Source organism: Ptychodera flava, chromosome 8, assembly GCF_041260155.1.
Source record: "Ptychodera flava strain L36383 chromosome 8, AS_Pfla_20210202, whole genome shotgun sequence".
In the NCBI taxonomy this organism is placed as follows: Eukaryota; Metazoa; Hemichordata; class Enteropneusta; family Ptychoderidae; genus Ptychodera; species Ptychodera flava.
Window position 1 is genome coordinate 35,690,937 of NC_091935.1, and position 54,456 is coordinate 35,745,392.

General features: G+C 38.0%; 1 protein-coding gene and 2 long non-coding RNA genes across 7 annotated transcripts in view; all 3 read right to left on the reverse strand.

The window, feature by feature from the left end:
- Nucleotides 1-13,289: 13,289 nt before the first annotated feature.
- LOC139139183 (uncharacterized) lies at nt 13,290-27,378 on the reverse strand. 3 transcript variants are annotated; one of them, XR_011553742.1, is made up of 4 exons: nt 27,221-27,378; nt 25,890-26,044; nt 21,762-22,202; nt 13,290-15,571 (listed from the first exon to the last, which is right to left on the reverse strand). It is a non-coding gene; the product is annotated as an uncharacterized lncRNA (long non-coding RNA). The 3 variants fall into 3 exon arrangements; XR_011553741.1 differs by having other exon boundaries at nt 25,951-26,044; nt 27,221-27,377; XR_011553740.1 differs by lacking the exon at nt 27,221-27,378 and having other exon boundaries at nt 25,951-26,182.
- A 7,874-nt stretch (nt 27,379-35,252) lies between these two features.
- LOC139139185 (uncharacterized) lies at nt 35,253-51,401 on the reverse strand. 3 transcript variants are annotated; one of them, XR_011553744.1, is made up of 3 exons: nt 51,284-51,401; nt 42,394-42,835; nt 35,253-36,136 (listed from the first exon to the last, which is right to left on the reverse strand). It is a non-coding gene; the product is annotated as an uncharacterized lncRNA (long non-coding RNA). The 3 variants fall into 3 exon arrangements; XR_011553743.1 differs by lacking the exon at nt 51,284-51,401 and adding an exon at nt 45,512-45,671; XR_011553745.1 differs by lacking the exon at nt 51,284-51,401 and adding an exon at nt 45,507-45,654.
- A 1,279-nt stretch (nt 51,402-52,680) lies between these two features.
- The window catches only part of LOC139139186 (neutral cholesterol ester hydrolase 1-like), a 6,663-nt gene continuing 4,887 nt past the window's right edge, over nt 52,681-54,456 (reverse strand). Inside the window, exon 4 of the mRNA XM_070707994.1 lies at nt 52,681-54,456. This exon is cut by the window's right edge and continues 464 nt beyond it. Within this exon, the coding sequence (XP_070564095.1) occupies nt 54,119-54,456 (338 nt within the window). The 3' untranslated portion in view covers nt 52,681-54,118.

Consider the following 54,456-nt stretch of genomic DNA (forward strand, 5'->3'; position numbering starts at 1 on the left):
TAACCTGCTGTCCTGAAAATGATAAAAATTGATGTCAATTACGAATATCAAAGAGAGCACAACAGTTAATCAAACACTTCTCTGTGTAATTAGACCATTTCCAACTATTGCATTCAGTGTTAATGAACCAACGTTTTGCTCACTGAAAGTCAGAATAGATCATTTGTGAGTAAAGCCAGGTATTCAAAAACAGTAGCTGTGTTTTTGACAATTTTTCTTGATTTTTATTCTGTATATTAATGACAGAAGTATCCAAACTCTAGTTTGCCGACTTAGGATACCTATGTATTGCTAATACTTGAAGTTTGGTCTGAAGGATAATTCACTGTTTGCCTTTTAACTGGTTGGACAATTGCAACATACCTTTAACCCTTTCGCCGTCACGGTTGACCTCTACAGAGGAAAATGGATTTAAAAGGTTCTGAGAGTACAAGATACTGTTGTTGATATCGTAAAACACCCCCCCCCCCCAAGATAGAAGTTGTATCGTAACTTACAGCTGGTCTCCTTGAAAGGGGAACTGAAACGAGACTAATTTAAAATGTTATTTCATGAGAATTTAGACACAGAAGCTCTAGATATTTATCCCGTAATTACCAAATGTCCCTTAACGATAAGATTTATTGCTCAACTAAAATAACAAATGCGCGTTTCACTTTCAACACTACCATGAGAAACTTAGTGGATGAGTTGGGAATTTCTCTGTGTTTTTTTTATTTATTTTTGCTTGCAGCACTGTGAATTGATGATAACAGGGTAAAAACTGCACACCCACGTGTTGTTGTCTGAAAAGGTGACGTTACGATCTGTAAAATATTGCGGGTCAAACCACCGGAAGCGCAATGATTATTTCATTGACCTACAATACAACAGTTACGTTAGGCTGATCCCTTTGAAAACAACAAAGTAACTGAGAGTTGTTAAAAGGTCATTTTCCAATTGTCTCACTACTGCTATGCAAATACATGTATTTCTCGAATTGATTAGTCAAGGAGGTTTGAGTCAAATTACATAAGGCGCGTTGACTGCTTCCGGGGGGGGTACTTGCTCTGAGAAGTGTTAGGGGTGTGCGGCCGCACGTAAAAATCCCGGGGCCCATTTTAGACCTAAATCTCGTTATTTTAGGACTCCATTTTAGACCTTATGACCTTTGACCTAGGCCAAAAGTCATAGTGTCAAAATTTGCAAAAACGTAATCGGGTAAAAAGCAAGCATTTGCATGACCGACTTACCGGCAGAGCCTACTACTGTACTGCATTTACGGCTATGTTGTTGCTGGCCAAGCCATGATTTCCGAAAAACGTTTATGGAAATATTAAAAAAATTGAGTGAAAGAAGCTATCTTTCACCCTCACCAAAGTTTTGTCCAGCTTCAGAAATTATCAGTTATCTGCAGTTACAGTCTGACTGGTGATTTTTAAAATTCCAAACTACAAGAAGCCTCGCCGTTCGTCCATAAGGTACTGCTAATTTTCCCATGGTCGACCTGTTCTGATAGTAGTAGTAGAGCCACTTTGTTTCGATATTTTCTATTGGGTAAAATTCTTCCATATATGGAGTTCTGACCGATTAGTGACAGTGTTTTAAAACAAAGTCGGTATTTACTTTGGCTAAAGCCAGGGGGTCTCTTTAATGGTTCCCTTGTCACACAAAAAGATATCGATGCTTATGAGTGCAGCTCAAAACCCTGCCAGGAAGACGGGAACTGACTGTTGGAATTTGTTCTTGTGTGGCACTCAAAAATCGACCCCATTTTAGACCCTGGTTTACTGTGAATTGACACTCCCCTTTTTAGACCAAGTTGCCGAAATACCCACCCCATTTGGCGGCACGTATACATGTTGGCAAGTAATGGAAGTACCCCCGGGGACTGCTTAGAGCTTAAACTTGTTGGTTTTTCGCTCCTGGTGTCTATCAGATCTTCGAACAACAAGGTCGTTGCGTCCACTTAGGCTGCGTTCACAAAAAACCGATTTGGGCGGGGGGGGGGGGCTGGAGGAATTCTGAGGGGATTCGAAAAATTTGGGGGTATTAGAGGGGGGACTTGAAAATTTTTGGTTCCCTTTTGTGTTTTACATTTTCCAATGCCAAGTTTTTGTAGATAATTCAATGAAAAATGAATAACATTTTTAATGTCATCAAAATGTTTTAATGTTAGTAATAATTTAACAAAATTTAGAACCAATTTGTCACATTTCTTGACTTTTATCTCGAAAAAATCTAAATGTATGATCTGTCGTACAAAAAGCGAACTTGAGCCTCATAATAATAATAATAATAATAATAATAACAAGGCAGTATTGCTGAAGGCAATGAGTACTTGGGCCGTGATAGAGTAATTTTGAGGACAATATATACTACTATTCAAATATGGTCTTGAATTTCCTCCTGTCAATTAGGCATTTGATTAACTGGTTATTAAACGAAGCAATGGCATGACAACGGCAAAATATGTCTAGCAACTTTTGTGGAGTTTGAGGCAGGGGTTCTTTATTTATAGTGAAAATTGCTTAAACTCCGTAAATATTCAAATTACAGCAAATTTCTTTTGTTCTCGATGGTAGATGTCTAATATTTAGATGGGCATATTTAGATTTCTACCCTATAGTTATCCCTATATACCAAAAATCGGACATCCAGCTCTATTGGCTTGCTCAGAATTAGATATGTGCATAATTAATGAGGTACAATATGTGGTGTCATAAGGTGTCCCATCATGAAATATGAAGGGTGTAGCACTTGTGGTTACTGAGTTGTGGACAAATATATCTATTTGAGGTCAAAGGTCATTGAGGTCACGTGACATTTTGTCAAAATAATTGTATTGCTAAGTTATTCCTATATACCAAAAATCAGACCTCTAGCTCTATTGGCTCGCTCGCTTGAAAACAATCTCATAAACCTGGCCATATGGGCAACTGTGTATGGGCAGCTGGATGCTTGACTTCCCGGAGAAGGCGAGCTGTCACGTTCCGAAGCTCAGGATTATTTGTCGATCAAATTTCAGTAAATTTACCTTACCTAGATGAAATTTTGTCTATAGGCTGAAATTTCGCCGAATTTTGACGAAATTGCATCGATTTTTCAGGTTCATATCCGACATTTTTGAGTTTTGAGTGCAGACAGAAATAAGTTTTGAAGCAACATGGCTGCGACCCCATGTTGACCCCGGTATCTGCTAAAGTGCGGGTTGCGGGCTACGGGCTGCGGGTTTTTAGAATTATGGCTAGATTTCTTATATATGTAATATGGCATTTAGTATATAAGAAATAAAACCTTTAGAATGTGTCTATTATAAATAATGATGATCAGGTCTATCGTACAGTATCCCTTTTCCTGCGAAGTCCATATTTCACCATCAGGTCAAGATGGTTAAAATTAATGAAACACTACTATATGGTGTATTTTAACGTAATACTGTATATTTGAAGGCTGTTGAAAACATCAATGCTGTAAACTTGATTTTTTGGACTAAAGATGCTATAACAGACCAAACCAAATGGGTGAAAATACGTTATGTTTCTGAAAAAAATCAAAATCTGCTAAACTAAAAGCGGCGATTCCGAGGACCAATTTATTTATTCCGAGCTGCCTGGCCATTACAAATAATGAGGGATCTGAATCACTTTTCTTTCTTGCCATGGATGTGAGTGAGAAATATACCGTGACGTAATACCAGACTGACAACAAAAATCGCGCCTCGGAAATGTCGCCACTTATCGCGGAATGAAAATTGTTACATTTCTAGTATCAGGCCACAGGAAGTAAATTCTTTGTAATGCATCCATTCACAATTCGGTTCCAGGGCAACTCATACAGAAAATTAAACAATGCCTAGTTAAATGCAATGCATAAGGAAAGATTTGACTTAAAAAAGCGTAGAAGTGATGTGTATTGTAAATGCCGTGTATTTTTCATGAAATCTTTAAAAAGAAAAAGACGTACAACAAAGGACTTAGTTTACTTTGCCGTTTCGGTTCAAGCGAGGTCGCGACCTCAGAGAACGACATTCTGCTAACATTTTACGCGAGAATTTCAGTGGGAAAAACACGCCGGTGCGTTGCCTTATTTTCAGGAATCGATCTAATAGGAATATTTTGGATGAGTTTGTGTTCTGCAGCTCTCAATAATTTATCTCCTAATATCATGAACGTATGACTTGCACCTGCAGTATGATAGTCGCTCCATGCCGGTATGCCCCCTTCAAGCATTTGATCCAGCGTGACTTTGAAAAGTTTCCTAGGACTATAATCGTGTTCACCACAATAAAATTATTTGAAACGGCGTTGAAAACGATTTCGAAAATTGTGCTTTTATCGGCGGTTGAACTAATCTGAAGTGTGAGAAGGGCGAAAATGATATCAAAAAACACACATTTTTTCATGCCCGCAACCCGCAACCCGCAAAATAGCGCATCCGGTTGACCCCTAGCCCTGCGTACGATGCTATGTGCTCCAGCTAACACACAGCATCGTACGCAGGGCTAGTGAGAGAGTTGCCGACATCGACGGTTATTTACGAGAAGTGAATAAAAGACTGTCATTTTTGGAAGCGATCGAGTAGCTGAGGTAGGCTGGGATACGACTTGGGCCCAAGAACGCTGAATTTCGGCAGTAATTTGGCTTTTTACGTCAAGTCCAAAAATGGATTTGAAGTCACCAACTCTACGTACGGGTCTTTGCAGGGCTGTGGTGAGCGGGGCGATTAGCTGTAGCGGAACACACAGCATCGTACGCAGGGCTAGTTGACCCCAACGTGAAAATGTGTTCGCGATCAAATTTTCATATATTTTTTTCAGAATTTTCGACAAAATCATTGCTTCTTAAATCTTTTGTAAAATATAAAATACTAAAATAAAAATGCGATGTGCCATGTCTCCAGATTTCTAAAATATCGTTCGTTGACCGTTCGACGGAATACTCATTTCGCAAACTTGTGACGCAGTTGAAATTCAATACTGACCGCCAAATAATCTTAATGAGACGAGATCATTCTAGATCCCGGTTCTAGACATCCTCCAAATTATCCAACCATTCGCGTCAGAGTTCAGCTCGCTTAGAGTATCATAACATTCTTCGGCCTTCGTTTAGATCGACCCTAATCTCTCCCATTTAGGAAACAAATACACAAGCTACCTCGACAAAACTTCGTGCACCATCCAGGACCAAACGCACTACAAATCTGTCTTGACGTCATCATCTCCTTACATGGTAATCGGCATACCGTATTTTTTAGCAAAGGAGACACAGAATACGTCGGAGTATTCAGTTTCAAAACGTATTACATTGTGTGATGTTGTCAAAAAAAGGTAATGTTACTGCAGTGGTATAAATTACAAAACACAAAAGTTCAAATCAGTTTATTTTGGACTGGCTTTACCCAACATTTCATATTGTTTCTTATGCCAGATTTGACCACGTACTTACTGGCGACCCCTTTACATGCAAATTTTGTGTCAAATGGTGTGTTCTCCTGGAAAAACAACGTACGATTTCTATATGAAGGAGGCGAAATTTGCCCTCAAAACTCGAAACCACCCCTTTATGGGGTGTACCTAGCTATTTTGAACGAGCTTCTCGAATCTGCAGCTCTATTTCGAAATGATGGTCTGGTTTTCTCAGCTCAAGGATAAGTGTTCTCCATCGCTGTGGGCATTACTATTCTCAACTGGGGGTACAGTTTCCAGTCGTAATGTTTTTCATTGTGTCCGGGATATAAACCTTTCCTTTTCAAACTTTCAGTTTGATTAACACTAGTCCACATCTTGTCAGTGATTAAACATGTTTCAAGTTTAAATGTTAAATTCTGGTCTCGAGCCCTCCTGTTCGACCAAACTGAAATTACCCCTCCCACTTTGGCTCGTCCAGTGGGTGTAGCAAGGGTCGTGCCATCGCTTAGGAAACGGAGGGTGCATTAATTGTTGCATTTCGATGCACATTTTGATTATATTCAGAAGATTTTGTGGCAAAAACTCAGATAGAGAAGCATTTATATTCACATCTCACTTATTCATGACTGGCTGAGAGCAGCACTTCCATTAAGTTAGCATCATTACGCCATTTATTATGCCAAGAAAGATGAAGCCAAGACATTTTGCCCTCCCTGGTCTCAGCCAGAAATGGTTATACCTTACAGAGTTTTTTCCCACGGAATGAAAACAAATGTACTTGGGCTGAGGCCCAAGTACAATAATAATAATAAGTATGATTTGTATAGCGCCTGGTATCCACTATAATAAAGTGCTCACTGGCGCTGAACAATGAGTGGAAATCACATATACGCTTTCTGGAAAGGTAGTGTTTTGAGTCTGGATTTGAAAATAGTGATACTGGGAGCAGTACGGATAGTGATTGGTAGCTGGTTCCATAGGATTGCAGCGGCATAACTGAAGGAGCGATCTCCATAGGATTTGAGTCTAGTTCTTGGTACTTTAAGTGTGAGGCCGTGACTTGAGCGCAGTGATCTGGGAGGACAGTTAATATTGACGAGTTCAGCAAGATATTGGGGGCAAGTCCATGGAGCGATTTGTATACGAGAAGTAATATTTTGTACTGTATTCTGTATTTTACTGGAAGCCAATGGAGGTGCATCAGGATAGGGGTGATGTGATTTCGTTTCCTTGTCTGTGTGATGAGTCTAGCAGCTGAGTTCTGTGCTCTTTGCAGATGACAAATGTACGCTTGTGGCAGACCAAACAAGAGTGCGTTGGAATAGTCAAGTTGTGAGGAGATGGTGGAGTGGACAAGTTTTTTGCAGGCATCTTGTGATAAGTACTTCCTAATAAAGCTGATGCGACGTAGATGTGTGTAGATGTTCCTGCAAGTTCGAAGAATATGTTGCTTAAAATCGTGTGTTGAGTCAAATGTAAATCCAATGTTGCGAGCTGTGGTGGATGGTTGAATTGTACTTGAACCAACTTGAATATTGTTAATGGTGGAGGGAGAGCGGTCAAATCGTGAACGAATGTGAAGTACTTCGGTTTTTTTAGTGTCATCCAGTTTTTGATATCAACTAGGCAATCCTCAATGGTTGTAACTGCAGATGAAGTGTTTAATCGAGAGAACGTTTGGTAGACTTGATTGTCGTCGGCATATTGGTGGAATTTGAGATCATGATGGCGAATAATTTGACCAAGAGGACCTATGTAGAGTGAGAATAACAGAGGACCGAGTACTGAGCCTTGTGGTACACCGAACTTTAAAAGACGTGGTGATGATGAGTGACCATTGATTGTGACTGATTGGAACCTGTGTGACAGATAGGATGAGAACCAGTCTAAGACAGGGCAGAAGCTGCAACTGTTAATGATTTCTGCAATATTTCTATGCAATATAACAACTACAGTTTCTTGCTATCTCCCTACAGCATGCTCAAACATATATTTAGATTGTCGACAAAGCCGATATGTGTGTGTGTGTGTGTGTGTGTACTTTGTGATAATTTAATTGGAGTCCAGACTGACAGTCAGTTAATTGTCAGTGACACAAATGCATGGTACACACATATGCTGTGATAGCAAGCTGAATACTGGACATTTCAACAGGCTGTAGGGAAGAGAACAAGAACGCAGTTGTAAAACTGAAAAAAAATATTGCCAAAATTATCAAAGTTAATACAGCTACTGCCTACGGGTAGTGCCACTATCATTAATGCTCTGCTCCTGCAGTGTCACTGTCACTGCATACCTGATCAGTGAAAGAGATAGCTCTGACTCTGATGTACATGGTAGTTGAAGAAGAGTTTGGGTCAAATGACGCTCATGGCAGTGAAACAAACTTGTACACAAGATCAGGTCAGAGAGCAACACATTGAAGAACACATAGCATTTTTTGAATTCTGGCATATGAGAATAATCAAATATTAAAGAAAAAAGGTGGGGTCACCATATTTTCTAAATTTTCTCATTCTTGTTATAAAATGATACAGAAGTAAAACTTTGAACAGTAAAGACTAACAGAAAAAATATGTGACCAATGGAATTATTTATTTTTTAACCAAATTTGAAATTATTACACCCAAAATTTCAGAGATTAAAACATTTACTTGATGGAACATTTTAACCTTCCAGTATTGTCAATTTTGAGTGCATCTAATTTATTGTCTTGTAGTTTTGAAACAATTTTTGGTAGGTCACTGTGCAATATGGCAATTAGCCAGAATTAACAATTTGCCTACTCTCTCATAATTGTCATTTTGTGTGCTCTTCAGCAGTAGCAATTGACCTGGCCAGAGTTGGATTAACTCACGTTGGCTTTTAGACCAATAAATCTAAAAAATTCACTGATGCATTTAAAGAACTTGCCTTGGGAATATGACTATAGAAAGTGCTAATACAGGTAGTGTTGAACACATGTGAGCGGAACGGCGTGATACATGTTTATTTGTCTGCGCTCACATCCTTTACAAATGTGCGGGCCTGTGATAGTTGGGGGGGGGACTTGAAAAATTTTGACCAATTGAGGGGGGTCATTTGAAAATATTTTGGGTACTTAGGGGGATTTGAAAAAAATAAGATTTCAATCGAAATTCCTCCAGCCCCCTTCCCTAATCGTTATTTGTGAACGCAGCCTTAGTCCAAAGAACGGATGAGGTACGTTTACCGACAGGGTTTTTCGAGGGCATGCATTCACTGTTTGGAACCTTACAACCTGGTGTGGGGGTGTGTGTCAACCAAAGTTTCTTATATATACATATATATATATATATATATATATATATATATATATATATATATATATATATATATAGATAGATAGATGGATAGATAGATAGATAGATAGATAGATAGATAGATAGATAGATAGATAGATAGATAGATAGATAGATAATTAGCCTGTATCCTGCAATCTTAAATTTTCCTTACCATTATACCGTGTTTTAGGTGGTGTTGACATTTGAGAGAGAATATTTGTTTCGGTGGTGACATTGTGAAACCAACTAAGAGCATTTGTTTAAGGCAGTAGATTCATCAGCATCGATTATGTGCAGCTTTTCTGATCAACAAACATCACATCGATGGTTCAGTACTGCTCTCATACTTTTTGTCGGATGTAAACCTTCTCCTTACTCCATCTGAGATTTTGGCCTTTTGACACTTCTGACTTGACAGCCACCTTTTATCGGGTATACAGACTTGCCCCGGAAATTACAAACAGCTGGTTTATCTTTCGACATATATTCTTCCGTTTTAACGGTATTTGTTGAATATGTACCGTCTCTATTTCCAAGGCTTGGAAAAGAAAGGTTTGCATCTCGGGTTTGTGAAACTGTAATATAACCACTGCATTTTTTCAAAGCCTTTAGAGAAGAAATTACCAATTTTTTAACTACTTGTACTTCTATAGCTGTACGACATACCGAGAGAGAGAGAGAGAGAGAGAGAGAGAGAGAGAGAGAGAGAGAGAGAGAGTGAGTGTGTGTGTGTGTGTGTGTGTGTGTGTGTGTGTGTGTGTGTGTAGGTGTTTGTGTGTGTTATCATCAATAAAGTCTGTTCAAAAGACGTCACGGACGTCACGAAATCGAGAATGCCATAAAGGAATAAATAATACAGTATGTAGAATTTTGAAAAATCTCGGTAAATGTGGACCAAAATAAAGAAGTTTTAATGTTTTCATTGGAAATTAATCATTTTGTGTAGTTCTATAAAATATAATATCATAATTAATTGCACAAGATTTGCCGATTTTTTCCATTTCAAGTGTAGCTGTATACTGTAGCTATTTCGCAACAAGTTAAACTTATCAATATCGACGCCAGTAATTATTTTCATCTAGTGCTCAAAATTAGGCTCGATATTTTTTCGCGTGAATGAGTTTTCTCTTGAATAGACTTATACTTCATTGAAGTAAAATACTGAAAATAAATGAAATTTGTTGATCATCAACATTTATTCGATTTATTTATACGAGTGCCGTACGAATGCCCAGCTTGCGCCTTTAGCGCTACGCTTGCGACCCGCGCCCCTCGTTGTAAGTGCGAGAGACTAAGTTACACCAATAAGAGACAGAAAAGGCACAAAGGACTTTCGACAGTCTATTGTGGTTGATACATGTGGGAATATAATCAACATCTTATCCTGTTTTGTTCTAATTGAAAAACGGAATCCAACACTTCCATTTATACGGAATAGATATTGAAAAATCCCTGTAATACGTGAAAGGATAATGACTTTTAAGTATACTTTCATGGTTATTTGGGATACTGGCTTTCATCCCGAGAAAATCGATCTTCTTCGTTGGTAAAATCCAAGAGCTTGGGAAGTTCAAGCTTTTCTCGTTCACTCTGTCCAAAAATGTCTGTGCATTTAATTTGTCTTTCCACAACCTCCTCCGTAACATTTTCCCTGGTTTTCCGTTTTGTTCTCCGTCGTACAGTTCCCATGGAAAGATATCTACAGTTAGGTTTTTGTACCAAACGATGACGCTGTTAGAATGGATTCCCTTTATTGACAAACGTTTCATGAATTCTTCGAGGTTGTAGGTGCCCCCTTCGGGTGTCATTCGGCCAATGTCGGCATCTCCATCATGTCTGGAAAGTGAGATGACAGCATATGCTTAGACAGGTTGTACTACATGTGTTTTGGTATTGGTGGTAATATAACTTGAGCTGCCCTTCTTAACCATAATGCCATTCTGTCACCGGCAATTAAGGAAGGAGTTGGATATGTATGAGACGATTTGTCCTCGTTTGTAGTTTCCGTGATGAAATCAAGTTGCCACGAAATGTGACGAGCGACACGTTCCCCTTCCTTTCAATTTGGTCGGTAAATTTGAAATTAGAACCCATTCTGTAGTCTTTGCTTCGTTAATGCTCTCAAACCCCATGGAACACTAAAGTAAATATAAAGGCCCCTTTTTCCAGTGTCAATTAAATATAAGGTGTACTATACGTTTTATGTTTTGGTAGATAATTAAATTATATTTTAAACAGACTGGCGTGTATTCCATTAACAGCTTTTATTTCAAGCTTGAGGACAGTGGCAAGAAAACTCTCTCATCTCTCTTAACTATGTATCAAGATTCCTTAAAATGACAGAGTTGGTTTTTCGAGCAATTTTCATTTCAGGATATGATCACAAAATACTTTAGTAGTGTAGTGAGACAGGCTGAGTAGATATGTCAGTGGCTATAGTGTGTGCTGAGAGGGTTCTTGAAGCCACACAAAATATTCAAAATGATCCAAAATAAATGTAATTTCTCGATTAATTAACATCAATAAATTTGAATCATTCATGCATTGTGCAAGTTTTTATTGATGTCAATTGATATTGTTCTCGCTGCTGGATTGCTTATAAGCTGGGAAATCGATGTCATAACGCGGCATCACAACCAAGTGTAAGAAGATATAAACATACGTGACTAAACATGAGGAAATTTCACATGCAAATTTTTGATTTTGAACTCTGAGAATGAGTAACTTCAAAGAACTGAAAATGCAGGTAACCTGTCATTTAGCACCTTTAAAACAACTTTAGAGCTGTCGGACAAGTCTCTTCAGAGGAGCATGTTTTGACCAAAATGAAGAAAAAAGTCGTTAAAAATATTACGTAGAATTCTTAATTAGTTGAAGAAACTTGAAGGAGCTAAAACCATGCAAGGACAAAAAAAATCTTTCTTATCGCACACTGCTTTCGGATGAGAAGATTTACGAAGAAAAAATTACAGAGAAAAATCTCAGAAATTAACATATGGGAAGTTTATGCAATTTTGAATAAAGCTCGGTAAGCTCATTCCTAGGTATGTATTTTCTAAATAACGAGGTACTGTACCTGAACTAGTATGTTTAAAATACGTCATTTTTTGTGCATATTTCTAATTGATTTACAGTAAACTACCAGACATAAGCTTATTACTGTGGTGATATACATAACGTGTGTAGAGCTGCTAAAATAGTTCATCAGAAGCTCGTACTACCAGACAGACATCTCACATACAGACTTTTTCAACCATATAACCTCCCAATTGCCATAAATGTATGGCAAATGGGAGCTAAAAATGATTTACGGCTCTTTGGTATTGAATATAATCTACGTGCAAGTAAGATATACTCATGATACATTTCTTCAAAGAGCAAAATGCAAAGAGTTGTCAGATAACACCAGCAATAGTTTTACACTCTTATTGCATTCATTCCATCTGATCGATTCTGATTAGTTCGTAGGTTTCCCATCAATTAGAACATTTATTGCATTACTGTATTAATAATGAATTATAAAATAACATAAAAAACTATTTTAGAATCAGCTGTATGGAAACCTTGACCAATAGAAAGATTACTTAGCATGGCATAGAAAAGTAGTGTTAAGATGAGAAATGGATTGCTGCATCATTAAACGTAGAAAAATATTTTTGTCGATACCGTTTTTATGATCATCGTTATGGCAGAGCTGTAGGTCTATCTAGGAATTACGTTGCATTTTTCAAAATATTGAGTCACAGGTCACACTGTTATGAGAAGAGTACTGTACTGTTTGACAGGATGTACACAAGTATTAAAATTTTTATCCTTCCAGGTACTGAGTCTTCAACCAGTTTACAATGTGGCATCATATAGAATTGCAGGGTTTTGACTTTTTTTGCACTTTTCTAAGTTTAATTGCGTGTAAGTGACATACGTGCCAAAAGACAGAAATTGTAATTTAGCTAACGTACACACGAATCAAACTTACATCTCTGCGAAGTCATGAATTGGTAGACTGCATTGTGTATGTGTGTAGGGGGGGGGGAGGTTCGGCACGTTGAGTTGCTTTGATCATGAGTGTAGTGTCACGCTAGTCAACGGGTCGAAAACTAAATCTTCAAATTCTTGTAAATTGGAGTTTCTCTCCTATGCACAGGTGTTGCGTTTAGAGGTCCTCCACTAGACACAGCTACTTAGGGTTGGAAGAATTGACATAAAAAGATAATACTTGTCTAGTGAGTGTACTGATATACTTATCAGATCTTATACATTTGTGTCAATGTAATCTGATATGTACCAACTTTATAACCATTGAGGTTATAAGGTTGGACAGTTCGATAATAAGAGTGTAAAACCGTTTCAATGTCTTGGTATCTATGGCGGTATCTTGAGTGAATTATGTAAAGTTTTAAGAATGCTCGGAAGCGATATATTAATAAGTGTTAACAGTGTATCAAGGTCACACTAACACCGGTCAAGTATTCATTACCAACAAATCAAACAAATTGTCGGAATGAAGCGAGCTTCCGTTCCGAAAATTTGGTCAGCTATTCCTGGCCTCCACTGTTCTTCGCACGACACGAAAACAAAGCAGTCGGATATTATGAAAGTGATTTGAAGAAAGTGGAAATTTATTATGTGTCAACGTTATTAATTACTCAGTGCCACAATTAAAAGGCGTCTGTGTTTTGTGTACGACGATTTTGACGTCATCACTTTCTGGCAGGCCATTTCTTCATCCTTGCCCAGTTCTTTAATGCAATGAAATGTTTCTGCTTCAGGGAAAAATGACCTGTCAATGAAAATGTAGTACCAAAGCTTATAAAAGATAAACACTTCTTGACTCTCCGCTCCTAATGTCCTGATGACTTGAATACCTAATGTGGAGAAAACAGGAACGCAATTTTCTGTCGCTACGTAGCGACCCGGGGAAGCGGCAACTCCTTGCAAAAAAAAATCAGTCTAATATTGTGCATCGTAAAATTATTTTACTGAGAATTTTTAAAAACGTATGATGCACACCGCTATGTCGACCTGGTGTTTACTAATGCTACGCCAAATAAAGTACGCTTTACTTATAGTTTAATCTCGATCACTGTATAACAGCGCTGAGATATTATGCGCCTCCAAATTGAAAGAATTCCGTTTGGAAAATTAAATCAATCCCTTTTGAAATCAAGAATAGAATTAAGGGATCACCAGACAAAACTTCGTACAAGAGAAACACATCATTCAATCTTTCCCGACACTTAAAATTCAAAATGGCCGCTATCCTTATGTTAACTCGATGGAGAGAAATTGAATTTTTGACTTTCACAAAAAATGAGCTGGTGAAAATTTTAGTTACTCTGCTTGTTTCAAAGTGAAGCCCCCAAAAGTGTTAGAAGAAAAAGTATTGTAAATGTTTGAATATCTGAGTCTGTCTCCGAAGTGCATTTTACCTTACACAATCATTATTATGCCTATTCCCAACAAGCAGCCGGAGAGTTCACCTCTATCCTGAATCATGCTATACACATATTCACCAAAATTAATATAATGTCAATATTACCAACCAGATCTCTCACACTATTGACTTTCACTAAAGCATGTATATATATATATATATATATATATATATATATATATATATATATATATATATATATATATATATATATATATATATATATATATATATATATATATATATATATATATATATATCATATATATATCATATATCTCGTTGCTGAAAAGAACATGCACAAAGGTGGACCCAGATGAGATCCCTGAAGGATGCCAGAATCTACTGGTATGCTCTTAGAAAAGGCATTCGTAACCATGGCCACTTTGTGTAGCCTATTGTGAATATACAAATAGAACCAAGTCCGATAGTTAACTTCACCACCAAATCGATGTCAACTCGTGGGGTAATAATTGGCCTAATACCGTCAAATGCATTTGTGGTGTCAGTGTATATGATGTCCCATTATGCGTTGTTTTTAATTGCTATGATAATATCTTTCATAAGAATAGATATATTTTAATAACCCAATACCTGAAAAAAAGCCATGCTGGTTAATTGATTCTTCATTGAAACCATAATGTGATGTCGTCATTGAACTGTCATTTCAAAGGTTGTAGGCAAACCGGTTAAAATCGAAACGGGTCTATAATTTTCAACTTTAGCTCGAATCCCAGGTTTTTGGAAATGGGAATGAAGCGGAGGTGTTTTAAAATACAAGGAAATTAAAACCCCTTCTTACATTAGGCATAACCGACACTGCTCGTTGAATAATTCCTTCCTGGTTTAAATTGGGAATACCTAAACTTACATAACTTTGCTGGTATTAATACTGAGGAGTTCTTTCCCAACCCTATCAATACCAACAACAACAGAAAATTGGTTGTGAATTGTGGTTGGTACATGTGGGAAATATAATCAACATCGTAACCTGTTGTGTTCTAATGGAAAAACGGAATCCAACACTTCCATTTATACGGAATAGTTATTGTAAATGTTCTGTAGTACGTGAAAGGATAAAGTTGTTTCAGTACATGTTCATGGTTATTTGGGATACCGGCTTTCATCCCGAGAAAATCGATCTTCTTCGTCGGTAAAATCCAGGAGGCTGGTATGTGATAACGGCTGTTCTCGTTGACCTTATCCAAAAATGTCAGTGAATCTAATTTTTCTTTCCATAACTTCCTCCGTAACATTTTCGCTGGTTTTCCGTCGTATTCACCGTCGTACCGTTCCCATTGAAAGACATCGACAAAAAGGTTTTTATACGAAACGGTGTTACTGTCAGAATTGATTCCCTTTTCCGACAGACGTTTAAAGAGTTCGCTGGCGTTGTAGGTGCCCCCTTCGGGTGTCATTCGGCTGATGTCGCCATCTCCATCATGTCTGTAAAGTGAAATGACAGCATACGCTTAGACAAGTTGTAATACATGTGTTTTTATCTTGTTGAAATAGATTTCCTTACGTTGTCGATGAAGATTTTATTACATCAAACAAATATGTAATAAAATTTCCGTGCATTGTCTACGGAGAGTTTATTACTTCTTGGGTTAACCCAATGTTATAAAATTCCGTGAACAGCATGTCTATGCAGAAGATTTTTGCTGTACACTGTGAAACGTTGGGCTCTGAAAATAAAATCGCTAGCACGTATCGTCGTCAAATGAAAGCATCAAGTAACAGAGCTGTATACAACTCATGGAACGGAGTGGCATACGAGTTTGATTACATGCCATTGTCTTGATTTTTGTCATTTTTTTATAGATTCATATATTACTTCCGTTAAAATTGCGTTTCATTTTAACTCAACTAATCAGCCATGGAGAATCTACATAGACTGTGGTATATTTATTCCAAGCCATGAGCAAGATGAGTTTTGACACCTATGTTATAACAATGTGTTATGTAGGTCATTCTCCTCCATGACATTGAGTTTAATTTGTTTAGAACATTCTGAAGGTTATTTGTTTAAGGTCATTCTCCTCGATGACCTCGAATTCAATTAGTCTTGTTTAGAACTTTCTAGAAGGTCATGTTTACTGCAAGTGAAGATATTATTAGAATAGTAATCAGTGTATCAACAGAAATTCTAGAATTCTCCAGTGTTGTCTGGATTAAGGTGGTATGCACCTCGAAAGTGAAAGACTTAAACTTTTGCTCTAACTTTCCTCAAGGGATCTTTCAATCATTCTCTTTCGAAATCAAGAATAAAAATAAGGGGTCACCGTGCAATTTTGTACTAGAGAAACAAATTACCCAAGATTTACCGATATTAGAAATTCAAAATGGCCGCCATCCCTGTGTTAACTCTATGGACAAAAATAAAAATTTTCGAATTTCGAAAAACTAAGCCGGTGAAAAGTTTTCTTTCACCAAGAGCTTTAAAATGAACCCCCACATGTGGCATATCAGAAGATAATTGTAAAAGTTTGAGAGTCCGAATGTCTGTCCCCGAGGTGCGTTCTACCTTAAGGTCCTTTTAGTGTAAATACTGGGCGGTACAGATTTTCAGTTAGAGTGTTCGGGATCACGTCAGTATTTACTTCAGGACCTTCACACTGTCTCTGGACTTGCTCTGTGAATATCTGCAAGATTCGGACCAACCTCAAACCTGCAAGCCACAGGACTTCCTCACTCACTAGTGTCTGTCTGACTCAATTGTCTGAAGACCAGGAGTTTTTACACCTTAGATTTAGTTATTTTTGATAAATTTGTTTCAAAGAAAATCGCTGTCTTCACCGCCTTTCCCGTCATACCAAATGAAACTGACGACCATAAATTACCAAATGTTAGCGTCTTATTACTTTATGGCAAATTGCCATAAGTTGAATAGGGTATGCGATAAAACATATATTTTCAGTGCCTTAATTTTCGGATGGCTGAAAATACCTGCGTACACGTACATTTCCTTTTTTTGTTTAGAGATCATTTGTTAAGGGGAATGCTGTAACCGATCGGTTACATTTGAATTAGTTTTTTGCAAATTTGCGAACCTTAATAATTGTCACCATCATCGATCTCATCGATTTTTTAAATGCTGAGGGTTGTTAGAGGGCTCTGTCATGGTTACTATTCATATTTTGTCTGAATTTGGTAAGTATTATGTCTGCTGTTCAATGTTATTACATATTATCACATGAACTGGCCCGTATCTCCACCTGTGTGACGTACACCAGCACAGATAAGAAATCCATATTACCGCTGTTGTACGTCATCAACCGGAACTTTTTCCCTGCAATGGTACCGTTCGTACGTGCACGTCGCGACACAGACCGATTTGTCGTGATCGATGCAGTGCTCTCATGGCATTTTGACAAAAAGGTGACCCGATAAATCCAGATACGGAAACATAGAAGGCATGCCCAACGAAATTTCGAGTCGCTAAAGCTAGCTTTACTATTCCCAAGAATCGAATGAGGATACCGTCGATCGTTTGGCTCAGTAACGTCACGGTTCCAGTTGCAAGGCTAATGTGGATATCGTCGTACCTGGCGATCGCCAAGCGACGTCGTACCTGGCGATCCCGATTGGCGATAAACCCGAGAGATACACCTCAACGAAAGTTCAACTTAATAAATGAATACTGTATAAACTTCGGGAAAGCGACATAGAACGCCAAATATCGACGAACTACGACAAATTTCCTTCATCACACAAATACTATTCCGTTGTTTCTCGATCGGAATCAAGCCTAAGCTGTCGAACTGTAGCGTAAACTCTGCAGTGCAGCGCTGTAGAATCCGATGCATTTCGAAAGTTGACTCGGACAACACTCACAACAGAACAGAGTTCCCGTCAAGTAACAAAATTGGGAAGTACCTACGGGCGATATATGTGTTACAGCAAATTTCAAAGTACGTATGACGAAAACATTGACGACTGAGATGGCCACCGCGCCGGCGGAGACCGGTGACGGCAGTGCCCACTACAAGCGTACACTGTGTGTGTCATCGATCTGAAACTTTCGGGCTCGCCAAGGCTGTAAACTTGTGATATTTTAAAAGCCACAGCATCTCTAAGAATGATAACTACTGTTTCGACCGTGCCGTTGCATTCGCTTTATAAATATAATTCTAAATATTCTAAATAACTCAAAATACTATCGTTATCAGTCGCCAGCGCGGTGAAAGCTATGCCCGGCGATGGCAGACTTGCCCTGGCATCGCTCCAGCGCGAGACAATGATTGACACGCGCACGTGACCGAATCCGTATGTCTGATTGGTGGAGATACCATTCCATGTATCAAAGTTTTAGCTTAATGGGATTTATGAATGAAAGTATACCTGTAAACATTTGCACATCTCCTGGGTGACGGACCGCTTTACTCATTAAATATAAGTAATCCGCGTAAATAAAACACAAAATCGCGATAAAAATCATGCAATTTGTTACAATAATTTTGATCCATCCACATCAAAGAAAAATAAGAAGACTGTTCATGTGATAAATATATAATCCCATGGAATTTTTCTCTGTTTGACGTCATCGTATACTCGTGTTTTTCGCGGAGCCGCACAACTTCTCGCCTTCGGCTCGAAGTAGTACGGCTCCGCGAAAAACACTCGTATACGATGACGTCAAACAGAGAAAAATACCATGGGATTATATATAATTATCACATGCACAAGCCAAGTTTGTCGTCTCCGAACAAAAAATACGGGATTTATTCTCTGGTCGTTCTACGTCACGACAACCCGCGTCTATGTCATCAATTTTGGTGCGTCGGACCTTTTTTTTTGTCGATCTTCGGTGCGCTCGTAAATATGTAAACAAACAACATGGCGGCCGATGTTTCTCCCACGATCAAAAGTCATGTAATGAAATCGATATTTTCACAGACTACGACATTAATAATCAGAACAATGTAAACACAAGAGTGTACCGCCTGTATATTCCGAAGGAATTACGTGAAAAATTTGCGGAAACAACGAACTGGAAGCTGGTCGCGTATACCGTGGGTTCCGTACGCATTGCAAACAGGGTCAGGTGCGACGTTTACAGTGTTCGCGCCGTCGAGATTCAGTCGATATTTGTTCCCGAAAAATAGCGTGTCTGTGATAAATTTCCAGGACTATGCTATCTTTGAAATAGAGTATAACTTTGCGGAAGGTAGCCTACGTGTAGACCGAGAGCTGTCATTTGCTCCACACACGAACGAACGTGAGCGCTAACATACACGACGGGCGATTGGAAATGATTGACAACTTGTTCACGGCGTACTGATATTATTCCTAAAGTAGTTCAAAAGTTTAAACGCGGAATCGTCATGCAAATTTATTTTATTTTGCAAAAAATAACGATTTCTTGGCTTGTGCATGTGATAAGTATATTATTCCCTAATATTTTTCTTCGTTCAGCTCGGAAAATACTCGTGACGTAATGACCGTGTCACCACTCGTCTTCGACTCGTGGTGACACGGTCATTACGTCACTCGTATTTCCTTCGCTGAACGAAGAAAAATATTAGGGAATAATATCTTATTGGGTCATGCAGTGTTATATATTGGGTTGGTATTACATAGTGGGTTAAATTTTATCGCATATTGAGTTGGCATGATAGAACATTTTAATAGTGCCTTACGTTTCCCTAAAGCATATTAAGATATCCATCCACACACAAACCAATTTCTTTCCATGTTCAAAATATGTCATTTTTGTCATTGTTCATTAGATATGCACATTTCAAATTACCTAACAGTAAACTGCTAGACTTATAGCTTATTGCAGTGGTACCATACTATATACGTGTGCAGAGGCAGTTAAACCAGTACATCAGACGCTCGGACCACCAGTACCTTGAATGATGGCAAATACATACGTCACATATTGTGCAGAGTTAGATTAGGTGACGGTGGTGAGACCAATCTTCGAATTACAGAAGAACTACCGGCAGATTTCTAGTTCACACGTCATAAACTATTAAAGTTATTGCCTGTAAGCGAGGTATGGCGTAGAATGCCTTCCAAAATTTACCTATGTAATACTGCAGTTCACCTGTGCAACACTGTAGTGCGGAAATGATATGATTCAACTATAAAATGGAATACTCTATGCTTAAATGTCATTATGACCCACTGATATAATATATGGAAAAAAGATATTCCCAGCAGACTTCAGTGACAAAAATAGGCCATAGATGGCTCGACAAAAATAGATCGTCCTCAATACAAAAGGGAAAACCTCTTCGTCTCAATCCTTGCTGCAGCCGCGTCTGGAGTTCATGCTGGTGTTGACGGACTGGTATGCTACCGAAAACGACTTCACTGTACGCAACTCCAGTAAATATTCTCGCTATATTATAGCCAACTACTAAAGTTAAACGTGTCAGTTTAATCCTTTGTCGATGCTCAAAATGTCATCAGTTGCTTTCGTGGCGTTATTGTGGCTTTTAGTGTATTTTCAATTGTACTCAAATAGTATTGTCAATTTCGACTGATGACTCGGATATTTACAGCTCGGTTAACGAGCAGGCACGCGTTCTATGTACTTGCAGACGACAGTCAACGCAATGGTTTTCATATGATCGAAAAACAGACAAACTATCTCAATCACCGTTATCAAATCTCTAGGTTTACCTTATTTTCTCCAAACTCTTCAGATTTCACTCTATTTGCATCTACGCTATAACGTCGACCAATGGCCTTAATAACTTACCAGTAGAAGAAAAAGTACCGACCGTGTTACCCTACCTTTGACATCACAAATAGGGTAAAACTGAAATTCTACAAACCGTATAATTGTTGTGTGGTATTACACTGAGGGTATAACCGAGTCTTACTGTGTGAAGATACTAACCTCAACTACGGACCCTACAAACTATGTAGTTTTCAAAACTGATGGCCCATTATACCGTAATTATCAATTTAAATTGTAAACGAGGCCCAACGCAGGCATAGTTAGCAGGAAAAGGGTTCAAATTTAGAGCGGTGTTGCACATAACACTGCGTATTATTCCGAAATCAGTTTTTGTTTGTTTTTTGTTTGTTTGGTTTTTTGCAATTTTAATAATGTGTTTACCCAAGATGAAAAAATGGGTTCACCTTTTCGCATGACAAGCAGTTCTAAGTTAGGCGAGAAAGAGGCATAAAGTTAAGCATATTTTTTCAAAGCACCCCTTTTCCTGGCTTCTTTTTTCTCCGGTTTCTACATTTCAAAAACGTCACGGTTCTATGCCACTCCAGCTGGGGTTTGCATGTCACCATTGATAATAAATATTGCTTTCAAAAAAAGTGAGTTGGTTAAGTGCAGCACCACCTTCAGGGTGTCACTTGTAATAGGCCCCTGTGTTTGTGTATTCGGTCATGAGACACTTCACAACAAAATTGCCGCCTGGCTGCAAGCCATGTCGGATTGTATCTCAGAGCAAAGTGCAAGGCAAAGTGCAAATTTGAATGGAATAAGTTCAGGCAAACCATTCAACCAAGTCAATTTTCGTCGTCGACCACATAGATGTGTATAATGTTTCCTTCAAAAAGTTATCGTTTCGACTTAGTTAGTGGATGGTATGTGAACTCAAACGTAAATCATTTCACAACGCCACAAACTTAAGTTCTTGTGACATTCTTTAAAATTTACCTTAAGATATCGCCTGTCCTTACTGCTCCCAATAGCGTCCCGAAGTCCAACCAGTACGTAACGTTCATATCTTCATAAATAGTTATTATATTGCGAACCATGTAGCGTAAGTCGTCAAGTTGTTCAGCGGATAAATAGCAAGGCATGTTGTAAGAGCGAGTTGCGTGTGGAAGGATCGAGAAGTGCAGAACTGATAGTGTAGAAACAGTTAATCCCATTGATATTATAATGAGTTTCCACCTTGAACGTAAACGAGCTACGGAATGTGAGAGTTTCTTCATATTTCGGTCCAAAAACATCCAGTCCTCCAGCTAAAGATAATCACTAGTTCGTAGTGATGTTTGCAAGCTGAACTTTTCCTCTAAGTGACGCTAAATGTCTCCCTTATCCTTTTTTGGAATTTCTTTGCCTTGCTATTGTTGTAGACGATAACGATGCGGCCTGTGAGCAGGAGAAAGTAAACATAATCAGAGTCAGTGTTTTTGATAGTTGTGGCAATATCTTCAGTGAACGTTTAAAAAGTTAAGAATATAGGTGCAAGTTAAAATCACGTTTGGAATGTGTCTTTTAAAATTGCTTCTTCAGTGTATGTACATACCACAATGCAATGCGACAAAATGACTTTATGCCTGTCGGGATATTGATCCTCGGGCCCTTTTCGATTAAGGTAGTGTGCACCTCGAAAGTCAAAGGCTTAAACTTTTGCCCAAAATTTCCTGATGGAAGTCTCAACTATTCTCTTACCAAATAAACAATAAACATCGGGGTTCATCGTCCAAATTTTGGAACTAGCGATACCAATTCCCCAACATTTTGCGATATTTGAAATTCAAAATGGCAGTCATTCCTGTGTTAACTCTATGGGGGAAATTTAATTTTGGATTTTCGAAAAACTAAGATGGTTAAAGTTTTTCTTTCTCCGAGCGCTTGAAAATATGCCCCACAAGTGGTAGATCAGAATTGTAGAAATTTGAGAGTCCGACTGTCTGTCCGCGAGGTACATTCTTCCTTAAGTGGTTAATTAATTACTTTTTCACTAATAAAACCTAAAACCAGTAAACAAAACATTTACATAAGAATAAGAAACTATCGCAAATATCACCCGTATGGATTCTATCTGAACGTCTGAAATATCTGATATGGTATGGCTCTTGTTTGAGACGTCTATGCGTATAGGAACGTCGGAACATAGCCTAAGGGACCGAGCACAATTAACGGCAGGGGGGCCGGAAGAGGAAATGGGGGGGGGCACGAAAAAAATGAGTGTTCTTGGGGTGGGCCATGAAAATTCCAGGGAAGGTAAGGGGTGGGCCACCAAAATTTTTTATACCATGACAGACAGAGAATGTTTCAGCATTTTTGTTCCTTGTTGAAGCTGGAGTTCCTTGTTAAACTTCTTGTAGCATGATGAAATACCAAGTCTTAAACCTCACAATGCAGTTGTTATGTGTAAAATGAGCAATATTATTTTTGAAAATTGACTTCATTTGTCAACAATAATAATGGTTGGTAATGATACAGAGGCTAGGTTGAAACTGATTATTTCATCATGCTATAGGAAGAACTAGAATACGTAGTGGACACACAGGAAAACAATTCTGAAAAAAAGGAGAAAAAATGGCATTAATGGGTCTTTTATAGTTAGCCCATGAAGGACTATTCCAATGGCAGACTGTCATTACAGTGGAGTAACATTGAATATCTTGGGTAGTCATAGAAAGGCAGACACTGGGTTGTGGAAAGTGCATTGAAATCACAATGGTCATGTTATACATTTTCCCCAACATCTGAAAACATCATACAGACACTCAGTTGAAGCAAAGCATAGACATACCGGTATATGAAATGCTAAACATGCATACCAGCAAACAGACTCAAAAATAATTATGCAGTTCAGTTCAGTCTTCTCAGTGACAAAATTGTCCTAAAATTCTTACTCTTTGCTGTATCATACTTTGGAAATTAAAAAGACAATGCATTCATTCTATATACCATGGGTAATATGTACATGACCCCTGTGTGACCATTTGTTCGGATGACTTTTGAGAAAAGGATTAATTAAAAACTATATTAAACTGAAGGGGGAAAGTTACATGGAATTTTGCTCATAAAAACACTTATCTTTAGGGTTGTGCAGGAATCTGTCAAAAATGTCCTCCAAATGTCTTTTGTTTTCAGGGTATTCAAACTAAACACACAACACACAGCATAATAACTGAACATTCTTATATACGGCTGGTTAAAGGTACAGTAGCTAAATTTCTTAATTTCCCTGGTATTTAGTCTCGGTATAAATTGACAGTTATTGTTCAACTCCCTAAAATATGTAGCATTGTCCAGTGTTCAGCATAGTGACAGCATACTATACGTATTCTTGATAGTCTAGATTAAAAGTCACAATATTTCAATCATAACAGAGCAATTTGCACACATTGTAATAACAAGCTGAACACTGGGTATTTAAGCAATGTTTTAAGGAGTTGAAAAAGAAATTTACATTTAAAAGAGAAAAACACACTGAAAATTGTTCAAAAGATATAGCCACTGTCCCTGTAAAGGGAGCAGTGACACCAACCATTTCCAGTCCATTCTGTATGCAAAATATGTACAAAATGAATAGTTTTGTACATGTAATAGCCCAGTATTTTCCCCAGAGCAATACAGAGTGGCAGCCACCGCTCTGTAATTTTTGGTAAATAGTACAAACTTGTTACCATAACAATAATCATTGTTATGCAAATCAGTCACCAATCTCCTTAGAAAAATAATGGGGAGAAGTGATTAGCCCACATTTTTGAAATCACAGTTGTCAACATCCGACACACACACACACACACATATAGATCAGTTTCATTAGAAAGTGTGTGGATTTGATAGTATAGTTAACACAGCTTAAAGGCCCATGAGCTGCAATTCGATAAAATTTGTAAAGTTTCAAATGTCTCTGATATTCTCACATATCCTTTTAATTTGAAGTGCTTATTTTACTCAGAGTATGATGAAATGCACAATATTGAGCTTGTTAGACTAACTTGGAGATGTGCAGTGAACACTGTCATCATTAAAAATAATTCATGTCTAAATCGATGCTTCAACTATAACAACTATAACAGCACTGAATGAACTTGTAGATTGGTTATAAGGTATTTGGTAATTTCATCATTCTTTGAGATTAAAATAGCACAACACAATACTGAAAAGTAGCTGTAGGTGTTACAAGTAGTAAAGCTTGAACATATGTTATTTTGTTTGTTTATTATTTATATATTTATTTGTTTATTATTTATTTCAAGAATGCAAGAATGTTGTTTTCACTAAAGCATATATTCAAAGTTATAAGGATTATATATATGTGTACAACTTTGTACCTATGTAATCTTTCTTTTTTGGGGAGGGGGCCAAAAACATTTTGTTGCCGGTGATGGGGGGCCACTAAATTTTTTGCTGGTGTTAGGGGGCCTGTAAAAATATATGCACCACATATTTTCTCTTCCAGACCCCCCTGCCGTTAATTGTGGTCGTTCCCTAACTCGACACTAAACCTACCCAGTCCACATCACGCCTGTGGGTTAGAACATACAGTTCAGTGGGTAGTAGAAGACAAATTGCCAGGTGAAGAAAATTTCCCCGCGTCCACTGATGCAAGAATCGTCACCAACGAACTTTGCGACACAAGTGCAGTCACGTGTCGAGTCAGGGAGCACACCTAGACCACTGTTTATCTAACTAGCTTACTGAATCCTTGTCTATCACCATCACCATCTTCGTTGACGGAAATTTCTAGGACACTCCTTTCCATTATCATTTTAGTCAGCGAATGTACAAGCTGTAGGTGAGCGACGGTATCGTTGGCATTAGTTCAATATTCATGAAAAAAATTGCAGGTCTGTACGGGAATTTCCCTGAAACATCACGTTTAAAAATGCATCGATCCGTCTCTTGTCGTTAAGAGTTAAAATTTGTTAGTGTTTACTTTAAACCGACACTACAAACATAGCAATTTTACGATTATGTCTGGTCAGGAGTTTCTGACATGGTCACGTATTGACAATACATGTAAATTGGAGGTAGGGAGGGATTATACACGCTCTCGGGATCGTAACGTATTGTCTGGTATGTGCAACTTACATTTCTTGACTTTCGATGCTACATTCAGTTGGCAGTTGACAAGGAAAATTGTATTACTCACACAGCTTTTGTCTTAGAGAGAGTTGTCCGTGGCTCTTTCTGCCCGAAGCGTCAAAGGAACTTTCAGTTTGACTTCACGGCGTTCGATACGAGTACTGAGAAGAAATAAGACTTCAATAAGACTTCAACTGTATGCATGAATAGCTGGCAACGTTGATGCTTTCAAGCCTTTGCAAATGTAACACAGTTCGGTCAAAGACAAAGACAAATCCCACATGTATGTACATGTATTGGACTTTTCTCAAATGACACAGTTGCTAAAAAACTATTAATTCAGAGCGTTCACAATGTACCCAGAGTAGTTTCTTTGTCTGAATGACAATCTGATTTCGGGGGGTGGGGGTGGGATCAGGGGAAAACAAAAGAAGTTATTCTTGATGCGGAGGAAGATTTTAAAGTTGAAATGAAACCATCAATGAACATTTTTTTGGCCTTGACAAAGAAGTCAACTGCATATCTTCTATGTAATTTGTTGGACCACGAGTTTCCCTGACCTAGACCCCCACCCCGGCAGTGTAAAAACGCAGCTAATGTATATGCTATTCAGCAGATATATCGCTCTCAACATCGATTTACATCGCATTCTGCGCGTCTTCAACAGGCAAAGTGTCATCGGTATTTCTTGGATAATGACTAGCATGTGAACATAATTCATTCCAAAACTTTTTGATGACTATCAATAACCTTTAACCTATTTTGGAACTTCAGCAATTACAAGAGGTATAGTTCTGCCAGGTATTTAAGGCAAGGGCAACTTCCTGGAGGCATTAACTTTCATAACTGTTCCGCCCAATTTATCATCTGTATATCGAAGCCTCAGCTAACCGATAGCGTTGGGGTTTGCTTTCCGTTTGATATTGGCTAGTATGCGACCAAAGTCCCCCCCCAATACAAATAGTGCCGACAGATGACCTTTAGCATACTTTTATGTATCACAGCAACTTCGACAACCCTGTATTTCAAAGAAGGATGTCTCGACACTGCTCTTCACCTATATTTAGTGAATGTTGTAATGTATAGGAGTTTTTTGGTGGACACCTGAATTGCCCCGATATATATATATTTTACGAAAATTAAAGAAGAACCATACACCCTCATTAGTATTGATGTTCCAAGCAAACGTTTGTAAAGCGGTCCAGAATGAAAGTACCTATGCGAGCAACTACATACGAAACAACAATGTAATTAGGCCTAATACATTACAATGCCCTTCAAAGTAATGAATACAAATGTATTATTTCTACACTTATATCATCATTAATTATACTCACAACTCCAGTCCCTGTCCGCTACCACATTCCAGGTCAGATTTGTACAAAAACACAGTTCGTTTAATGCCAATGTTGCATTTTAAAGTAATTTCCGGTGAAGATTTGCATTATAGTGTAATTAACTTCTTCACTGGTGTTACGTCGGCTCCGCAGTTATGCAAGTTTTTTTTGTCATTTAGTTTTCTCTAAACAAAGGCTATATATTGTTGTTGTTACGTGAAGGTTGGCACCAAGTCATCCTCTAATCAACGGTCGTGTGATAGAGGGACCGTGGTGTGGTTGAGTACCAAGGATCGCAGACATTCACACCTTTTGCGTCGGGAACAATTCATTCAAAACTTGTGCCAAACTTCATTTTCACGTTTAGTCATTTCAATGACAATGCCATTCTGGCAGACGTTTTAGTTTGGAAAGTCATTAGTTATAGAACAGTAGACCATCTCACACAAAAGACTGACAATACATGACATTATGTAGCAGACCTGCTGATCCAACGTTGTGACATGCCCCATACGGGCAAATGATGACGTGTCTCGTGGTTCTTTTCAAATGTCGGTGGAAATTAAAATCGTACCACACTCTGTAGGCCTATTTCTTGTGGCGTCGGTATCCGGCATAGCCACGATCCTGTATAAAGTGGAGAGATTCTGACTTATTCTTGTCCTTCCATTGGCTACATACTTTGTTGAATCACGAGTTCCAAGACCTACACCCCATATATGGCAGGTTCAACTGAAATAAATGCAATACTTTGGTCCCTGTTGATACTCCTGTATTCAATAGACACGTCGCTCTCAAAATTAACTGACATCGCATTCTGTGTGTTTTCCAAATGCTTATTGTCATCTCAGTATAGAGTCTGTAAAATGAAAGCTTACAGGAAACCTGCTCAGCGAGATGATCAAGAAACTTATGCAATGCAATGCAGATTGACTGTAAAGGACCAAGCTACATGTAAGTGGGGCGGAGATTACAACCTGTGTACCTAACAGGGAGCTTAGAGACTGTTTAGGAGAGCCTAATTTTGCTTTCTTCTAGTAGTTCCACAGGGAGCTCTTTTCCTTGTTTATTTGTGTCTGTGTTTGTTTGTGTGTAAGTGTTTGTGTTTGTTTATTTGTTATTTTTAATAAAATAACAGCGAAAAGTTGTTTTGTTTATATTTGTCAATAAAGAGCAGTTTATTTATTTATTTATTTATTTATTTGTTTGTGTATATGTATTTCCGATGGTTAGGGTTAGGATTAGTCTTAAGTTAGGGTTAGGCTTGGGCTTAGGCTTAGGTTTAGCCTTAAGTCACTCCCTCTATATTACCAGACTGGTATAATATAGAGTTTTTAAATCATTACTGGTTTTTAATTCCATTTCTCACTACTATATAGTTTTGGTTTTTTCGCTCACTGTATTTCCAGATTTCATAAGTATTGTAATTTGCATTTGATTTCGATTTTACCCTCAGTTTACCTTTTACAAGCCTGATTTTTACTTTTGTATGTGCTCACTTTTATTTTACAGCTTTTATCCTGAAGAAGGCAATTTGTGTGTTGCCGAAACGTCGGTATATTTTAAATAAAGATTATTAGAAAACCAAGAGTACTGGTTGAACTGCCTCCTTTACAAAAGTATGAAAACTGTTATTGTATTATATTGGTGTCCAATCCATGCCAAAATTTCTACTTTTATTTTACCTTTATGAATTCAATTTTGCGACTCAACATTTCTCTCTTTATTCAATGTTTACAACTCGAACAACAGCGGTTTTTTGACCTTGTGAAGCATGTCTTCAGAAGAGCTATGGATAAGGTTCGAAAAGTCTCATGAGTGAGATGTGCGTCTGAATATGAATCTTAGGCGAAGGTTATGAAGTTAATTCTGCATCGAGATTGCTCTAACAAGGAAGAATGTCAATTCTCCTGATTAAATGCTTCTTGCGCGAATGCATTCACCGGTGTCAACCTCCACCACGAGTGCAACATGGCATTGTGAAAGGCGAAATGGGAATTTGTCACGTTTAATTGTAAAATGAAATTTAGAATAATAAAATTGAGAGTAATGATGTAGAATTGTAAAATCATGAAGTAATAGGTCGAGTAGTAGAATGTAAAATAGAATGTAGAAAGACACAGAAAGTTGAGTTGTAACATTGAAAATAAAACAGAAAGTCGAGGGGAATGTTAGGATGTAAAAGTGAATTTTGAATAGTAAAGTAAAAAGTAGTAATTTTGGCAAGGATTGAACACCATAGGCGTGTTTCGTTCGTAGTTTTGGGAATACGAGTTGAGGTACCCGTCTGGATCGTAGTGCTTTCAGTAACTGCAAGATGACAACCCAAGGTGCTGCTTGTAAGCACCACAGTGACTTTAGATCTTTATTACAAGATGGCGAGCTTGACGTTCCAGATTTCCAATTCTCAATCTGCAGTGTACATTCTCTACAAACTTTAAGTTATATACTTTTCTAAACTTAAATAACTATAAAATTATCATCACTATACGTAGGTCATAACATGGGCATTTCCGTCAGTTTTTGATTGTTTCTGAGGAGTAAACAAGATCACAAAAATAGAATATACCCTTCTTGTTCTGTTATTATTCTGATATTCATTTTTTACCAATAATTAATTACTCAAAACGTATGATGCTATCTCCTGTATCCTTCTCATACGATCTTGAACCAACCTCAACACGCCTTTGCAACGTGAGGAACGCTTAGAGATAAATGTTTACAACACGGGGCGGTACAAACGTTCCCACCTTTGCTTGTTCTTTGCTGTTCTCGTCAGTTTATAGTCACCTCACTGTGACATCTGACCCAATGCCAAAGCAGATCCCGTTCAAACCGCATGCGCAAAAGACACTATACTTCAAGTCCACGGTCCTAATACATTTCTACTCAATAAACATACAGGTGTAAATCAGGCGTAGGTATGTACCTTCGTTTAACATGGTTAACCGACTTTCAAGTTTTCTATGTATATATTTATTGATTAACAAAAATATATTTGAACCGTGGACTTAGCGATGTTTCAAACGCCTGTGGTTCACATCTCACGCATCGGTCACAAAAACCAACCAATCGTAAGAGGTTTGCAAGCTAATCGTTTTCACTACAAGACGGTGAAGTACTGATAAGAACGACAATTAAATTGCTTTCACTAAATCAGTTTCAACTGTGCTGTATCTTGCAAACTCAACAATCGTTAACAAAGTCGGATTACACAGTCCAACGGAAACTGTTTAGAATCTCATGACATGCCAGCGGATCTAGTTTTGAAACACACTACGTATCTATAACACTATTGGAACTAATTTGGGATTATTGGATCTTTATATCTTTTAAATTTCTCAAACGTGTTATGTGCCCTATGGCTGAATGTTGCAATACTACAAATTAATCATAAAAACAAGCGTGTAACTTATAAAGAAATGCAGATGAGGTTACATTTACAGATTACATAGACATTACTTCACCATCCAATTATCCCAAATTAGTTGCAATCGTGTTCGATAAAAAACTTACTGCTTATAACAAAATTTAAACTGTAACAATAAAAAGAATGTTGGTCATGTAAATGGACTTTCATTTGCGAAGGAGCACATACAGGTAACACTACTTTGAAAAACGTGACAATCTTTATTGAAAATAACCAGTTCTATTACAGGGAGAGAAGGCGTTATTAGTCACAGCAAGAGTGTCTTTATGATTATCAATACTGTTGATAAAAATTACTATTTCTATAATTATTGCATGCTTACAAAAGTACAAAACTGCACTAGAATCCTGAGTGATGATCACTGTTTATGCAGAATTCACGCAAATGTGGCAATAGACCTTCAGAAATGTGGTCAATATAGTTACAGCTGTAGCATTGCACAGTAGCTTGATTAGCGGTCACAGTACCGCCTCAGCCGCGGTCTCTCTAAACAGTAATTGTTTAAAGAAACAGTTACTGATTAGTTACTGTTCTCGATATGCGGGTTTTCGAAACTTCAGTGCTGGGTCGATGGTTCTAGAATACTGACAAACTGTTTCTCTGCGTCAGCTGCACTTCAATGTGATTAGAGAGACTGCCGAGGCAGTACTGTGACCGCACATCAAGTTACATAGCAATGCTGCTGCAATGTAACTATATTGACCACATTTTTGAGGGTCTTTGCTACAGCTGCATGAATTTAGCATAAACACTGATAATAATTCTGAATTCTAGTGCAGTAGGATATTTTTCCAAGTATACAATAATGACAGATATGCTAATTTTATTATCAAGAATACTCATGATTATATATTTATTTTTATATCATATCATGCTACCATGCGCCATTCTGATTGGACGAGAGATCTTTCAACCGATGCTAAATTACCGTTTTAGCAGTGCTAAATCGTTAGGGAGCTTTCAGTAATTACAGGGGGGATGAGCCGGGGGAATTGGGGGGAGGGTCATTTTTTAGAAAAGAGCTCAAGGGGGGGTCACTTTTTATAAACCTATCTTTAGGGGAGGGTCACTTTTGACAGAAGCTGATTTTATGGCCAAAACGTTGAATTTCCGTGTGATATTTCCTGAATAGGAAATCACCAACAAAATACGTACACATTATCCACAAGTTTCACAAGCAAAGAAGATGCAGTGGTATCCTACATTAAACACCTTGAACAGTTAAATAAAACTGATAAAAGACAAGCGACAAAAACATATGCAACAGGTGGAAAAGTGTATATCAATTATCAAATGTACATAAATGCAAAGATATTGTCAATTTTTATATTGACAAAAATTGTGCATAGTTCTCTCATAGACTACCATGTACAGTAAATCATCATAGACTACCATGTACAGTAAATAAACTTTTCAGTGAAATTCCAAAATCAAATTTCTTGCACAACCATGGACTTGTAACCACTCTAGTCTAATCAAGAAAAATAATGTAAATAATCCAGCATACATAAATGCTCAGATTTATCTAATTTTGTACTGAAAAAAAATTATTCATAGTTTCATCATAGACCCCCATGCATAGTGAATCGACATTTCGGTGAAATTCCAAAATCAAATTTCTTGCACAACCATGGACTTGTAACCACTCTACTCTAATCAAGAACAATAATGTTAATAATCCAGCATACATAAATGCACAGATTTATCTAATTTTGTACTGAAAAAAAAATTATTCATAGTTTCATCATAGACCCCCATGGATAGTGAATTGACATTTTCGTGAAATTCTAAAATCAAATTTTTTACACAACCATGGACTTGTAACCACTCTAGTCTAATCAAGAACATTAATATCAATAATCAAGAGTACACAAATGCAAAGATTTACCTGTTTTTGTGTTGGAAAAAACTATTCATAGTTTCATCAAAGACACCATGGATAGTGAACCAACTTTTTAGATGAAATTCAGAAATAAATTTCTTCTACACGAATGCTCATTTTACTTCCCAATTCAAGCAAAGTACATTTAAATACATTATCAAACATATATAATATACAGATATAGCATGTTTTGTGGGGGGGGGGGAAATTGTCAATAATTTGCCTGATAGACTCCATGTATTATGATTTGATATTTTTGGATGAAGCACTAAATCAGCTACATCTTGCCTTCTTATAGTTGCACAAAATATGGTGACCCTCCCTCAAATGTATGAAATACCATATCTCTTCAAATATTCTTGCGTGATAAATTGCGACTGTCCCTCCAAAAACACCAGCCCTCCCCTCTGTAATTTGTCCTTAACATAACAATTGAACCAATCGTTATGTAAATTAGCTGATACTGTTTCAGTTATTCCTGGGGAGAATACCGCAGTTGTTGATGGGAGGGTCAAATTTTAGAATGTCGGACAAGGGGGGAGGGTCACATTTTAGACAGGAGGATAGCGGGGAGGGTCACTTTTTACGGTACAGTTGTGCGCGAAATTCCCCCGGCCCACCCCCTTGTAATTACTGAAAGCTCCCTCAATCGGAACCCTACATCAGCATATTCGAAAATTGCTGAGTCGGCGCATTTGAACTGACCTATATAAACTTAATCGTAAACAATCCGCCCTGTTTCAAAATCAGAAGTCCGAATTTCAATGCACAAATAAAGTATGGTTTTTTAACTTACCTCTCAGTGACATTAGTTTAGGGTCGAATATGAAGAAATCTCTTAAGCAGCACATTTGAGTATTATGTACACAAAGCAATGCATTAAGACAACGGCTTGCACTTTGATTGATTCAGCGGGAGTCCATATCAGATTGATGACAGATGCAAAGTCAGCGTCAAGCTCTCGCCGAATCGGACAACATACACTGACAACTGTTTATCACAGTTGAAGTCCTGCCATTTAATTTCTGGATTATTTCAAAACTTGACGTTTTCTAGCTCAGTGATTGTCCAAATTATCCATAAAATAGCAGTTGTGACCTTACCGTATTACCTCTGAATGTTGCGACGGTTGACCCGTAGGGTAAAGAGTGAGTCTAATCTAGTTTTAGTATTGCAAAAAATGATAGGACTATTGTTCTTTTGAAAATTTACGGTAAAACTTACTACTTTTATTGCTCTGAACTCTTCATCTGTTTTCTCTATCTAAATTAGGTCGTATTCAACAAGTTATTGTTCGCCTTGGGCTTAGTTATTCCTGGCCCCCGCTATGCTTCACCCGACACAAAAACTAAGCAGTCGGATATTATGAAAGAGATTGGAAGAAATTCGAAATTAATTATGTTTTAACGTTATTAATTACTTTGTGCCACGATTAAAAGGCGTCTGTGTTTGTGTACGACGATTCCGACGTCATCGCTTGCAGGCGTGTCATGTCTCCATCCTTGCCCAATCCCTTAATGTCATGAAATGTTTATGCTGCAAGAAAAAATGAATACGTATTACCAAAACCTATAATAGATAACACTTCTTGACTCTCTTCTCCTGATGTCCTGATGACTCGAATAGCTAACGTAAAGCTCAAGGGAACGCGATTACCTGTCGCTACGTAGCTGTAGTCAGTGTATATGATATCCTGAGCATAATATTGTGCATCATAAAATTGTTTTCCCTAGAATTTTAATTTTAAAAACGTATGCTGCACACCGCTATGTCCACCTGGTGTTTACTAATGCTACTCCAAATAAAGTACGCTTTACGTATATTTTAATCTCGATCACTGTATAAGATCGCTGAGATATTATGCGCCTCGAAATTAAAGAATTTCGTTGGGAAAAGTTAAATCAATCCCTTTTGAAATCAAGAATAGAATTTAGGGGGAAACAAGGCAGAACTTGGTACAAGAGAAACATATCATTCAATGTTTCCCGACACTTAAAATTCAAAATGGCCGCTATCCTTATGTTAACTCGATGGACAGAAATTGAGTTTTTGACTTTCACAAAAATGAGCTGGTGAAAATTTTAGTTATTCTACTTGTTTCAAAATGAATACCCCAAAAGTGATGGAAAAAAAGGTTTTGTAAAAGTTCGAATATCTAAGTCTTTCCCCTAGGTGCATTTTATCCTACATAATCTTCATTACACAATGCCTATTCCCAACAAGCAACCGGAGAGTACACCTCCAACCTTAATCATGCTATACACATATTCACCAAAAAATCATCATATAATATCAATATTACCAACCAGATCTCTCACACTATCGACTTTCACTAAAGCATGAGAACCTAGTATATATGAGAATTTAAAAACGTCTCCTTTGAATTAAGCATATAAGCTTCAGACTTACATTTTAAGTGATTAAGGTTAAATAGCCACGTGACTGGCCAATTAACAATCCTGTTGATGTCGGATTGCACGGTCAGAGAGCCAATCAAATGGTATGTCACCTAAAAGGAGGACCAAGATGAGACCACTGAAGGATGCCTGAATCGACAGGTATCCTCTTAGAAAAAGACAATCTTAACAACTTTGTGTAGTCTATTGTGAATATACAAATAGAACCAAGTCAAATTGGTGCTTAATACCGTCGAATGCATTTGAGGTGTCAGTGTATATGATATCCTATTGTGCGTTGTTATTAATTGCTATTACAATATCTACCATAAGAAACGATATATTTAATAACCCAATACCTGTAACAAAACCATACTGATTAATAGATCCTTCTTTGAAGACATAATGTGATGTCGTAAATAAACTATCATTACAAAGATTGTAGGCAAAGAGGGTAAAATGGAAATCGGTCGATAATTTTCAACTTTAGCTCGACTTCCTGGGGTTTTTTTTGAAATTGGAAGCGAAGGAAATAAATAGTAATCTAATTGCTCGTTCAGTAAAACAGTAATTGGAGTTGCAAGTTCGTTTGTACATTCCTTTCTGATTTATATTGGGAATACCTAAACTTGGATAACTTTGCTGGTGTTAATGTAAAGAAGTTCTTTCCTAACACTATCAATACCAACAAGAACAGAAAATTGGTTGTCAGTTGTGGTTGGTACATGTGGAAAATATAATCAACATCGTATCAAGTTGTGTGCTACTGGAAAAACGGAATCCAACACTTCCATTTATACGGAATAGTTATTGAAAATGTTCTGTAGTACGTAAAAGGATAAACATGTTTCAGTACACGTTCATGGTTATTTGGGATTCTAGTTTTCATCCCGAGAAAATCAATCTTCTTCGTCGGTAAAATCCAGGAGGTTGGTAAGTTATAACATCTTTTCTCGTTGACCTTGTCAAAAAAATTCTGTGAATCTAATTTTTCTTTCCATAACTTCCTCCGTAACATTTTCCCTGGTTTTCCGTCGTATTCACCGTCGTACTGTTCCCACTGAAAGAGATCAACAACGAGGTTTTTATACGAAGCGGTGTTACTGTCAGAATTGATTCCCTTTTCCGACAGACATTTAATGAATTCAGTGGCGTTGTAGGTGCCCCCTTCAGGAGTCGTTCGGCTAATGTCGGCATCTCCATCATGTCTGTAAAGTGAAATGACAGCATATGCTTAGAAAGGTTATAGTGTGTTTTTATCTTGTTGAAATAGATTTCCATGCGTGGTCGATAAAGATGTCATAACATTTCCATGCACTGTCTTTGGAAAAGATTTTTGCTGTACACTGTGAAAGGTTGGGCTCTGAAAATAAAATCGCTAGACAATGTATCGCCATCAAACGAAAGCATCGAGTAACAGAGCTGTATACAACCAAATATGGAATGGAGTGGCATATGAGTTTGATTACATGCCATTGTCTTGATTTATTATAGCTTCATATATTACTTCGGTTAAAATTGTGTTTCATTTTAACTAAACTAAGGGACTGGTCAGTTTCTTCAGCCTGGGGGGGCCCGGTGGATTCATGGGGGGGGGGGGGTCACCCTGTTTTTGACTTTGGTGATGGGGGGGGGTCACCTTGTTTTTGAAATGCCCAATAGGGGGGGTCAGTGTGTTTTGAATTTTGACACAGGCTCATCATTGCCAAAAATGCTAGTGTCAGCCACAAATTTCATTATTCAGTTGTATTTTTCGGCGCGCCCTTCGGGCGCGTAACTTTAATAATCAGTCATATTTTTCAGCACACCCAACTTTAACATATCAAGCATACATACATCAGAGATATCTGTATGTTCAATATTTTTCAGCGTGCTCTTCAAGCTCATTACTTTAATATATCAGACATTTTTCAGCATGCCGTTCAGGTGCATGACTTAATATACAAGGCATATATATCAGAGATATCAGGATGTTTCATATTTTTCGGCGCGCCCTTCGGGCGCCATACTTTAATAAAATCAGAGATATCTTGATGTTTGCAAAGTGAAAGTGTACCATTATGAAATCTGCATTTCATATGAAAAGGATGACAAATTTCTGATACCTTTCTGTTCTCTCTATGAGAATTCAGTATGAGAAAGCAACATGCACAAATATTTCACAATATATATTTGATACAGTGACTTATTTTAGAGATAGAAAAATGACAAGATATCTTTCCTTCTCATTGATGCAATTATTTTCCTTTGTGTCACAGGTTTTCTGTAGAAAGATGCTTTTTTATGAACAAAATAACAGTTAAAAAGGCAGTTTTTGTCATTATTAGCTGTGCTTTTATGGTTTCAATATTACAAGAAAAGGTCCTCTCAGACACTGTACACATCAGATTTGGCTAAAAAAGCTCTCTATGGCTCCTCAGGAGATTTAATTGGATGGTTGGCAAGTCTTAACACCCATCAAAGTTTTTGATTCACTGCTTTTTCCTCTTTGATATTAATGATTGACATCCATTTCTGTACAACAGTTCAGGACATCTGGTTAAGCATAGAAAGTGTGAAATACATTCAAAGCTCATTCAAAATAAAGCTCATTCAAAATGTACTGTATTCAAACTTTAAGATTAACACTTTGAAATTCCTATCTTACACTGACATGTCAACAATTTCATTAAAACATAGAATGACTATTTAAAATATAAATATATGTAAAATGTAAAATATAATATATATATATATATATATATACATATATATATATATATAGATATATATAGATATAATTTTATTTTATATTATATATATAGATATATATAGATATAATTTTTTGTCCACCTTTTGCTTTACCTATGTCGCGCGCCAGGGGGGGGGGGTCACCTTGTTTCGAACTATGGAATAGGGGGGTCACCCTGTTTTCAAAATTTGGCATAGGGGGGGTCAGCCACTTTTTGACGTCCACCCGGCCCCCCCCCCCCCCGTCCACCGCCCCCCCCCAGGCCGAAGAAACTGACCAGTCCCTAATCAGCCATGGAGAATCTACATAGACTGTGGTATATTTATTTCCAGGCATTAGGAAGAAAGATGAGTTTTGACGCCTATGTTATAACGATGTGTTACATAGGTCATTCTCCTCCACGAAGCTGTTTAAGGTCATTCTCCTCCATGACCTCGAAATCAATTAGCCTTCTTTAGAACTTTCCAGAACGTCATGTTTACTACAAGTTAAGACATTATTAGAATAGTTCTCAGTGTATCAATAGAAATTCTAGAATTCTCCAGTGTTGTCTGTATCTAAGCTCCCTTTAATATAAATACGGGACGGTACCGATTTTCAGTTAGGCTTTTAGGGATCACGTCGGTGTTTACTTCAGCACCTACACACTCTCGCTTGATTTGCTCTGTGAACATCTATACGGTTCGAACCAACCTAAAGCTTGCAAGCCAAAGTACTTCCTCACCCACCAGTTTCTGTCTGACTCAATTCTCTGGAGACTAGGAGCCTTTGTGCCGTCCCGGCTGATATAGTAGTTTTTGCTCTGCATTGTAATTTTATTTAAATTACACCCTAGATTTAGTTATTAGTTTTAATAAATTTATTTTAAGAAAATTGCTGATCACTTCAAATCCTTTTTTCTGTCGCAACAAATAAAAATTATGACAATAAAGTACCAAAAGTTAGCGTCATACTACTTCATGGCAAAATGCCATAAGTTGAATAGGGTATGTGATAAAATATATTTACAGTGCCTTAATTTACCTTCTGATTGTTGAAGAAACCTGTGCACATGTACATTTCCTTTTTGATTTCGAGGTCATTTACTAAGGGAAATGCTGTAACCAGTTGATGAACGATACATTCACAATTGCTGGTTAAATTTCTGTGAATTTGAATTAGTTTTTGCAAATTTGCTAACCTTAATAATTATCACTACCACTGATTTCAACTTTTTAAAAGTGCTTTGGGTTGTTAAGGGACGCTGTCATGGTTACTATTCATAATTTGTCTGAATTTGATGAGTGTTATATCTCCTGTTTAGTGTTATTACATGTTGAGTTAAATGTTATTACATATTGGATTGTTATTACATATGTACCACAGATTACCAATCTGTTGGCAGCGAAATAAAGTTGGTATTTTCACAGACAGAGTTAATATAGTCCCTCTATTTTTTGCATTTTCTCAAAAACTGTGAAACTTTTCTAAGTATTTTAGCTTTTGATTGAGCTAATTATCACTGCTTTTAAATATTTTACTTATTGCTTGCTTTCAGCAAAATATTTTACATGTTTGTCACCTGCAACGCATTTTGAAAACAGGTCACGTGTCATAAAATAATGTTTACATAGAAAACCATTATTTCACGCTAAAGTATGCAAATTAGTTATTATCCAGTACTTCCTTCTATTGGTAAATATATTGTCGCCGGCTCCAGAACAACAGTAAATATTGAAGCGGATTGTATATCTGTGGAGGAAAATCATTATTACGATTGTCAGAACTGTATTTATTTCGAACATTTGGAATCAGAATTTTCTTATCGAAGTGAAACTAATATCTCGGCGAGGACGGAACAAAAACCTGTGACTACGATGGAAGCGGTACCGGCGAAGCTTAGGCCGTTGACATCTGGAAGATTTGCTGCGGTCTCGACCGAAGACGTCAAAGCTCTCGTGAGGTTCAAAACAAACTAAAACACCGTTATGAAAACGCGTTCCGAAGTTTCTGTTTTCAAGGACTGGCTTCGGGCAATAACAAGGGAAACTCGTAGACTCGAGAGTATTTCCATCAGTCGAGCTTGACCCACGACCGTGACTTAAATCTTGCCAGATTTTACGTCAGCGTACGGAAACATAGCCACGAAGAGTATGAGCTAGATTCTGTACCCAGTTACCATAAATCAGTCGCCAACGAAGATCAACAACGGCAAATGAGTAATATTGAGTGGGGTTGATAACAAATTCAACCCATTAGCGATAGTGCAATACCAGTGTCAGCCATGGCAAAGACAAGTGCCTTTGGCCATGAAACGTCTTTGTTTGTGTAACTGTTTTTGTTGTCTTAGTCGAGATGGAAATACAGTGATGTGAACTCGGTAATATCAAATATCAAAAATTTGCATATGAATAGTAGAAAATTTCCCTTAGTCAATCAGTGAGCTCACAGCTAAAGAAAAGTTCATTATATTACCATGCCCTGTCCGTCGCATTTTTATTGGTCGAGCTGAACCATGTGACCGACCACAAATACGCAATAATGGTTTATTTATGTGCCCATGAATATGAATAATATCGTAAACATCGTAACTTTTGAGCTAAAACGTAAATTGTAATTTGTACAAAGATCATAATCAATCCCAAATAAAATGGAACACTTGTGGGCCACGTTTAGACACTTTTTTGAAAAAATCTCCCGATTTGCAAAATTTTACATCGCGCACTACTCACTGACAAGTTCTGGGGCCCCGTTGTCGTTTGCGTAGGAAATTTTCGTGAATTTTGACGGTTTTAGGGGTTCGATGATAATATAATGGAAATGGCAGACTCCGCGCTGACCATTAACGTTTATTTATGGGCACGGAGGAGAGGAAAGCCAAATTAACGGGCTCGGCAAGCCTCGCCCTGTAATTTTAGGCTTTCCTCTCGCCCTTGCCCATAAATAAACGTTAATGGTAAGCGCGTCGCCCGTTATTTCTGTACTGACAGCATATCAATGCGCACTATACAGAAGCTTTATGCAATCAGGCTGTGTCGCGATTAGCTGTTTTTCGACGGCGATCGACAAAATTGGGGAACATATGAAATAATAACAGAACCCTATGGCCTTCTGTAACGTTCCAAAGGTATTTCGCGAGGGATACAGTGTATTCTGCCGCCAGTACTTTTCCTCGCTTCGCTCGGATTCGCTCGGATAAATGATTTGTCACAATTTGCCCAGTGCATCGAATGTGATTTTATATGCCGATGATTCAAATCCATATGAAAAATTCAAGTCAGGACGATTTCGACAGGGCTGTTTGTTGGTGCTCAACATGGAAGCTCAAACTTAATGTTGACAAATGTTGCTGTATTACTTCTTCAAATAACACCAAAAAGTTTAATTTTGATCAGTCTATTGACATAGTTCCGATTGCACTATGTACATCTGTAAAGGACTTGGGCGTCATCTGTAGTAGCTCTACGGTCTTCTCTGAGCATATCGATAAGGCAGTCAAGAAAGCAATACCTATCAGCTTGGATTTTTAAAACGTTATTGCTAAGATTTCATGTTAAATCTTTATCTTTAAATCGCCCTAGTACGCAGCGGCCTTGAATACAGCTCTATTATCTGGAATCCATGGCAAAAGAATATTGTAGACAAGGTTGAACGGGTTCAAAAATCCATTAAGTATTTATGTTTTAAATTTGATATGCACTATTATTCCTAAGGATACCTAGGGTTATGCAAATTTTTCAATTTACCTTCTTTATACAATCGTAGGAACGTTTCCGACCTTAGCTTCCTGTACAAATGTGTACATTCTTGTAGTAAATAAATAAAATAAATAAGTAAGGACATGATAACGGTGGCAATGCATATCTACATTTTATTTTGTGTATTTATTGAAGACGTTTCTTAAGATCATTTGAAATTTAATTCCTTCCTGAGGGCGTTTTTATGGTAGCTGGCTGTTTGTTACTATTTTATGAAGTTTGTGGACCTAAATAATTATCACCATTTGATGGTGAAACTTGTGAATGGTTATTGGTTACTAAGGGGCGTGTCTACAGTTGCTGGTCGTATTTAGGTCATATTTTGCTTAATATTATATTCCACCTTTTATGTTCTTACATATAGGGTTAATTATTACATATTGGATTTAAATATTACATATTGGTTAATACATATTAGATGATACAGTATCCAATAGAAAACTATTGGATACTGCTTTCGGATGAGAAGATTTACAACGAAAAATTGAAAAGAAAAATCTCAGAAATTAATATATTGGAAGTTTATGCAAAGATTATGCATTAAAGTGGTGCTGCACATAACACAGCGTATATATATATATCAATTGGTTTTTTAAAGATTCATCAATTTTCCTTAATGTGTCAACCCAAGATTAAAATCTTGATTCGGTTCACCTTTCAGAAAGACAAGCAGTCGTAAATTGGGCGAGAAAGAGGTGTAAATTTATGTTAATTTATTCAAACCCGATTCTCTAACTTGTATCTAAAAGCAAAGTTTAAGACGAAGTGCAAATTTGAACGGAATGAGTTCAGGCAAACTATTCAACCTTGTCACTTTAGTCGTCCATCGTATACATATGTATAATGTGCCATTCAAAACGTCATCGTTTCGACTAAGTTAAGTTCAGCATAGCCCCGTCATTGTAGGTGTAGTGGGTGATATGTGAACTCAAACGTAAATCATTTTACAACGCCAAGGCTAAAAACTTTAGTTCCTGTAACATTCTTTGGAAATTACCTCAAGATATCGCCTGTCCTTACTGCTCCCAAAAGCGTCCCGAAGTCCAACCAGTAGGTAACGTTCATATCTTCATAAATAGTTATTATATTGCGAACCATGTAGCGAAAATCATCAAGTTGTTCAGAGGATAAATAACAAGGCATGTTGTAAGAGCGAGTTGAGTGTGGAAGGATCGAGAAGTGCAGAACTGATAGTATAGAAAAAATTAATCCCATCGATATTATAGCAAGTTTCCGTCTTGAACATATAATAGCGACGGAATGTGAGATTTTCTTCATATTTCGGTCTAAAAACATCCAGTCCTCTAGCTAAAGATAATCCCTTGTACGTAGTGATGTTGGCAAGATGAACTGTTCCTCCAAGTGAGCACTAAACGTCTCCCTTATCCTTTTTTGGACGTTCTTTCCCTTGCTAGTGTTGTAGTCGATAACGATGCGGCCTGTGAGCAGGAGAAAGTAAACATAATCAGAGTCAGTGTTTTTGATAGTTGTGGCAATATCTTCAGTGAACATTTGGAAGGTGTCTTTTAAAATTGCTTCTTCAGTGTATGTACATACCACAATGCAATGCGACAAAATGACTTTATGCCTGACAGGATATTGATCCTCGGGCCCTTTTCGATTAAGGTAGTGTGCACCTCGAAAGTGAAAGGCTTAAACTTTTGCCCAAAATTTCCTGATGGAAGTCTCAACTATTCTCTTACCAAATCAACAATAAACATCGGGGTTGACCGTCCAAAGTTTGGAACTAGCGATACCAATTCCCCAACATTTTGCGATATTTGAAATTCAAAATGGCCGTCATTCCTGCGTTAACTCCTTAGGAGAAAATTTAATTTTGGATTTTCGAAAAACTAAGATGGTGAAAGTTTTTCTTTCTCCAAGCGCTTTAAAATGGGCCCCACAAGTGGTAGATCAGAATTGTAGAAATTTGAGAGTCCGACTGTCTGTCCGCGAGGTACATTCTTCCTTAAGTGTTTAATTAATTACTTTTTCACTGATAAAACCTAAACCCAGTAAACAAAACATTTATAAGAAACTATCGCAAATATTACCCGTATGATCGTTTCTGAACTGGATTCCATCTGAACGTCTGAAATATCTGATATGGTATGGCTCCTGTTTGAGACGTCTATGCGTCTATTTTTTCAGAGCGACAAGTTTTTTAAAGTTCCATAAGCTGTATCTTTTGGGCTATTTTTTCAGAACTTTTGTTTTGTGGTTTCCCTACACTTTCTGCATTGAATCCCTAAACTGCAATTTGATGCCAAGTATTTAGCATATCAACATAACCTATATGAGTATAATCTCCATAGTTATTGTTGACAATTGTATTCAAGTCCGGACTAGAATTCGTTTGTATACAATAAACAATGATCACTACACACATACAAGCTGTGTTGACAAAAAGAATACTCGAAATTTTAGCATGACAAACCGATTAGGGTCAGACACGGTAGTTGATATACAGAAGCAGAATACTGAAAAACTTGCCACAAGTTACAGCTTATGTCCCTTTAACAAAGAATGTTTAAGAATGGACAATATGAAAACCCTTTAAAACGCTTTACTTTGGGAAAACAACGTAGCATTGGTTCTCATAATCATATTTTTTTTTATCTGCGAGTGATTTAAAACATGGTAGGGGAAAAGAACTTTATCCAAAATAGGTTGTTATTGTTGTTATTGACCAGGATTGTCTACCAAGACTCTTTTGAAACTGGTTTCCAGAGTGAACTTTCGTGTGTAATTCCACACGTACTTGAAAACGGTGATTTTCTTTTCTCTTCACATGATCACAAAACAGTTGTTGTTTTTGAGTTGTAACAACAGAAAGTAGAGAGAAGTGTCAGTTGTAAAATTGAATTCAGAATAGAATGTCGAGTTGTAAACTTGAATTCAGAAAAGTAAGAAAGAAAGTAGTTAATTTGTGCGAGGACAGTACACCACGGACGCTTCCACCTTTGCTTGTTCGTTGCTGTTCTCGTTAGTTCATAGTCACCTCACTGTGACATCTGACCAACTCATGGCTGATCCCGTTCAAACTACAGGCATTGGAACATCGCTGAGTTCGCTGTTCTGTGCACTCAATAAACATACAGATGTAAATCATAACGTCGGTTTGCCATACTAATTGAATAAATGGTAGGAATAGGTATATTCCTTCGTTTAACATGATAAACCGACCTTTAAGATTTATATTTTAGGCGCTTCAAATAAAAAAAATTATTTCACGTCCGTTCGCTGGTAGGTTTTGAGAGAAAATTAAGAAGACAAACACATTGTTAACACTATTACAAATAAAAATATTATGTTTCGAAATGAAACCAAATAAAAATTGAGCTTATGTTATAAAAAAAATACACTGTGTTTTGTCTGTGTTTGTTTTTTAACCTTGCCGGCTGGTACCTTTTAACCTTGCCGGCTGGTAGGTTTAAACCTTGCCGGCTGGTACCTTTTTCAAAAATCCGAGGACGGCAAACAAAGAATGTTCTTTAAATGGCCTTATATACAATATGTTCATTGAGTAAACCATAGACCCTCGAGAAAAAAGGGACAGGCAACTGCTGTGGTTTCTTTGTGCGATCTACCTTGGAATAGTATTAATTGCCAATCGGTGCCCGACAACAATACTTCGTACTTAACACTGAATCTCATTAACGATCAAACTGATGTTCTGAATATGTACACTTTGCTCTTGCATGGAACGTTCCGAGTAATGAAACAGAGAATTTTGAGGGTGTTTTTGGTACCAGTCATGGTGAATGTTCTGGTAACGATGAAGATCACATTTTAGATTCTAGCCGAAGCCAACAGGAAAACACCAGACGATAAAAACAGTGTACATTTAGCCATAGACGCTCCAAAAAACTCTTGCTAGGTATCGACATCTTAAGTTTACATTCCCTGCCATAAAAATCTCCGATAACAACAAACATTTACAAGTTAGACAGGTCTACACTTCCACAGTCCTGCGAAACGAAAATCTCACCTTTATTTCATCTGTCACGCAAAATTTGACGAAAATCAGGGTATACAAAAAATGACTACTCCATCGGAGCTCAAATACACGACCTCAAACAACAACATTTCAGTAGTTAACATACATACTTTACCGAATCATGGAGAACTCCTCGCACAGAAAATATTCCGACAGTTAAAAAACTGCAAAAACGAGGGAAAATTCGGAGATACACGGATGATTGCGGAATATAAACAACTCTGTGATGTCATCTGCTGTCAAGTCTGGAACTGCAGTGATATGTGTTTCGGATTTCTATTCGAAACTTTGTCACTTTACAGCAACATACTGACTCCCTGCAGACTTCTAGTTGCATCGAATCTCGCTACTAATATGTAAAAAATACTTTAAAACCATTCTGACGAATTATTCTCAAAACAGTTGTAACACTTTTCTTTCTAAAATTGGACTTGCGGGTTATCCGAAATAACTTGTAATCCGAAAACATTATTACCGTATACCCGCATGCACGTGTCTATGAACCGGACGTTGTGCAGTCGATCGAGTCCACAGGCGACCCAATAAGTTCTGAGTTTTTCACACTGTTTTCTCTATCATTTTCTCTTCTTTCTTCATGCTCTGAATGATCGGAATAAAAAAAAATAAATGGTTATATACCTATATACCTACTAGCCTCTGTGACTCTTTATTTATTTTACACTCCATTACAAGGACGTATATCTCTCATACACACATGCTGTAATTAATTAGTCAACACAACTAATTATGCTAATCCGTGGACTTATCAGAGGTTGGTCAACATCGGAAAGATAGTGATGTTAATGAAAAAGGGGAAGGTATGAAGATCTTGGGAAACATGTCCCGAGGACGTCCGTAAACCTAGTGGACGCTTATATATTCATGATATGCGCAAACAAACACTGCTCATTATTCAAAATAAACGGGAAGTTAGATTGAAAGGAACGCTCGAAACGCGCATGCTTTTCGTTGCCAAGCGCCAAATTCTAACATAACTAATTATGGTCCTGCTCCATGTAACAATGCCACCCAGAAAGTATCGACCGACCAAGCAAAAAGATCACCGGAGTGGCCGTTTCATGAGTTTTTCAACAAAATTATATAGATGTATGTTTCACGTCGTCGTTTTCTGGGAGTGTATATACCAAGTATAATTTACAAACCGCGTCGTGATTCAAGGCACAATGGTGACACATTAGCAACAGCACGCACTGGAGAATTTTTGCCAGCACTGTGAATTTTTTAAACCAGTCACCTTCATTTCTCTGCACTCGCTATTAAGTCCATGTCTACCGGTAACATCGTTATTTTCTGTCTCAAAGTACGTACCAGCAACAGGCCTTTGACGTCAAAGTCGGTTGTTTTCTGGTATACGGTAGCAACCAAGCTCATGACTAGAATGACATACGGCGTCAAAGAGTTAATCTCGCCGGTTACTTTTTTCGCCTAATAAAAGAGAGTCGGTCGCTACATGGAGCTAGTTTCTAGCTCCATGGTCGCTACTAGTCTAAGGAATTCATCAATTTTCAATCGCGCCTTATGCTGTTAGTGCACAAAATTCCCGAAAGAAGCGGCGCACGGGCTATAAAACTTCGTTTGTACTGTTAGGCTAGCCACAGTCCCTCTAGAGGGACTGTGGGCTAGCTTTGGGTCCATAGCTGTGGTGTTTTCGGACGGGATTTCTGCCTTTTACGGCTGGTTTTGACTTTAACGTCACCACCACAGCCATGGGAACGTCCATGTTCTGCCCGACAGCACGCTTGTCGCAACTTTGTTTGTCGATATTTCGAAAATTTTCCACCCAAATTAATTGCCAACACTCATCGACAACATGGTTATTAGGGGCCTACCACTACCAGAAATCCGCTCAAAAATCACCAAACTATCGCCGTTTTCCAGCTTTTTCCGACATGACTACTCGCAGACCGTTCTTTTTCTGGCGTACAAGCGATTGACGAGGCTCAGTGCAGCCCGTCACTAAAGTCACGTCAGCGGTGACCTCGCAACATCGAAACACAAACTGACATCACCGATGATGTCGGCCACTACGTTAAGAAGCCTGTGAGAATTTTTAGCAGCACTGTGAATTTTTTAAACCAGTCACCGTCATTTCTATTCACTCGCTATTATCTCCATGTCTGCCGGTAACATATCGTTATGGAGAAGTTTACCGGTACACGTAATTACGTTCCATCATCAGCTGATCAGTGATAACCGATAACCATACGTCGCGTACATGTAGAACATACGTTAGGAACGGCAAACAACACCTCTACACATACAAAATGTGGTCACAATTACGTGTAGTATTTTTTAGATATTCTTGATTATTTCCGACAAGAAACCTTGTAAACTATCATGGAAAACATCTTTGATATCATAATATTTCGTAGAGTTTGCACCAGCGTAAGAAGTACTTGCTATATGATTTCCTTACATGGACGAAATGTTGTTGTCTCATTCCACTTGTTATCTGACGCCGCCCCAAAGAGTTCTCCAAACCATATAAAAAACTGTATCAAAGAAAATCGGCTGATTTAATTCGAGGATACGAGCTAGAATATTCCTCATATAAAAATTAATGTTTCTTAAAACCATGTTAAAACTTAAACGAATTTCCAATGTTTGTGAGAAAAAATACAGCAAAATTATTATTACGGGCAGACCACCGTCCCTCCACCCCGGACGGTGGGCAGACAAAACCTTAGGAACACCACCCGATTGAGAGAACCACGTACACGAACTTTGACCCTATTCAAAATCAGACTTGTCCCTGGGAAATATGTTTACAAGTTTGCCCACATATAAACAACGTAAAGGTCAAAGGTTTCAACTTCCGACTTCCTGCTTTACGGACGTCCTCATGCCATGAACTGCAGGCAAGGCACTGGCAGGGTTTGCACTGTTCGCGACCATTTAAACGTTTGAAATTAGAGTAGCTGACTCTCCTCGGCCATCGAAATACATTGGCTGCAGTAGATTGTGGATAAATGGTCATGACTGGCCGCAATTTGGTAATTTCTGGACACATTTCAGGAGAGCTTCTTACCTTCCCGTTTTAGTAACCATTCATATCTTTCGCGATGTTGACCAACCCGTAAATCCCTGATAAGTCCACGGATTAGCATAATTAGTTGTGTTGACTAATTAGTTACAGCATGTGTGTATGAGAGATATATATCCTTGTAATGGAGTGTAAAATAAATAAAGAGTCACAGAGGCTAGGTTAGGTTATATAAACCATTTATTTTATTTATTCCGATCATTCAGAGCATGAAGAAAGAAGAGAAAATGATAGAGAAACAGTGTGGAAAAACTCAGAACTTATTGGGTCGCCTGTGTCGAGTCCAGCTTCATTCCGTCCCCGAACTCTTAATTATTCCAAGTAGGATCGAACGCTACTAATCCCATAGACCCTTTGTTCTCTATCGCAGTTGCCTGTCCCGTTTTTCTCAAGGGTCTACGAGTAAACATATATTTGAACCATGGACTTAGGAATGTCTCAAGCGCCTGTGGTTCCAATCGCGCGCATCAGTCACAACAGCCGACCTTTTGGAAAGAGGTTTACAAGCCCGAATAACCGTTTTTACAACAAGGCCGTTCCATCCTGAACGACAATTAAATCGTTTTCTCTAAATGAGTTCAACTGTGTTGTGTCTGGCAAAGTCAACAATCGTTAACAAGGTCGGATTACACAATTCACAGTCCCTCTATCCACCGGTCCGGTGGATAGAGGGACTGTGCACAATCCAACGGAAACTATTCAGTTGTGTAGCATCAAACAAATGAATCAGGTTTTGAAACACCTTATATCGATAAAAACTTACATATAATGAAATTTTAAATTGTAATAATGAAAAGAATGTTGGTCATGTAAATGGACTTTCGTTTGTGCATTCCATCATAATGGAATGCCATCCGCATCGCTGATTGGCCCGTGAGCAATGCCATCAACGGCATCAGACGAAGATTCACCGCTTTCTATGATAATGAGTTGCGTTATTACCAGAAACGTAGATTCGGTCAAAACGCGGCAAATTTCTTAAAAGTTTTCATTTTATCGTGAGATGGGTGTGTTTTTTGGACAGCAGAGAGCCTTGCTCATCGAACGAGGTATCTGAATGTAGGGTTTGTGTCTATTTTTCGACTAGAACGGGCGGTTTTATTTGCAGGCTGGACAAGTCCGTTTTACACCTTGGGGATAGTAAAAGTTTTGGAACGTCGGAACGTAGCCTAACGACACTAAACCTACCCAGTCCACATCACGCCTGTGGGTTAGAACATACAGTTCAGTGGGTAGTAGAAGACAAATTGCCAGGTGAAGAAAGTTTTCCCGCGTCCACTGATGCAAGAATCGTCACCAACGAACTTTGCGACACAAGTCATGGAGCTACCTCCATGCACAAGTGAAGTCACATGTCGAGTCAGGGAGCACACCTACACCACTGTTTATCTAACTAGCTTACTGAATCCTTGTCTATCACCATCACCATCTTCGTTGACGGAAATTTCTAGGACACCCCTTTTCGATTATCCTTGTAGTCAGCGAATGTACAAGCTGTAGGTGAGAGACGGTATCGTTGGCATTAGTTAAATATTCATGAAAAAAATGGAAGGTCTGTACGGGAATTTCCCTCAAAAACACCACTTTTAAAAATGCATCGACCCGTCTCTCGTCATTCAGAGTTAAAATTTGTTAGTGTTTACTTTAAACCGACACTACAAACATAGCAATTTTACATTCTGACATGGTCAGGAGTTTCTGACATGGTCACATATTGACAATACATGTACATTGGAGGTAGGAAGGGATTATACACGCTCTCGGGATCGTCACGTATTGTCTGGTATGATGTGTAACCACGTGGGTGGAGGGACGGTGGTGCAACTTACATTCCTTGACTTTCGATGCTACCTTCAACTGGCAGTTGACGAGGAAGAAGAATGATGTGAAAGTTGAAAGGAACCAACTATGAACATTTTTCTGGCCTTGACAAAGAAGTCAACTGCATATCTTCTACGTAATTTGTTGGACGTCGAGTTTCCCTGACCTAGACCCCACCCCGGCAGTGTAAAAACGCAGCTAATGTATATGCTATTCAGCAGATATATCGCTCTCAACGATTTACATCGCATTCTGCGCGTCTTCAACAGGCAAATTGTCATCTGTATTTCTTGGATAATGACTAGCATGTGAACATAATTCATTCCAAAACTTTTTGATGACTATCAATAACCTTTAAACTATTTGGGAACGTCAGCAACTACAAGAGGTATAGCTCTGCCAGGTATGTAAGGCAAGAGCAACTTCGACGAGGCATTCACTGTCATAACTGTTCCGCCCAATTTATTATCTGTATATCAAAGCCTCAGCTAACCGATAGCGTTGGGGTTTGCTTTCCGTTTGATATTGGCTAGTATGCGACCAAACCCCCCCCCCCCCCCAACACAAATAGTGCCGAGAGATGACCTTTGGAATACTTTTATGTATCACAGCAACTTCGACAATGCTGTTTTATAAAGAACGGTGAACATAATTATGGTCATCTTCCTTTATGGCTTGCTTACGCAAACCACAAGCAGGTATCTCAAAACGCAACCATTGCTGCTCTTCACCTATATTTAATGAATGTTGTAATGTATAGGAGTTTTTGGTGGACGCCTGAATAGCCCCGAGATATATTTTTACGAAAATTAAAGAAGAACCGTACACCCTCATTAGTATTGATGTTCCAAGCAAACGTTTGTAAAGCGGTCCAGAATGAAAGTACCTATGCGAGCAACTACATACGAAACAACAATGTAATTAGGCCTAATACATTACAATGCCCTTCAAAGTAATTAATACAAATATATTATTTCTAAACTAATACCATGATTTATACACAACTCCAGTCCCTGTCCGCTACCACATTCCAGGTCAGATTTGTACAAAAACACAGTTCGTCTAATGCCAATGATGCATTTTAAAGTCATTTCCGGTGAAGATTTACATTATAGTGTACTTTGCTTGTTCACTGGTGTTACGACAGCTCCGCCATTATCCATATTTTTTTTGTCATTTTGTTTTCACTTAACAAAGGCTATATATTGTTGTTGTTACGTGAAGGTTTACACCAAGTCATCCTCTAATCAACGTTCGTGTGATAGAGGGACCGTGGTGTGGTTGAGCGCCAAGAATCTTACACATTCACACCTTTTGCGTCGGGAACAATTCATTCAAAATTTGCGCAAAACTCCATTTTCAAGTTTAGTCATTTCAACGACGATGCCATTCTGGCAGACGTTTTAGTTTGGAAAGTCATTAGTTTTGGACAGTAGACCATCTCACACAAAAGACTGACAATACATGACATTATGTAGCCGACCTGCTGATCCAACGTTGTGACATGCGTCAAAATACTTATTGTCATCTCAGTATAGAGTCTGTAAAATGAAAGCTTACAGGAGCCCTGCTCAGCGAGATAATCAAAAACTTTTGCAATGCAATGCAGATTGACTGTAAAGGACCAAGCTATACGGAGACTACAACCTGTGTACCGAACAGGGCGCTTTGAGACTGTTTAGGAGAGCCTAATTTTGTTTACTTCTGGTAGTATGCGCCTCGATGTTGAAAGGCTTCAACTTTTGTTCAAAATTTCCGTAATTAAAGTATTTGTTCCCTTTAGTAAATCAAGAACGAAAATCACGGACCACCATGCACAATTTCGTACTAGAGATAGTCACCCAATATTTACTGGCTCTTGAAATTCACAGTGGCCGCCAACCCTGTGTTGACACTACAAGGAATGGCGAAAATTCATAGTTTCTCGAAATAAGCGGGTGAATGCTTTACTACACGATTGGAACCAATTTGGGATAATTGGATGGTGAAGTAATGTCGGTTTAATCTGCAAATCTAAGCTCATCTGCTTTTCTTTTTAAGTTACACACTTTTTTATGAGTAATCTTATTTTACGAGTAATTTGTAATATTGCAACATTCAGCTATAGGGCACCTCACAATTTTGAGAAATGTAAAAAAATATGAACATCCAATTATCCCAAATTAGTTCCAATGGTGTTCTCTGTGAGCTTCAGAGGGAACTTAAAACAGTGACTTACCAAAATGGTGTTGTTAGTAAAATATTGATAATCCAAGCATCCCTCCACGACACCACCTCTCAGAAGCTTTCACTGCGCTTGCGCGTAACGAAGTTTTCAGCTTCGGGTGAAAGTGACATCTAAAGTGTGTTTGTTGATCATTGAGTGTGTGAAAGTAATCAAACAACAACACTTTAGACAATAGCTTCATGAAACTCATTTAATTTCTTCTGAGATCAAACACTGTTAATCTGAAATAAATGTCAATAGTTGTGTCTGGCTTTTGAAGCCTGGCAAGACAATCTCAACTGTGAACAAGTTTGTAAAGTCTCCTTCTTTCGGGGAAAGGAAGTTTTTAAAATGCCTAACAGCAAATGGTGCCAAATAGTTTAAATACGCTGATTCAAGTTTGATTCGTTAAAATACATCGTATGAATCAGTGTATTGATGCTGTGTCTATGTTGTGTGAACTTTCTAACCAAAGATATGCCAATTAGTTTGATGTGCAGACCAACCTTGCTTTAGAACAAATGAACGACTTGACTATTATGGTGTATCACAGCTAGAATTTTTTCCTTTCGGCATGTTTAATGTATTCAATCTAAGAATAATAACAGTAAAAATAAAAGCCGTCATGACCTGTTGTGAACTCGTAAACTGGCAAGGCGACTTTGAAATCTCAGAAACAGAACGACAACTTGGCAGAGGTATGATGGGGCGCCGCCCCTGAGATGTCACTCAGGCAATTCCCTATTGCGACAAACGCGTACTAACATAACTAAGGTTGTTTTATCAGGATACAAAACGTCGATGCTTTCCACGTGACAATAAGGCATTATTTAGCGATAACAAAAAGGTAAAAACATTGTTAGTAATAAACAGTAACAGTGGCTGCTGACGTAATGTAATGATACCACACCCCATTTCTGAGGGACTGTACTACAACTGCTTAAAAGTGGCATAAAATGTTGATGATTATTCAGGATTTCAATGCAGTTGGGTACTTTTGTAAGTGTACAATAATGACAAAACATAACGTTTTTATCAGCAATATTCATAATCATAAATTTATTGATAACATCTTTTACACTTTTTGTTATGACCAAAATTGCCTTCTGGTTCTGGGTCTACTGTGTATTACAAGGAGTATGAACTAGCAAATGACGTTCAATTTATGTGCAGAGACACATCAAATTCACTGTGTACAAGCATCAGCGGTGGAACTGATCTACAATTTTTAGACGGCTTTGTAACTGTTGCATGCTACTAAGATGTAAGGCTTTAAAACTAACAGTATAATCAAATTATTTCTATACATTAACTTAGGTACAAACTTGCTGTAGCTGTTTGTTAGTCATCAAAAATTGTGTAGCAGCTTTCTTTGTTGGCAGTGTCTGTGAACAAAGCTGAATGTATGATGCGTTTTATAGACCTAACTGTGGGCATTTAGAGCTGCTGGTCTGGATATCTTCTTCAAATATAATAATACACGTATGACAAAATCACTAAAAATCGCCAATTTCTCCCTTCCTACGTACGATAAAAACAATGGCTCTATTAAAGAGATACAAATTCTAACATTTTTTTTACTAAAATTTCAGTGTATCCTTGTCCCACCCCGTCAAATCTCATTGTGCTTTTCACACAAATTTAAGCATGTGTCTGGCATATTCTATAAAACTTTTCCTGGCATCTCGTCCGACTTCAAATGTGACTGGTCCCCCGCCAAGCATGAACATGCCGTGAAAACCGTCATGGAAGTGTTCCCACTTCACAGTGATATTATTTTCCTCTAGTCTCTGCAAGTACAGGATTCCGTCGTCCCGCAGCATATCGAAGCCTGCAGTGAGGATGTAGGCCGGTGGCACCTGCTGGAGTTCGTGGTCCTCCGCCATGAGCGGAGCAAACGTCGGGTTTGTGATGATTCTATACAGTTGATTCGAGATGTGGGAGTCGTTCCTCATCCTTGGAGGGCTGT